Consider the following 72089-nt stretch of genomic DNA (forward strand, 5'->3'; position numbering starts at 1 on the left):
CAAGCTAAATACAAAGATGAAGAATGGTTTATTAGGGCACTAGCCTGAAATTTGGATTCAAGTCCTTGCTCTGTCACAGGTTTCTTGTGTGACTTGGGCAAGTCACTTAGTCTCTCTCTATGCTTTAGTCCTTCATCTGTAAATGTGGGGATATTTCCCTACCTCAAATGGAGATGTGAGGATAAATACATTACAGACTGTGAGGAGCTCAGATACTATGGTAATGGGGGACATATAAATTCTCTAGATAGAGACAGGCCCAGATTCTCACAGGTATGTAGGCATCTAACTCCTATCTTGAGGATCTGGGCCAAATTCTCTAGCACTGTCACTTCAGCACAATGTAAGCACAGTCTGAATGAGCTCTCCCCTGACATCTAGTGGCACACTGGAGAAAACGACCATGTTTGCATAGACACTGCCTGGGTGTGCAGTATGATGGAGCTGCTTTGCCAAAATGATAAATTCTGGCTGGTTTTGAGTTACAAATCACTCTAGTATTTGAATGCAGGGGTAATAAATGTTGTTATCCTTACTGTACAAGTAAAGGGTAGCAGAACAGTGCTTAGCAAGTCCTGATTGAGGGGGTCAGCCTCAACTCAACCTCTCTTGCTAAGCAGACGGTACGGATGCCAAATATCAGGGAAGAGGAGAGTGGGTGAGAATAGGTGTTTCTACCTGGTAGTGTGGCTGCCTGAAGAGTCACTTTAGATTTTAGTCACTATTTGATCTGTCCCTTTCCAACATTTAATGACAGCGCTGATTAGGCGTAATTAAGAGTTCTTGTTTCTAGTTAGTGGTTCCTAGCACTGTTCTCACTGCTGAACAAGTCTAGGGGCTAAGCCTTTGACCTTCTGTGAGATCAAAGAAGAACAACACAAACTGCACTGGCAGTGAGGTTTCCACTATCTGCTTAAATCACCAAGAGCTGGGTTATGTGGTGGTACCTCAGAATGTGATTTCACAGCAGCAGCTAGCGATGGCAGCAGAGAGAAGGCAGCAGCAGAGAGAGGTGCCACCGAGGCAGCAGCTAGCAGTGGCAGAGAGAGGGCGGTGGCAGGGAGGCAGCGGCCGCTACAAGTCTGTTGCACAAGCAGCAGCAGCAACAGAGCATTGCTCAATGCCACTTCCTTCTCCCCCCAGGCTGGGAGGTGAACCCCGTGAATGCATCTCTGGACTCTGGGTTTTCACTAACTAAGGACCACCTGCGGCAAGTGGGGTGCAGCAGAGGGAGAGGGGAGTGATGGTATTAAAGGGACATTTGTTCATTGGACTTTCCCACTGCCAAATGGGAAACTGAGGCAAAGGATGCTGATCAATGCACTAAGAGGTTGGGTTTGCTTATGGTCACATGCTTTCAAATGGGGTTGTGGTTTTTGCCCAAATTAATGCTGGGTTCCCTTTTAATAAAAGCTCTTTTTTGTTATACACTAGTCTCAGTGAGTGTGAGTGGGGAAGTATGGCCTTTTAGAGGCACCCAAAGGTGGTGATGGTAAATTTTCCCAGATTACCGGATGGGGGCTTGAGCTGCTTCTGTTTCTTATTGTTAAGAGGAACCGCTAGATATTGAACCCAGCACTTTTTGCTGCCAACCCTACCGCATAGGAGGGTTACATTAGTGAACACTAAATTGGCACCATTAATGCGCGCGTGTGTGTAAAAAAAAAAAAAACACACATACAAAGAACATGATTAAAAGCAGTATCCAGGCTGAACATCAGTTTTGATCTGCATAGCTAATGGATGGCAGGTGGCTGGAAGGTCACAGGAAACTGGAGAGTTGTTTTATTCAACAAAAAGTAGGTGCGTAAATAGTTTTTCACGCTTGTACATTTCTGTCGCTATGCAGCTGTTTTGGAAAGCATGTCGTGTCTATGCATATTAAGAAGAAGGAAGTATTATATTTTCCTCTGACCTATGTGAAATTACTAGTGTCCCTTACACATACCGTGTGAAATATTTAAGGGACACAAGTGAAGAGCCTAGGGAAAACAGAGGTAGAGAAATGTCAGTCTCCTTGTTAATGCTCCTTCTGATGCCTCTAATACCTTACGCTTCTCCTGTAAGAAATTTTTCTCTAAGGTGTTTGGAAGACACAAATCAATTTCTTTCTGATCTGAATGCAGTGGAACCAAAAGCGTATGCAATAATGAGTAAGTATATTTTTCTACCTCTTTCTATGTTTATAAGGGTAAATTGGGCTATGCCACCTAGTGACCACACTACAAAACTTAGGAGCAGAGGTGGAAAGGCTGATCTTTTTCTGTATTTAGAACCCACAGATGCAATTTTGGTCTCAGATATAAATGGTGAGGGATATAGAATCCAAGAATTTAACTGTGATCTGTCTATCTATGGTAATTATATGGCCCCTATTACCATACTATTTGAGCATCTCACAACCATAAAGGTACCTATCCTCACAACACTCCTGTGAGGTAGAAATGTATCTCCCATTTTCTCAAAGCTATTCCCATTTTACAGACTGGGGCAGTGAAGAACAGAGAGACTAAGTCACACAGGAACACTGTGGTGGAGCAGGGAATTCGGTTCTCCTAAGTCTCAGGCTAGTGCCCCTACGGTTGGACCATCCTTCCACTAGGACCATCCTTTCCTCAGGGATTACTAGTACTATAGCAAGGAATGTCTTTAATGGGAAACTCTGCTTTCAACGTACCTTTAAACAGTTCAGTTTAGGATCAAATCTTGTTTGCCATCCTCAGATGGGCATCCTAGTGAGGTCAACTGTCTCGCTAAAGCTTTAATCCTGCAGTTCGATGTATTAGCACAGACTTCTAACATTCAGTTTCACAGAGCTCCGGGGCGGGGGGGGAGTCTGTACTAGCATATTCACTTATAGGAGCGAGCTCTAAGAAGGTAACATGATAGCAGATGAAATACATTATTTTGCAGTTGTCTATGATGTATGTTAGAAGCACCTTGCAAACTTGCAGAGGGCATTTCTCCTCATTTCAATGGGTTAATCCTAGCTTCTCAGTGGTGGAGATGCACAGAAATTTCTTTTAGCCCTGAAATGTTCTGTGATATTGGGCTTTAAAGATGTAATTTTATTTAAGCTATTTTAGGTTGGGCTTCTGCTAACTGACCCCCCTGGCTTTATGGACAGATACAACAGTTCAGACTGGGGCGTGAACATAATTTTTTTTCCCCTGATAACGTTGTTTGAGGAACAAAATTCTGGTTGCCACAGAGTTTATTTCATAACTAATGAAACTGGGTCAAAACTAAATTTTAATTCAAGTGCAAGACACTGGTCAGGTTGGTACTATACTTTGTATTATCAAAGAGTTCTCTGATTGGACAACCTGACTTTTAAAGAAGTGTCAATTTCCTATGGGATGCATGGCAGGCAACATACCTCTTAACCTGGCTTGAGCTTCCAGCTTTGTCTAAGGACCTTTATTTACTCAGTATATTTGTTTTGAAATTTCAGTGTATGATTCTTTGGGAAAACTTGGTAGCAATATCCTTGGTGGAAATACAGACAGACTGGGATCCTACACTGAATGTCTGTCTGCGAAGGTGCCTTCAGGTAAATTCCAAGGACAATACTGCAAATTGCAAGTGCAGCAGGTATACTCTTTTCAAGTACTATATTATTTTGATTGATGTTATACTGGTGTGCTACAGTTGACTAAAATTTGCGTAAATGCTTAGGTGCCGATCCTGCAGTCAGTTATGAAACCAAACCCCTGCTAACATCAACTGAGTATGCAAGGAATATAGAATCAGGCCCTTCAGTATGCAAAAATAATGACTGGAATTGAATTTCAGGAAATTATTATTTATTATTTGAATTGTGGTGGTACCCAGGAGCCCCAATCATGAATCAGGACCGCATTATGCTAAGCTCTAGACCTACACAGAACAAAAAAGACAGTTCCTGTCTCACAGAGTTTACAATCTGAACTACAAAACCATAAATTCTGCCAAAATAGATTTTGTCTGAGAATTCACGATTACAGTAATTTTAAGTCAACTGCCCCCTCAGCCTTCATCTAATAGTTTATTGACATAAAATAATTGACTAAATTTTCATAATAACTCATCTTCGTTCCTACACTTCTTTTGAAATTGCTACGTTTCTGATTAGGAATCCTGGACTTGCAAAGGTTTGATACAGTAGATTTTACTTTGATACAGTAGATTCTACATGCAAAAAAAGGCTTCCAAATTTAAGTTAAACTAAAATGTAAAAGATTATGCAATGTGATGCATTATGTGATGTATGATGATGTCTTTGTTTGCCATTATTACAGTAGTGAGCAGGAATCCCCATGAAGGCAGAATGCCTTATTGTGCTAGGAACTGTACAAACAAGTAACAAAGAGGATAGTCCCTACTCCAGAGAGTCACAGTATAGGTGTTAGGCAGGTTTACCAAATAGACAAATGGAGATGGGGTAGTAGAGAGGATGAAGTAACAGTAAAATGAACAATGTGGAATTCCTCTTGGCTTCAACGGGAGTTCATGAGCAGTATCGGACCTTACATTTGAAAATATCTCACTTCCAAGAACACTGGAGGCACTGAAATCTCATCCTTAACAGTCACAAATACTTTTAGCAATTGCTATAAGGTAAATCAGCCTTCACTCTGTTACTTGCATGTAGAGATATTCCACCAGCACTGTTTGTCAACATAAGTTTCAAATGTGTTACATTAGGTAACTAACTAACTAAAAATACTTTTTCTGATCAACATAAGAAACACAGTAAAGATAAGAAAATTCTATCTCTTCAATATTTTGTAAGTTCAAATATGACCCAAAATGAATATAAGAATGGCCATACTGGGTCAGAACAAAGGTCCATCTAGCACAGTATCCTGTCTTCCGACAGTGGCCAATGCCAGGTGCCCCAGAGGTAATGAACAGAACAGGTAATCATCAAGTGCTCCATTTCCTGTAACTCATTCCCAGCTTCTGGCAGAGGCTAGGGACACCATCCTTGCCCCTCCTGGCTAGTAGCCATTGATGGACCTATCCTCCATGAATTTATCTAGTTCTTTTTTTAACCCTGTTATAATCAGATTCATACATTTTAAATGCAAGAGACAGCAAATTTATCATCAAAGCCTCATCAGTAGATGGAGACCCATTGAATTATTCTTTTTAATAAGCAACAAATACACTATTAATATCTGATGTCTTCAATCAGATAAGTGGTTTTTGAAGGAAAACAAAATGTCAGGATTAAATACTAGCCAAACTCCATGTTCAACAGAAATATTCCTCAATTTGCATGGACAAGAGAGTTATTTTATTTATTCTTATTGTCATAAATGATTAAGAAAATATTTGAATACAATTTTGCTCTTTGTCTGACATTTGCATGGTTTGTTTTTAATTATTATTGTGAACCTGGTAGTGCATTATAATGATTTTGTTAATACTTTGCTTTTCTACAGCACTTTTACTCAGAGGAGCTAACATTAGTTAGCTAAGCCTCACAAAAATCCATTTGAGGAAGGCACTTGACCCATCCCTGAGATGCAGTCCCTGCTTTGGTAGAATTCAGCACATCAACTCTACACAACAGTTTAGAACAGGAAATACTAACTAAACTGGCAGGAAGAATTTAGTTTGGTGAAATGTAGCCACCTACTTTGGAATCTGGCTATCACAGTGGAGTTAACATTAGGCCAGTGAAGAGTGTTTGGCAAGAACATTTAACTCACCCACAACCAACAATGGGATCAGATTTTAGCAAATCTGAACATCAGGCCAGGTCCATAGCAAGAACAGGAAAAAAATCAGCCAGCTTGAGCTGTGGTGGTTCCCTTCCAGGCTGTGGGACAGCCTACTCCAAAACCTTACTTTTGCTATACTCTGTTCTTGGTGAATGGGCAATTGTCTAGTGAGTCCCCTCCTGCTACCTGCTGAGCCCCAGTGCCTCATACCCAGGCCCTTCTGGGGAGGTGAGATGGCTGTAGGGTGACCAGATGTCTCAATTTTATAGGGACCGTCCCAATATTTGGGGCTTTGTCTTGTACAGGTGCTTATTACTCTGCCTTCCCAGCCCTGACTTGATTTTTCACCCTTGCTATCTGGTCATCCTAGATAGCTGCTGCCTCATTTTGCTTTTTATTCTGGGGAGCGTCACCAGATACAAAGACTCCCACTCAATCCCTTTGGCTCTTCTCAGGTATAGGAAGTCACCTCACCCTTTCCCCTTAGGGCAGATAAACTAACACCTCCTGGAGTGTCACAGTGCTCAGGAAAGCATTACCCCTTCTCCACCTTTTCCTGGGTACCACATGCATTCCCCTCCATTGCTGGCCAGCACCACTAGCCAGTTACAGTGGGGGATAGGGCTATGGTTATGCCTTTTCCTTGGCCCTTTTGGGGTGGCTGGTACTCTGGATGATGCCGGCCTGGAATGCATTTGGACCAGGCCCCTGCACAGTGGTGGTGTTTGGAGGCTCCTTGTGCCCTTTTCGTGTGCATAGCAAAGCAAGGACTAAACACAATCATATGAGGAACTAACTCTCCACAGACATCTTGTAAATATTGACTAGGGCTAGGATTTTCAAAGGAGCACTCAAATTCCATTGAAATTCTATGAGTTTAGAGAATTTAACTCCCTTAGGGTCCATCTTCTGCCTAGGCCTCTACCTCTCAGCCGAGGTTGTTTGTAAACATTTTGGGCAAAGAGTGCTAAGGAGAGTTATGTCTTACAGGAAGGGTTTGATTATAGTATTGGTATATGTGTTCCTGACTCCTGCCACGAGGAAGACATTACAACATTCGCAATATTAGGTAAGAAAAGCATATGTTTTTATCAACCTTTAAAAAACAAAAAGTTGAGGTTAAGAGTTTGTTTTGGTGGAGTCCAGCTGGTATGCAGAAACAATATTCTTCTTTCTTTACAAAAAATTACAAAAATCCCAAGTATTAAATTCAGAGATTTTCAAAACTACCTATGTGATTTTGACACTCAGTTTGCATTAATTTTAATGGGGATTTTGTGTCCAGATCTCATAGGCAGCTTTGCAAATCTCATCCAACGGCCTCTGAGAACAAACAGTGAAAGGATCCAGACAGATCCCTACTGCCATATGAGCCCTCCTCACTTACTATAACCCTAACCAGCTTTAACGGCTTATCTAACTTTAATCTCGCCCCTACGATTTGTAATGTTGTGATATGCAGCAGGCAAAATAATGAATTACTAATAAATATCATCTCCCCACGCTGTTTAACACTTCTTCCAGTTTGCCTACCAAACACTGACAGTAGCTAGATAGCTGGTGTGCTGTGATCATAATAATCTCATTGTAACCCTGTGCTGTTCCTCACCATTCACTCTTGTCATATGGTTAGGTTGTAATCTCTTTGAGTTACTGCCCATCTTTGTGTTACGTTTGTACAGTGCCTAACACAGAAGGGCCTCAATAATGATGGGGCCTCCAGGCACTATCATACTACAAATAATTATTAGCAAATGTTATTGACTCCTATTTTCTAGTCAAGACATCTCTTGCCAGTATACCACCATGCTATAACAATACTCTGCAAAGATTTTGAGCCAGATCCTCAGCTAGTATAAATTGGTATGGACAATGGAGTTATGTGATTTATACCAGCTGAGGACCTGGTCCTACATATGTTAGCTGCTACTTAGTCTATGTAAACGGGGGAATAGTCCCGCTATTGTGGGGAACTTTCCCAGTGAAGTCGGCTAGCGAAAGGATCCGAGTCCTCGCTCCCACTTCCTTTACCCAGTGGCCTCCCTGCCCTTGAGGACTCCCCTTTCACTCTCCTGTCTGGCAGAGTCCTCGTAACCCCAAAAAGGCTGGGCCAGGATTCCTGGGGGGCTCGACCCCCAACCCTGCTGTGGTCACCTAGGACAGGGGCTAGGGTGTCCCCACTCCAGGGTACTCTCTCTGCACTGGGCACTTCTCTGACCCACTGACCATTACATACAATTTAAAGCAAATTCAAGTTATTTAATCAACAATTAATTTTAAAAAGAATAAGGAAAAATGGCAAAGGTTAAAGGAAACACATCACCCCGCTCGGTGGCAGGGAACATCACAAACAGTGTCTCTGGAATGTCAGGGCAGTTCACAGTCTGCTCCTTGTAAGCCCCAGGCCTGCTTCTCAGGCCCTGGCTGTGCTGTAGGGATGCTGTGGGTTGGACACTTGCTCTGGTGGTGGCCACACGCTCTCAGGCTCTAAGTGATAGGACCCTTCTTCCCAATGTCGCCCCAGCCCTGTCGGGGTTACGATCCAAGCCTGGCTTGCAGAGCCTCTTGGCTGAGGCGTCTCCCTGTGCTGGGCCTGCTGCCCAGAATCCCCCTCGCTCTCCCCAGCTGCTCCAGCCCCAGCTCTGGACTGCTCCAGCCCCAGCTCCACCGCTCTGTCTCAGTGCTGCTGCTGCTCTGCCTCCAGCTCCCTGGGCTGCTTTTCTGGCCCCTCTGGCTCTGCCTGCTACAGCTCTGCTCCCAGGACAGGTCTGCTCTGCAGGCTGCTTTTGTGACTCTGCTCCCAGCACTGACCTGCTTTGTGGGCTGCTTTTCTGGCTCCTCTGGCTCTGGTTGCTGCAGCTCTGCTCCCAGGGCTAGTCTGCTCTCTGTGGGCTGCTTTTCTGGTCCCTCTGGATCTGGCCCAGCTCTGCTCCCCAGCTCAGCTTGGGCCCCTGCTTTCTCCTTAGCTCGGCCCCACTCTGTCTGACCCAGGCAATTCCAGCTCATGCAGAGGACAGGACCTCCCTGGCCTCCTGACTCCCTGATTAGCCTGCCCACCCTGTCATTCAGGCTGACCTGGAGCATTGGCCTCTCCTCATTGTTCCTGGGGGCTGTCAGTCGCAGGGTCCTGCTTCCCCATCGATCTTTCCCCCTTTTTACTACTGGGAGCCAGCAACTAAAACGCCCCCACTGAATGTTAGTGAGGGGGCAACAGTCCCCTGACATCTAGTTAAAAATACAAACTTTCCAGAGCTAAATACACTGGCTACAGCACCCTATAATCTACACATTTCATGCCAAACAGATTACCAATTCAGTTTCTGCCAGAAGAGGATGGGATAGATAACCTAATAGGCCTTTCTTGTGTTTAATTGTACTTTTCTACTGATAGTTACTGAATTTCCATATTAATAGAAAATTAACACTTTATACATATCAAGCTGTGCTGCCATTCTGTACGCTTGGGCTACTTTTCTATCATTATGGAGAATTATCACTGGAACATGCTGTTAAAAGTTTTAAAGAGGAACTAGACAGAGAAGGTGGGGAAGGTCATATCTTTTATTGTACCAGCTTCTGCTGGTGAGAGAGAAACAAGCTTTCAAGCTACACAGAGATCTTCTTCTGGGCAGACATGACTACAACAACACTGCATTTAAAGAAGAACTAGGTTTCAGAGTAGCAGCCGTGTTAGTCTGTATTCACAAAAAGAAAAGGAGTACTTGTGGAGCTGTAGCTCACGAAAGCTTATGCTCAAATAAATTTGTTAGCCTCTAAGGTGCCACAAGTTCTCCTTTTCTTTTTAAAGAAGAACTAGACATTTATATTGATAACAAGAATATCAAGGATTATAACTGTAAAAATTAAACCAAAGCCAACACAAGCATTTTGGAAGGAATACAAACCCTCCTGACATAATCCACTCTTTAGCTACTGGGGATAGAAAGGAAATTTTCTGGGGCAGTAGGGCTGATTATTTCATTATTGCTTATTGCTCTGAAGCAGCTGATACTGACCACTGTCAGAGACAGCACTAGGTGGATCCACTGGCCTGATCCAGTCGGACAATTCATTTCTTCTTAAAAAATGATTAATAATAGTACTTTTTTGGAGGAAAACAACCTTCTGGAGATAAAGGCCTGCTCTGGCCTCCACCGGGGCCACCTGGCAGTACAGCGTGTTGAAAATGTTTTGATTTTCCAAAAATTTCATTGACATTAAAAAAAAAAAAAAAACAACCCAACCGTCTAATAACACTATTGAAAATATTTGCTTTTTTTTTTGTTCCTGTTTTTTCAACTAGCTGTATTTTCACTGCCAAACCAGCTTAACCAGGCCCAGGAAATACACCTGCTGGCCGGTATTCCAGACAGTAATGGAGTAGGCCTCTGCTGTGAGGGACAGAGAGGTTGGGGACAAATGGAAGGGGTATGGCTCAGCCACAAAGCATTCAGATTATTTTGAGCCAGCAGACCAGCAATGGGAGGCCACCAGAAATTACCGCAGCCTCTACCAGCTCCTCCTGAGATGTATCTCCTCAATTGGGGCCAACGTTGCTAACTCAGAGTTTAAATGTATATTCTTCCCACAGCTAAAATTTCCTGTGTTCCTCCAATGGGGAGGCCATGTCTACGCATGCTAGATGAATGATAATTCCCTAATAAATTTCCCAACCCTCTGTGGTACTCTGGGAGAGTACCGTGCAGTAGGATCAAATCACATGGCAGGAAGTGAGGGTGGGGGGTGTCTTACAGTTGTTTTATTTTTTCATAAACATAGTCTCTTATTTACTAGGGGTCTGATTTTACTCCCATTGAAGCCAATGGGAATTTTGCCATTGACTTCAGTGGTAACAGGGTTGGACCTTTAGAGCATGTCTACACTGCAACAAAATGCTTGCAGCTGGCCTGGGTCAGCTGACTCGGGCTCCTGGGGCTCAGGCTGTGGGGCTATAAAATTGCAGTGTAGACATTGGGGCTTGGGTTGGAGCCTGAGCTCTGGGACCCTTTCCCCTTGTGGGGTCTCAGAGCCCAATCTCAAGCCCTAGTCTGAATATCTACACTGCAATTTTATAGCTTTTCAGCCTGAGCCCCACAAGCCCGAGTTAGCTGACCCAGGCCAGCCACCGGTGTTTTATTGCAGTGTAGACATACCCTAAGAGTCCAAAACTGAGATTTTTCGAAGTAGTTTAAGAGAGTCAGGTACCCGGCTCATGCTGAATTTCGTTGGGGGTACTCCCTTAGGTGCCTTAAAAAATCTGAGCCAAATGTGTTATATATAGTATCAGGAGTTACACAAATAATAACAATATTAAATAATAAAATTAGATTCAACCCACACGTTTTGGGGGCAGGGGAAAAAATGACAGTGCTTGGAATGCAGTGAAGGCCTATAAAAATTCAATGCCTAGGATCTTGTCATACTCAAGAATCCAAGCTAAGGGTGCAAACTGGCTCTACAAGCCAAAACACAAGTAGGCCAAAAAACATGACCATGCTCCTCTGAAAGGACAGCTCTATGAGTGGGAACTAATAAGTAAAGATGGAGTATCATTTTCAGGTTTCACTCACCTCCTTCAGAGAACCCCTCAAAAAGGGCCTGACACTCATCTTGAACCCTGCCTGCCTGCCCCAGATCTTTGTCTATGATAAGTATCAGTAAATAATTGCTGAAAGTATAATATTCTTGGAAGAAAAAATTTGTTTACAGCTTGGACTTACATATGAACAGTTGTTTAATAAAACTGTACTAAACAGAAATACAGTCTGGGCCTTAAGGAACAAATCTTTCCATTTACTTTCTTGAACAAGCTGCTAAGATCTATAATCAAAAAAGCTTCCTTATCTGGGATTGTAATATTAATTCATTCTTTCTTGACAGATATATTTAAATTCAAGACCATCTCTTTTGTATCACCTTTCCCATCTCTCTTCACTTTGAATTCTACAGTCTCATCTGTGAGTGTAGCCAGATGTGCTAAAGGCCTTTTTTCTATTGATGCGTTTGCTGCTATTTGTTTGTGAGTATGGGAGGGTTTGGGATATCAGTTTTAAAAGCGTGTCCAATAAAAGTGATTGTCACTCTGCAGTAATGAACTTTATTTCCTCCAGGTTTGTTAGCATTTTGTTTATTGTCTTTCCAATCACTGGAACTGTTTATGTTGCCGCTGTGAGGTGGGAAGTGAAATTTGATGAATCACCATCAGATAGTTTACCTTCTGCAAATTATGGGAGCACATCTTCAAATGAGAAAGATAAGAGTGAATCAAAGGGAGATATCAGACGGAATCATTATACAATGAATTTGGTGCTGCCAGTTGTTTCTGATGATGTCTGCTACACAAAGAAAAGTAAGTATTTTCTCTGTGTGAAGACCACAAACTTGTCAAGTCATACTTTACATAGTACACATTTGGGAAATAATAGTCAATGCTCTACTGTAACAAAATACAAGATTGGTTTTAGATATCACCTGGAGATATCTCTTTTAAAGAGCACATCAAACATGTACCAGTGCTTCAATATTGGTTTCCATATTTTATATTTTATATTACAAGAAATGACTATGGCTTAAAACAATCCTGTGGAAGGTTTGGATACATAGCAAAAAAATCCTTTTGGACCTTAGAATGTGGATCCCTAAATGCTATTATATTTTAACTATTAGTCATTTTATTGCAATAGTCGAATCAAATGTTTTGGTGATGCCAAAGACAAAGGTACATACGTAAATCTGAGCCAAATGTGTTATATATAGTATCAAGAGTAACACAAATAATAACAATATTAAATAATAAAATTAGATTCAACCCCACACGTTTTGGGGGCAGGAGAAAAAAATGACAGTGCTTGGAATGCAGTGAAGGCCTATAAAAATTCAACGCCTAGGATCTTGTCATACTCAAGAATCCAGGCTAAGGGTCCAAACTGGCTCTACAAGCCAAAACACAAGCAGGCCAAAAAACGTGACCATGCTCCTCTGAAAGGACAGCTCTATGAGTGGGAACTAATAAGTAAAGATGGAGTATCATTTTCAGGTTTCACTCACCTCCTTCAGAGAACCCCTGATATAATAGATATTAGTTTGAAAAGAAGTTCAATGTCCAAATACTAAAAAGAAATGAAAAGCAGAAGAGGCCTGATCCAAAGTCCATTGAAGTCAATAGAAAAACTCCCAGTCTTTCCAGTGGGCTTTGGATTGAGCCCACGTTATAAAAATCAAGGACAATAAATGAGAACCCAATCCTCCAAACTTTGCTCAGATGATGAATCCTTATTCACATGAGTTGTCCCAATGGAGTAAATGGAACTGCTTAGGTGACTAAGGTGATTAATTCTGGTGAATAGTGGCTGCAGAATCAGGCTCCGAGTTAGGTGGTCCAAGTGCGGTTCTAGTGGACATGTGATTACATCTCAAAAACCATACTAGACACAGGGATATATAACTTGAAAGCCATGTGCTGTGTGTATCAGAGCTAAAGCTGTTCATGAAATATGTAGTGTTTTTTTTCCCCCTGGGAATATTATTGTTCACTGAATGTACACAGTATATGGCTTGTGGAATATTTGTATAAATCAACTTGTCACTTGCATAATTTTTAATGCTTAACAGTTTTTTGTTTAATTGTTATATAATTTGTATAAGGGCACGTTAATCCCTGGATCAGTCTTGACTATAAATTATCTACGTTGGAATACCACATGTAAAGGGTGTTTGGGGAAAATAGGTTTCAGAGTAGCAGCCGTGTTGGTCTGTATTCGCAAAAAGAAAAGGAGTACTTATGGCACCTTAGAGACTAACAAATTTATTTGAGCATTTGATGAAGTGAGCTGTAGCTCATGAAAGCTTATGCTCAAATAAATTTGTTAGTCTCTAAGGTGCCACAAGTACTCCTTTTCTTTTTGGGGAAAAATACTGATTATGATCTGTATAAATTGAGAGTGAAACAAGATCTCACTGAAACTGCTCATTGACAATATTGAAACTGTTCAATTATTATTATAGTTTGCAATATTTGGGGCTAAATCTATCTTTAAGGAAAAGTCTATCCAATTTTCTTTGATAATTTGATAGATTCCATTTTTGAAAGGTTTTCTATAAATTCTTTCTTCGTTGTTTTTTGATTAATCCTACGTTGGATTTTACAATGCCAAATTAAATTATTTACATGATTTATGTGTTACCAAACTATTACAACTTGAATTGTCACTAAATATCACCTCCCTGATGTTGTGGAGCCCAATCCTCCACTCGCTAAGGAGCGTGATCCAAATCCCTTCTGAGTCTTTCTATTGATTTTAATGGTTTTGGGATCAGGATCAAAGACAATGGCAAAACACTCATTAACTCTGTGGAAATAAGATGGAGCCCTTGGAAAAAAAGAAACACCATTTTTACGTTAATGATACGAAATTCATTGGTTAAAAATTCCAAGGTGAATTCATCTTTGTTGTTCTAGCTTTTTTAGGTGCCTTGGACAGCACTCTAAAATGCTTTTCCCTGCAAAAGAATCTTCCAACTATATGGACAATGAAATCCTCTAAAGGTGTCTGTTCTGCACTAAATGGTATCCGAGTTTTGAGTCTTGTATGGATAATTTCTGGACACACCAGTCAGATGGCAGCCTGGCAGAATTTAGGTATGGGGGATGTGACAAATTAGTATACATTATTGGGTTTAAAGAAAGACCAGTGTTTTATTTTTTATTTTATACACAATCAAATTGCAGTTTTGTAACATACTTGGAAGTCAGATACATACTCCATAGACCAGAGGTGGGCAAAGTACAGCCCACGGGCCACATCCGGTCTGCGGGACCGTCCAGCACTCTGGGCAGTGGGGCTGTGCGCTCATGCAGGGCAGTGTGGCAGCGTGTCTGGCTTCAGCCGGGCAGTGTAGCTGCCAGACATGCTGCTCTGAGCACGGGAGCCGGGTGGGGGGGGGGGGGTTGTATAAGGGGCAGGGAGTCCCGGGGGGCAGTTGGGGGACAGGGAGCAGGGGGCAGTTGGATGGGGTGGGCGGAGTTTCTGGGCGGTCAGGGGATGGGGAACAAGGGGTTGTTGGATAGGGCAGAGGTTCGGGGGGGGGCAAGGGATGGGAAATAGGGGTGGAGGGCTTAGATAGGGGATGGGGTCCCGGGGGGCGGATAGGGGTGGGAATCCTGGGACTGGGCGGTCAGGGGACAAGGAGCGGGGGGGGGTTGGATGGGTGGGAGTCCTGAGGGGGGCAGGCAGGGGGCAGGAAGTGGGAGGAGTCAGATAGGGGGCAGGAGCAAGGCTGTTTGAGGAGGCACAGCCTTCCCAACCTGGCCCTCCATACAGTTTCACACCCCGATGTAGCCCTCGGACCAAAAAGTTTGCCCACCCCTACCATAGACTGTGAACATCCCCGAGGGGAAGCAGTAGGGTAATTTGTTTCCAGCAGATTATGTTTATATTTTTAGGGGGCCTAAATAATTATGAGGAAGTAGTATGGGCAAGAGGGATCACTATGAGGCTATACACTCCGCAGTAAAAAAGTAAAGAGATTATTTAAAGGAAGCAATAAGGATGATGCCCAACAGAAAATCTACAGATCTTCTAGACTAGCGGGGTGCAAAGAGGTCCATCAAAGAGATCATAGAGAAACTTAAGTTTCTTTTCCACATTTGTCTCCATGACAGAGGATTATGTAGAAAGCCTTATATTCTGGTTAGGAGTAATTCAGGTAGAAAAATGTAACGGATAAACTTATCCAAAAGGAAAAAAGGAAAAGAAAAAAAAAAGAGAGAGAAAAGAGATGGAGAAACTTGAGAAATGTAATTGGAATTGGTTATGTAGGACTGGATGGTATGAAACCAAGAATTCCTAGGGAAATAAATAGTAGTTTGTTAGAAGTAATTTGGTATTTAGACACTCTGTGATAGAGGCATAGACAAACCTAAGAGGAGGATGATAATAAGGCTTAGCACTTACATAGTGCTTTTCGTCCTTGGCTTTCAAAGTTCTTTACAGAAGACGATAAGCATTATTGTCCCCATCTCATCTATGGGAAAATGGAGGCCCAGGGTGGTTACTTGTCCAACATCACACAGCATGTCTATAACAGAGCAGGGGATAAGACCCCGGAATCCTAACTGCCACCCTCGTGCTTTCTCTATCTACTGGACGACATTGCCTTCCCTGTGTGACGTTATATGTTATCAAAACACATCATCTTATGTTTCTTTCTTTTTTACTATATGTTAAATTTCACTACAGATAATGTGTTGGAATGGAAAGCACGAGTGCTAAAAAATCCCATATATGTTTATTCTCGGAGTGGACCTTTTTATTTAGGTGTTGATACATTTTTTCTGATCAGGTAATAAGATTAAATTATCTGGGTTTATTTAAGCTCTGACTGTTTGCATTCTATTGGGTTGATAAAGGTTGCTTTGACATTTAAACTACTAGCAACTATGGTTTATTGCTCTGTAAACATTGTGGGCCCAATTCTTCACTGCCTTGCACCCGCAGTAGTCAGTTACTTCTGTGCAAAGTGAATGCAGATGGCACCATTGGTGTAAGTGAGTGGCAAAGTCTGATTTGGTAGAAATTCAGATCCACTCTGCACAATGCAGATAACTACACAAGGCAATGGTGAATCAGGCCCTGTGTTTCCATATCCCTTGCTTTTGTATTAGTGAACTGTCTCGTCTATTTACACCACTTTCTTTAACTGGATGGACTCAGAATTGCTCAACTGTATGTCAGAGGCCTATGCTGCTAAAAGCTGAGAGAGAGTCTGGTTTCATTCAGGTGCTAGGGCCATGTGGTTTGGAACTAACAGATCTGAGTTCTATCATTTTCACCATAAAGCTCTGAGTCACCAACATAACTTCGTCAAATATAGCCCAGGCATAAGATTTAAATTAATTTTAACTGCATGAAAAATTTGAAGTGCCTGTGTTATTCCATTGTTAAGATCATTTGGGACCAAAAAAAAAAAAAAAAGACTGACACACATGCAAAATTTCTTAAAGGATCCAGGCCCTGATTCTCAAAGGTGTTTAGGCTCCTTACTTTCATTAAAATCAATGGAAGCTAGGAGACAAATTGCCTTGAGGATCTGGGTCCAAGTTTTTAATTAATTGCAAATCATAAACTAATAAACAGATTTACTTGTAAATTCTCAGGAAATTCATTCTGTACTCTCAGAATAAGTGCTGTAATTTTGGGGAGGATATTCTGTTTTTCACACAAGAGATTGATTCCCTGTTCTAAGTGAAAAACAGAACTCAGCCTTAAGTATGGAGTTGTATCCAATGCCTCCATAATAATCTCTATCTGAAAGAAAACATATTTGAATTTTATTTTTTAAAAACACCTACTGGCTGTTTGGTGGCCTATATACACTGGATTGGTGTTCTCGGTCTAATTCCTCGTGGGCAGGTGTCCAAATCTGACACACACAAAGACACTACTTTAATTGACAGAAGCCTAGGATCGGGTGGGCATGGAGAATCTGGTCATGTCTGTACCACACTGGTGGGGCAATGGAACAAAACTTGTACCTACCCTATAGACACAGGACGTCCTATTCTGGTGCTATGAACCTAACACTTTCACAAGAAACCTATTAATAGGGACAGTCTCCAAAGTTTGGGAAATATTAAACATAATATTAATTTGTTTCCAGTGGCTGGTTGAGTTCCAGGTCACTTCTAAACATGGTTCATCACTCAGAAAAAGGAATCACCCTGAAAGTCACGCTGAAATATCTTTGTAATCGACTAGCCAGGTATGTTTAACAATATTTTCTCTTATAATTGTTGGTAGAAAGGTTCTCAGTTTAGAAATTAAAAGCAAGAAAAGATGTGTAAAACCAAAAGGAAAAAAAAGTGATGTTAGAGTCTTATAGAGAGGATGTTTTACTTCCTTTCTTAAAAATTATTTAAGGGCTTATCTGCAGCATGAGATATTAATGGTAACAACAGAAATAAGTGTTAACAGCTGGATTTTTGCAAGGTACTGTGTCCCTTTAATTCTTCATGAAGTCAGTTGGTCTGATTCTTATTTACACTGAGGCCTCTTTGCCCTGAAAGTGGGTGGAAATGCCTGAAATGCCTGAGTAGTGTAAATGGGCCTGAGTATGAATGCAAATCAGGCTCAATGAGTATTGAGGGTGTTGAGCACCTCACAGGATCAAGCCCCATTCCCACCCCCCCACCCCCTGTGGTTGTGTAGCCTGAACATTCTGCTAGGGCCGTTTTGTTCAACATGGCCTTAATCCAGCCAGAGATTCCCAGATGTGGATCCTTCTGTGCTGGTGTAGAGATGGTGCAGCCAGCATGGCCACCTTGACCATCGGCCACCAGTCCCCCTAACATAAGACAAAGAAAACGGGCATGTGGGACTGGGGCAAGAGGCTATGCCCAGATCTCCATTGGTGTAAGGGATTTTATACAATCAGCATCAGACGTGTAAATCAGAACAGGACCCCACAGCTCTGAATCGGAGAGCCACATCTGGCTCCATGAGGCCATCCTTCTCCACTATGTCCAAGCACAGCTTGGGTGTAGTAAAGACTTAGGGTCTCTAAGTCTTTTGAAGATGCTATCTAAATTCAACTGTAATTTTTCTTGTGGGTCTGTACAATGTTGGTGGAGCTGGGGAAGTGCCCCTCTTGCTTCCTTACCCCATATCACCTGAGAGACTTATTGCAGTATGTTGGTCTCTGCACACTTTTTTAACTGAAATCCTTGCTTTCTTGCAGATCTAGTAAAACCGTATTTTAGGGCTTTATCATTGGAGCTGGGTGGGTTGTTTTCCCAGTCAACTCATGGTTAAAGTTGGGACCAAACATCTGTAGATCACGCTCCCCACCAATAATTGCTCCTTAGTGCTTATGCCAAGGCCTAAACACAGCTGAGGACCCAATTCCGTACTCCTTGTGAAAGAAAATCTCCCACTGAAGTCCGTGGCAAGTCTGTTACCTCCCATATTCATTTATACATAAAGTTAACAGCACCCATGGTAATAAGATAGAGACCTGGAAAGTTCTTTGGAGTCACTGTATAAATGCAAAAAACCTTGGGGATTACAGAGTTATTCTAAGCAAGTTCATCCACCATGTATACATTTTAATGAATCTCTTCTGATTGTATTATATTTACAAACATACAATAATATAATTATATAGCAGAGTCCGCCTTGAAAATGAAAGCACTTTAAAATTGTGGAAACTCCTACCTAAATCATGGATACAGAACTTTTATAAAACCTAATCAACTCTCTTCTTGCTGCGTTTTCAGACTTCAGCCACTCCATATGTATTCCATATGTCTTTTAGTTGGGCTTTACTCTGTTATTCCCTGGGGATCGGTATGGGAGATCTCCAAATTTCATCTGGATAACTGCAGAAGGGTTTGGTGGTCCAATCTTTTTCTCCTAAACAACTTCATTTCTGTAACAGAATCAGTAAGTCTAAACAAAGAAATATTTTTTCACACATCATTTATTTAACCAAATTAATTCACTAGCACAAGAACCTGAATGCTGTAGCTGGATAATTTTATGACGAATAGCTGCAATTGTAGTCATATATGCTAAGATAGTGGTAACCAAATCTCTTCTTTTGGTCTAATGGATGATCTCTACATGGTAAAGAAGAAATAAACCCATTTTATTACTGGCTAGGAGAATTATGGAATTGTTGTTAGTTACCTCTGAAGCATTGAGTATTCACAATTGTTAGAGGATATCAAACTTGATGGTATGATTTACTATAACAAATCACACATGGTCAAATCTGATGTCCTTTCTTAGGCAAAACTCCTATTGATGTCTTTGGGTGATGTCCCGCTGTCTGGAGTGGCTCACGAATGTGAGCGTCTACCTTTTCCTTCCCCAGTCGGGGCATTATTCTGAGCTGCAACCCTCTCTTGGTTCAGAGATGGGTCAGCTTGCTGAGCCTTCACAAACTCCTTTGAGTTTCACTTACATTCAGAGCAGACTCTGAAGGATTTTCAAATTCCCCCTCAAAAGGTAAACTGCAACTGTCAACAGACTGCGGGCACTTCCCTCCCCTTTGCCACCTTCCCTGCTGTCCATGGACAAAGCAGGTAGATCAGATCCACGCTCTCTTCGGGACAGTGTTATAACACTAGCCTGCTTAGATATGGCTAAAATGTTATTACTTATTAATAGCAAATTTTTGAGGCCTACGATAACATCGCCCTTCAATCTTCCCCCTCAAGGTGGACTTTAGTTGGCCCACAGTCACAGAAATTTCAGCCAAAGCTAAAATATTTAGACTTTTTTGCCAGGAAGTCTGTCCCCTTACCAAACTTTCCTTAAGCAAAATGATTTGTGATGCCACATCTCTCCACTCAGCACATTCAATGCCATTCATTCTAGCACTCTTAACAAATTCTTCATTACCTTCCCAAGACTCAGTCCAATATACTTAAGGAGGTCATTGTCTTCCCCTACAATTTCCTCTGAGTTCAAGGTGGTAGCATTGGCACGCCCAGTGGGGGAAGTGGGTGCAGATTGGGGGTGACCTTAAGTTTTGGGCAATTTAGTTTTATGTGGCCAGATGCCCCACAGTGATGGTAGACTACCTGCCTTCCCTTAAGATAAGAGGTTTTAAAATCTGGGCTCCCTTGAGGTTTTTTTAACAATGTTGGTCTTAGGTTTATTCCTAGACCCCCTCATCCCTCTTAACCTGGGGAACAGGAGGATTTCCCTTCCCCTGGAGTTTGAACCCCTCATGAGCCCTTCACTCAGTGTATTCACCAGCAATTTCTGCTGCCTCCAAAAATGTGGAAGTCTTTTTGTCACAAATGGCCATTTTACCTCATCAGCGACTGTCCCCAGTAATTGCTCTTTTGCCACCAGATCAAACAGTTCTTCATAACTGCCTTCGGCCCCTGCTCCTATCACCCATTTTTCATATAATTAAATATCTCCTGTATATATTCCACATGAATGACATTGTCAAACATTTTAAGATTTCTATACTTCAATCAATAGGGGTAATCTTAAACCTTTTCAATACATATTCATTAAGTTTCTCATACACCTTAGTATCACCCTCCTCCGTACCATTAAAAACTTGTCTGGGGGCGGGGGGGGGCAAAGGGAAGAGGGGGAGGATGGTTCCCATGCCTGCGTTCACAAGTTCAGAGCAAACATTTTCAAAGTTATGAAGCAAATCTTACATATTTTCTTATAGCATGGAATACAGACATTACAAGTGAGATTAATGCAGGCAGCAATTTAAATAACATTTCATAGAGTCTAAACACTAATTACATTCTTATAAGAGTAATGCCTACTTTGAGAAAATTAACATACAGGTAAACTGGTCTGGTTTGTTAGTTCTTAGCTAATGCCTGCAGCCTGGGCAAGAGTGGGCACTTGGCCTGCCAGCATCACAGAAGAATTATAGACTAAGACGTCAAAGGGAATTTTACTTAAGTATAGTAAAAATTCAGCAAGGACTTCAAGCTTTGGCTCTATATTTGTAGTTACTGAACATAACTTTGCACTATAAGAGCACTGTCAGCGACCAAGGGGTGAACAGGAGATTGGCGTTTGTATGTAATTCAGACAGGCAACCAAAACTTTGGATGCCTCTCCAAAGTTTATCCAAACCTCTTGAATCAGCAAGCCTAACCTATCTCTTAAGAACAGTCAGTCGCTCGCACTCGATTTCTGACATTGCCTCTTTTCATGTACCAAAGGGCCTTTCTCTCCTCAAAAGCTTTCCTCCAAACTCTTTTTTTGCTGGCTTTTTACCCCAATCCCATGTTATCTACTCCCACTCTGACACCCCTCCATATTAGAACTAATGGAAAAAACTGTACCTTGAAATTGTATTAATTGTATGAATTGTTGTATTATTGTATTATTATTATTATTTTATTTATTAACTACAGTAGCCCCTAGGAGCCTCAGTTATGTATCAGGACCCCATTGTGCTAGGCACTGTACAAACACAGGTCCCTGCCCCCAAAGAAATATATATGAGCTACTTTCCTTGGAAAACAATCACCTAACAACTGAATTTCTTCCCATTATTTACTATTCTCTCGCCACTGCGTCCTTGTCTTCATGATTTCTTGTCATTTTGTTATCTGCCCATCATAGATGGTAAATTTAAGACCTCATGTTCTTATTTGTCTGTCATGGGTCATGCTCACGTATGACATTATTGCATCAAAAAAACCCCAACCCCTCAGTTAAAAGAATGTTACGGTTGCAAAATCAAACCCCCACAAGTTAGGAAATGCCAGAATTAAGGTTATGATAAAGTCCTCAATTACATGATCATATGCCATGTTTTCCTTTCTCTTTCTCCTTTCCTTTCAACCTCATTCTTCAATGTCTTACTGTTTCACATCTGTAAAAAGTTGGGTTTTGCACTCGGTTCTGAAAACAGGCTGAGCATGTAGGGTGACCAGATGTCTCCATTTTATAGGGACAGTCCTGATATTAGGGACTTTTTTCTTATTTAAGCACCTATTATCCCCCACCCCGTCCCAATTGTTCATACTTGCTATCTGGTCACCCTACGAGCATGTCTCATTTTGATCTCTTCCAACAGGGAGTTTCAGTACCCAGAACCCTTCAATCCTGCAGCTTGACTTGCATCCAGACTGCAAAATTACAAGGCTTGGGCCTGGACCACAGCTACAGCAAGACTCCGGCTCTGACTCACTCCCCTAGCAGGGTTCTAGGATCTAAGTCCTAAGCTAGCTGACCTGAGCCAGACTGATTTGTGTGTGGAGTAAAGGGGGTGTTGGGTGCAAATCTGAGTGAGAGCCAAGGCTGAGTGTGTAGTATAGACATACCCTGAGTGTTTTCATGTCCTCAAGGAATGCAAAGATTTTTATGGATTGTAGATGGAAAGGTGATCTTCAAGGTATCCTGGTCAGAGGACAGTGAGAAGGCCTTGCATATCAGTACTGGAACCTTGCAGTACTTGAACTCCCTATGGGCCTGGAGCAGGGTGCAAGGCACCAGCTTTAGATGCTTTTGGGGTCTAGCCTCTCTCCAAAGGAGAGACTACAAACTCATTGTAATCCCACTCTGCATGCATGCACAAGTTACTCCCTTTAAAAGTTATTTTCTTTGTAGGCCTAAACAAAGCTGTACATGTGATCTCTCTGGAATGATGAATCTCATCCCTTTATTAGGGAGTCTAAAAGAGGCTGAACCTCTTGAAGAGCCCTGCATGAAACATGGCTTCATGGCTAAGTCAGTGGAAACTAATGACAAAATTAGGTCAGAAAGCTGTTTGGTGGGAAATCATTTTTGTAAAAACCCAGAGTGTGATAAAAGCTTGAACATTTTTGTTTTCAGTGCAATGGATGGACGTGGTATCTTGCTAATGATTTCCAGTTCTATCTCACAACACCTTTAGTGATCTTTTTATACACTAAGTGAGTATTCTTTGAAAGGGAGATTGTTTCCCGTAAAAATGGCACATTAGACTTGGCTTATTTTTCCAGTAGAGAGCCTCAGTTCATTAAAAGGCACTTTACAAGTACTGGGTACAGGGGAAAGTTATATGCCTTTCTTTTAACACATTGGATATAGTTTAGGCTTTGAATATTTTTCAAGGGTATTTTTTTCAGTCGGCTGGTTGCATGAGGTATGCAAATTGTATGTACAGAGAACTGATACTGAAAAAATATAGAAAGGGATTTTATACAGACAGACATAGTTGAGAACATTTTTATTAATAGCAAAAATAATAGAATTTTGCACTTACATAACATATAGATAGGTTCTGAAGTCAAATGGGCTTCATATGACACAGCAGTCTGCTCGAGTGCTATCTTTGCAGGAGTGGCCCATACTGTTACTGCTGGATAATCTGTTATTCCAGGATATGCCACTACAACTGCTAGGAACTGAAGGTTTGACTGTTACTGGCCAAGTATTTTCTGCAGATATTCTGTGTCAATGGCTGTCATGTGTAGTTGTAGCCATGTTGGTCCCAGGATATTAGAGAGACAAGGTGGGTGAGGTAATATCTTTTATTCTTCAGGTCAAGAAGAAGAGCTCTGTGTGGCTCAAAAGCTTGTTTCTCTCACCAACAGAAGTTGGTCCAGTAAAAGATATTACCTCTCCCACCACGTCTCTGTAATGGCTATGTCACACAGTCCAGGTCCTTAAAGATGATTTCTAATGGAATTTTTAAAAAATTGGACTGATGTCCTTTTTTGATTCATGATGATGCATAAAAAGTCCAGAAAGGTATTTTAAACATTTTGTCTACTTTTGCTTTTTTAATCTTTTAACATCAGGAATATCCAAGAGAGAGCCTCCCCAAACTCTGTCCAGGCTGCATTCAGACAAATCTGGCCTGTTGTCTGCAGATCAGGAGTGTCTAGAATAAATATCACCCAATTCCGCCTAAGTATATATACTGCTCTAGAAATTTAGGATAAAATCCTGGCCCCACTGAAGGCAAAGCCATTGAGTTTAATGGGGCCAGTATTTCAGCCTTACTTTGTATTTTTGTGTGTGTTCAAAAACACCTCCTGTTGTTTGTTGAGAAATCAATACCTTGAGATCAAATATGCTAATTCTAAAAATACCAGTGGCTCTGTGTCTCCTGTAAATTTCAGATTCTGTATGCTTTGAACAATGCTTCAGATACTACACATTTCTCTTCCTCTTAATTTTTTGGCCTCTGTATTTCCCCCAAAGAACACAATATAATAAGCTTCAGTTGTATATGGTTTCTGAAAAGTCTTAAGGAATATGATGAAAGACCTGATTTAAGATTGCTGTGAACATCTCACAGAAGGGTCTATCTCAAGAGAAATGAGTACAAGCTAGATGCTTTCCATTATCGCTTTGCTGAAGTGCAAGCAATGATCATATCCTCCAGGTGAGACTCACACCTTGCCATTATCTATTCTACTAGGCCTTGTAGCATGTGAGAGGCCTGCGGCAAAATTTTCTTAAGTGGTTTTGGGTACACATCTTGAAAAGCTTTTTGCCTGATTTTCAGAGGTATGACTCCCGTTGAGTTTTCTGACTGATCGGCAGACTCTCTGGAACTGTTTCAGTCTCGCTAGCCTCTCAGTTCAGTTTTGGGTTTACATGCTAACAATAAATATTAAGTATCTGTCTGTTCAAGCATCATATAGCTATAAACCCCCAATTTTTTATCACTGGTACAATGTTCTGAAGATGTTTTAAATCAAGTAAATAAATTGAACAGCGACAAACAATATGACCCTGAATCAATGACAGAGAAAAAGCATGTCCCTTTAAAGCACATGGTTAAGTATTGTAATGCATCATGGTCCTATAAATGCACATTTGTGGCATTAATAATCAGATCTCATGACATTTACAATGAGATACCCCAAGATTTTACAATGGATCTCTGAAACGATTGTGTGACACAAATGGAGGAAATGACTTTGATACTTCAGAAAAGGAATAAATGGGATAAAATTACAGGATGAAAGAAATGTTTGCAATGAGATCAGAAAATTGGATGTTAAAAATGTTTTTCTTTACATTTTACTTGTAGAAGCAAATGTGGGTTGATTATCTTAGGAACCACTCTTTTCCTGGCATCTTTCACTGTTACAGCCTTGCTGTCATCATTTTTCAGACTTCCTGTTGCATCTCCTTCAGATACAAGGTAAGGTTCTACAAATACTCTTCATCCCTTATTACTAGGTTAATATGGAAATTAATTTTTGAATAGCTATTCAGCCAAAATGTTGATACTCAGGATGAATAGCTATTCAAAGGATGACTTCTGTAAAGTCATAACAATAAGAGAGAAATTTCCAATATATACAAGTCTTCAGTTTTGTCTTAATACATTTTTTCAAATACCTTGTTGAAGCCTGGCATGGCCAACTGAACCGCAGCTTCTCCCCTCTTCTTCCTAACACAGAAGTTCAATCACAATCAAGTCAGTGTAGTCATTCCTAGTATCTTAACTTTTAGGCCAGTATTATAGCACTACATAATTTATTAACTGCATTGTTAATGGGGTGTCAGAGCATTTAAAGCTTGGATGGGCATCTTTTTAGTTAGTATTTAAATCTGAATAAACAAAATACATTATTTTAATAAAAAAGGAATATTCACCCAAAGCAGTCTGAGCCAAAGAGCATTCAGACTAAGGTATTTAACCTCTCTAGATTCTATTTGTCCTCTTTAAGTTTTAGAAACAAAACTTATTGACATTTTGTAAAAGGAAAAATCATTCTTTTCAGGTATGCATTAATTCTAAAAGTCTTGATAATATATCAAATTATAAGAAAGACAAGTGCAAAGTACTGGACTTTGAAAGGAAAAATCAAATGTACAAATACAAAATGGGAAATAATCAGCTAGGCAGCGGTACGGCAGAAAAGAAGTTAGGGCAGTGGTCCCCAACCTTTCTGTGGGAATAGTATATTCCCATTCCCAGAAGACTGTGGCGGGCGCCAGATACCCTGCCGCCAAAATGCAGCTGAGAAATGGCAACATTTCTCTGCGGCATTTCGGCAGGCGGTTCTCCGGTGGCCGTGCTCGGCGGTGGCACTCTGGCGGCGCGATGTCCTGCGGGCCCACACAACTGCCCCAGCGGGCGCCACTGCACCCGCGGGCACCACGTTGAGGACCCCTGAGTTAGGGGTCATAGCAATCACAAGTTGAATGAGTCGACACTGCGAAAATTGCGAAAAAAGTAAATGTCATTCTGGATTGTTGTTATGGGATCAGGAAGGATTAGGGCCTAACTGGCCCATGAGGTCCCTCTGGGGAATACCTGGGAGCAATCAGGTGCTGACCATTTAGCTAATTAGAAATGGAGCAGCTGAGTTAGAAGGGTAGAACCATACAAAGAGGACGAGATAGAGATGCCCTGTGGCTCTTGCAGGCAGGAGGAACTCACAAGAAATCATAGAATATCAGGGTTGGAAGGGACCTCAGGAGATCATCTAGTCCAACCCCCTGCTCAAAGCAGGACCAATCCCCAATTTTTGCCCCAAATTCCTAAATGGCCCCCTCAAGGATTGAACTCACAACCCTGGGTTTCGCAGGCCAATGCTCAAACCACTGAGCTATCCCTCCCCAGGTGGACTAGGCCTCTGTGATGACTAGCCATTAATGAGGGCTTAGAGTTTACAGTAAAAGCCCCAAGAAAACTGTCAGAGTCCCTGGGGAAGTGAGACTGTGGGGAGCTTCTGTCAGTAAGCTTCAGGAGGAGAGCTGGTGTCTGCCTCTCAATCAGAGAGGCCTACAGTTTGAGCCTGGCTCCTGGGAAGGAAATAGGAAGATCAAGAGTGCTGTCAAAGAGACAGGCTCCTGAACAAGGGGCTATTGTAGAGTAAATCTGACTTGGGACTGATTTATATAGCCAAAAGGGAAAACTGAGGCACAGCCTCAGCTTGGGACAGTTATATTAACAGAGTGTTGTATGTAAGACACAGTAGTTGTTCTGCTCTGCTCGGAACTGGTGAGGCATCAGCTGAAGTACTGTGGCTTAGTTTGCAAAAAGGGAGATTTGGTTAGATATTAGAAAAAACTTTAACCTTCCTTAGAATTAGAAGCACTGGAACCGAGCTCCTAGGGAGGTTGTGGAATGCCGATCATTGGAGGCTTTTAAGAATAGCAATGACAACCACCTGTCAGGGATGATCTAGGTATACTTAATTCTGACTCAGCATGGGTAAAGCACTAGATAACATCTTGAGGTACCTTCTAGCCCTACATTTCTATGATTCTTTAACTTGAAGAAGAAACAGTATTGCCAACCATAAGCATTCAAAAATCATGACTCAGCCTCTCCTTCCCCCTTCCAAAAAAAAAAAAAGAGGATCAGATTTCCTTAAAAACCATAAGGTGTGGTGGGGGGTTTGTAAACAAATTTGGGATTCTTTTCTTTTGCCTTCTGGTTGTTGAGGTTTTTTTAGGGTTCACTTGGGTCACATGTTCAAGCTCTACTCTGCAACCATGAGGGCTAGAAACTTACTTTTTTGTTAATGAAAGCTGGGAGATTTTTTTCTTAATCACACACCTCCAGGAGCTGAGGCTTTAAGAAAAACCACATATTACAAAACTAGTGATAAAATGCCATTGAAAAGGGGGAAGGGAGAGTAAAAAGGAGATGAAAGGGGGAAAGAAAAAACAATAAATCAGTTTTTAAATTAGTAACTTTTCATTTTCCAATTTAATCAGAAAAAAAAATAAAAATTGTGAAATTCCCGATTTTTTTTTTTAATTCTGTTTTTCATTTGAAAAACTTTGAGCAGCTCCAACAACAACTATTCACTGTTTGGAATTGTTTCAGTGCTGAAGAAATGGTAAGATTAAAAAACAGCAAATAAAAAAGGATCTCATTCACTCTCCCAAAGCTGTGTGCCCCTGCATTGCTTAAAGGAGTAGCAAGTAGTAAACATTTATATTTGTCCCTAAAACAAGCACATACAGCTCTGAATACACAACAGGAGCAGAGCTGTTGAATAAGATGGTGCCAGGGCTGAAAGTAAAATGGAGCTCTTACTGGAAGGGGTGGGGCCTCGGGCAGAAGAGGTGAGGCCTCGGGCAGAAGGGATGGGGCTGGGGTCAGCGTCCCCCAGCCAGCCCATCTGCGCTGCCTGGCCCACCCCACCCGGGGCTCCAGTGGCAATTTAAAGGCGATTTAAATCACGGCCCCGGGGCAGCTACTTCTTTTTGCCCTCGTCCGCTGTTGGCGGCCGGGGGAAGGGGTAACAACACTGAAGCGCTGCTGCGGCAGTGCTTTAAGCAGGGCTTGCTCTAGGCACCAGCAAACCAAGCACATGGTTGGAGCAGCACTTTTCAAGGGGCGGCATTCTGCCCCCCCCTTTCTTTTTTTCTCTTCGGCAGCATTCCGCTTTTGGGGCCTTTTTGGGGTGGCAAAAAACCTAGAGCTGGCCCTGGCTTTAAGCAGGGTCCTTTGCTGTGGCAATGCTTTAATGTCATTGCCCCTTTTGCCCCCCCACCCCCATCAGCAGTCCAGCTGGTACGGACCCGGCAGGGCTGCTGATGGGGGGAGCAAAAAGGGCAGTAAAGCGTGGCAGCGCTTTAAGCAGAAGCCTTAAAGTGCTGCCGTGCCAGTGCTTTAAAGTCAGTTGTATGGGCCGGTACTGGCGGCTACTTTTTACCGGTACATCGTACCGATCCGTACCACCTTATTTTCACCCCTGGATGGTGCCATTGTTGCAGCAGTTATGGTTGGAGAACCATAGTTTAAGAATACTTGTGGCACCTTAGAGACTAACAAATTTATTAGAGCATAAGCTTTTGTGAGTTACAGCTCACTTCATCACGAAAGCTTATGCTCTAATAAATTTGTTAGTCTCGAAGGTGCCACAAGTACGCCTTTTCTTTTTGCGAATACAGACTAACACGGCTGCTACTCTGAAACCCATAGTTTAAGAATAGATACACTAAGGTTGGCCTCTTTATGAACAATAGTTAACTATCTTACCATTCACTCAGCTCTTCAGCATAATCCTTTCCTATCTACTTTTAGGGAAATGTCCACAGTGATGTATTTCACAGAATATTATACAAAACCTTACTGTCGATATGGTCCATTTCTAGTTGGTGTCCTCCTGGAGCTTTTCATGTATCACCAACAAGCACAAATCCTCAGAAACAAGGTACATGGATGCGGTTTCTACATAGGCACTGACTTGTGCTTTTGCTAAGGGGTGCTTTTGAAGAGGTGTGTGTGTTGGGGGGGACGGGACACTCTGCCAGTTTTGGGTGGAGGCTATTTTCAGCATATATATTTATACACTTCTTTTATATTCTAGTTACTAAAGGTGTCTGTCATTCGTATCTTTAATATTTTAATAATCATTCAGTTGTTATGAGCTACATAATTACATTGTCATGAATTACGGTATATTAAAATCATTGCAATCACCTACAAGCTGTCTTCACTAACATCCCCGTTTAAAGACATTATGCCTCACTGTAGCTTTCTGAATGAAACTATCAGCAATCTTATTTACATCTAATTCCATGGTACGGTCTTGATGCACAGTAAGGACAGCTACATTATTCAGTTGCGTCTATCCCATTGATGACTGGAGATAATTTTTAAGTCTTCTGAAGCTGGAGAATGAGTTCAGGATGATACAGGCACAGTGAGAAAGAGTACTGCAAATAACTCCAAGATCTCTTTCTTGATGGGTAATTTAGGCACCATCATTTTATATTTTCCCATGTGCATTACTTTGCATTAACATTGAATTTCATCTGCCATTTTGTTGCAAACTAACCCAATTTTGTGAGATTCCTTTGTGTAATTCTTTGCAGATTGTTTTAGACTTCACTATCTTGAATAATTTTGTATCATCTGCAAACTTTGCCACCTCACTGTTTACCCCTTGTTGCAGATCATTTATGAATATGTTCAACAGTACAAGTTACTCGGGGACGCCACTATTTACTTCTCTCCATTCTGAAAATGGACCATTTATTCCTACCCTTTGTTTCCTATCTTTTAACTGGAGTGCCTGAGAATGCTTTCAGGATCATCTAACTTGATCCTGATCCTTAATTTAATATAATGACAAGCCTTTTGGTATCTTAATAACCCTGCCTCTGTTTATAAATAAACTCCCTGCCCCAAGGGCAGAAGTTGCTAGCTGCACAGAACTCATCACATTCCACATTCAATCTCTGGCTCCTGGATACTGATCACCCACTATTTCCCCCCACCCCGTGGCTGAGCACCCACAAAGTTGACGCCTTTGGGTATCTAAAAAGAATGTAAAGCCTGATGTTGATATGAGTTTTCTTCTGGTTTAATCATCAACTCCCTCTGGGGCATAGGTATAATGAGCTGCATGCAAAGTGCACTGCTAGACAAGTCCCCGATTCAGCAAGCTACTTAAACGTGTACCTAATGTTTTACTTCAGTGACACTACTCGTGAACTAATGTTAGGTGAGCGCTTAAGTTGCCGAGTGAGGCTAAAATAAGTGGCTGCATTCTCCAGTAATCGTCTGGATCCCTCCCCACCAGAAAATGCTAGGCTTTCTGAATCTAACCATGTACCAGTAACAGCTAACACAAAGTTACTTTCTGAATCATCATCATCTATCATCCTTCCCACACCATGAGGCAGAAGTCAAACAGGGCCAATCATCCCTATCCTGGGCTCATTTGCACAGATCTTTTATATTCAGATGTAATAATGCCACTTCAGCCATTATTGTACTATGGTTGTCCTCTCTATCTCTTGCCCAGAAAAGAATTGGTTGTCTAGACCAGTGGTTCTCCACCTGGGATGTGCAGAGATCTTCTAAGGGGTACCTGGAACTAATTTAGATATTGGCCTAGTTTTACACCAGGCTACATAAAAATCACTAGCAAAATCAATACAAACTAAAAATTTCATATAGACAATGACTTATTTATACTGCTCTATATATTATACACTGAAATGTAAGTACAATATTTATATTCCAATTGATTTATTTTATAATTATATGGTAAAAATGAAAAAGTAAGCAATTTTTCAGTAACAGCGTGCTGTGACACTTTTGTATTTTTGTCTGATTTTGTACACCAGTAGATTTTAAAAGTGAGGTGAAACTTGGAGGTACGCAAGACAAATCAGACTCCTGAAAGAGGTACAGTAGTCTGGAAAGGTTGAGAGCCACTGGTTTAGACATTCTATTATCGGGCATTCTTAAGATCTGGTGAAGAACTTTGTGAATACTGATTTTATTTACTTACTGCCATTTTGCTCAATAGGAATAGCCTCTTGAGATGCACATCTTGATTGTGTGGAGGGCCCCAGTTAGAATAAGACTGTGTCATGCTGCAGTGCAATACAAACGACCCAGTGCAGGACAGACATTTAAAATAGCAGGCACCACTGAGCAGCCACCATTTCAGTCCTTTTTGCACTGGCAAGGCATCTTGAGAGATGATTCATCAAAAGTGCCTTCAAATCAAACCAGGCCACACTGTGTCTATTTCAAAGAAGCCAGGTACAGTTGCTTATTCCCGCTGCTTGGAACTACTGTAAATTCCCCAAATCGACCTCAAGTATGTTTGTATGTTTTGGCTCCAGGTGTTTTTTTAAAACAATAGACCAGACTGTGCAATGGAAGGAATTTGCTATTTCTCTTGGAGAAAAGTGATTATAAATATACTGGTGCCATGTGATGAACAAATTAGCTCAGTGAGGTAAACTAGCATCATTGTTGTAAAAGGACTGAACTTACCAGCTCACTTTATTTGACTGAGTTGCCAAATCCTGCAGTCCTCACTCAAGACCCACTCTGGCAGAAAGTCTTAGTGAAGAATGAAGCTTTTGCTCTGACATTGTAAGGAAACAATGAACCAGCAGTGAATTGCATTTCCATCAAATGGAAAAGAATTAGATGTTCCAGGGTGAGGACGAAGGATAATGAAACAAGCCGGGAATGAGTCAGACAACACTCTGTAAAGAGGAGGAGGAAGACAAAGTAATAAGCAAAGCTGATCAGGAAATTGCATTAACAAACAAGTCTATTGGGCTGAACCAATGACTATGTGTCTCTTCCTGAGGCAGTCTTTTTTGTGCCAGGGAGTACTTGGCGCACATGGGACTTGAGACAATCTCCTTGATTGTCAATATTCTGTGGTTGTTGGGGTTTCTTATAGAACAATGTGAAAATGTCATTGTCTGTGCTTGGGTGAAGCTCCCACTTCAACACCAAGAAGAGCCATGGCCGTGATCTGACAAGAGAGGCTGATGCACTTTAGGGCATGTGAAGAGGAAGCTTATGACCGAGAATGAAGGAGCCAGGCCACTAAATGGGAAGGCAGCAGAGAAGAAGTAGGAAGAAAGAGCAGGGTCCCAAGAGACACAGCAGTCACATCAGGCCTCAAGACAAGGTTGAAACTTGTCGGCTGGGAAGTAAAGGGTAGAAAGGTAACGCAGTGCATCAGCGTAAAGCACTGAACTGCAGCTTGGGTGAGGCAGTTAGATGGAAAGGAAGAGCGCATTCAGAGCTATTGAAAGAGTTCACTAAGAATATTGGTTTTAAAGTATGTTGTTCTTCATCTCTACAGGTGCAGGCTTCTCTGGGGTGGCTTTGTGCCATGCTTGCCATGCTAGCAGTAGTCTCTCTGGCATATACCATAGAAGACTCTGTGAACTCCTATTCCCCTGCTGCTGTAATTTATCAAGCACTTCACCGGACTCTGTGGGCTGCAGCAATTGGTTGGATCATTTTTGCATGTCAAGAAGGCTATGGAGGTACCTCACAGTTAGTGAACAGATTTGGCTGTAAATCCATTCTTTAAAACTGACTGGCTTAAACAATGGTCCAGCTCACATGCATGTGCTTTTACTGCTGATACGTTTTGTCAGTGTATTACACAGCCCAGAGCCTCTGCTATGGAGGAGGAGGAGTACACAGCAAAACTCAGAAAGAGGAATTAGCGCAGGGGAGAATATGGGCAAAGCTCACACTGGTACAGCTGAAGGGGAAGGGAGAAAGTTGGCTTTCTACCAGGTATCCATTTCCCTGATCCTGGGGCTACAGGTATAACTTAGGGCAGCCTAAGATTTGCTACATTACTCTGACTGGAGAAGTCCATAGCAATCAATCTGCTGGTCAAGGATTGGGTGAAGCAGTGTGTATACCAGCCCTGCCCCCAAATCCTCTTCTGCCTCCTGTATTGAGAGAGGGAAAGTGGGAGGCATAAACCAGCTTGATCATGTTTATGTCACCCAAGGGTTCCCCTCCACTGAAAGAATCCTGAGCTGCCTGTTTGAGTCAACTCTGCATAGCCTTTGTGCTTCTGAAGTGGCACAAAGGGCCCTTAACCTGGGCCCAGATTTGGTCCTATGCCCCTAGTTATAAAATTGCTTGTACTCTTACACCATTTTTACCATTCCAATACTACAGTGGTATCAGATAGGATCAGCTCTGGACATTCCCAAGTGTTGAACTTAGTTCAAAGAGTGGTGCTATTTCTTCATGCATCATGCTTGTCTCTGATTCGCTGATGTGGACCCTGGAGATGTGGGGGCTGTGGTGGGGCTCCGACTTTTCAGATTTCACTGTCCCTTTTTGTGGCACACTGTCCCACTAAGCAGAGGCAGCTCACCTGGATTCAGCAAGGAGCAGAAGCACATCCATGCAGAACAGGTGGTAAGGCATCTAGTTCGGCTGCTCTGGTGGCACTAGCAGTCAGAGAGAGGTGAGAGGAAAGATGGGAGCCAGAGGATGCACAAAGAGTGAGACAAGGTAAGGGATAGAGAGAAGTGGAAGAAGAGTGGACACGGGGATGGCCTGATGGAGAGTAAAGAGAGAAACAATGGGAATGATGTAGATAGAAGAAACAATAGATGACTACACATTGTATTTGCTTGATCCTCTGCTAATATAAATCAGCCTGGGTCCACTGCGTTCAATAGAGATTTACTGATTTACACCAGCTGAGGCTCTGCCCCCACGTGTTATGGGATTTATCTTCCAGCCTCAGTGGAATACTTTTTAGTTGTATAACCAAAGTGCAGGAATTGTCAGTGTCCGAGTAAACAGGGTTCGAAATGTTGACGTAGCAGTGGAACTGGAGAAAAACAGTCCCAAACTGTGGTTTGCTATAGTGCAGAGAAACTGCACTGAAACAAATTCATTTATCCAAGAGCTTACTGTTCACAGCAATGGGGAAAGTGAAATTCCTATTTTTTTTAAATTAAAAGGTAGAATCTGCAGAAGGTTGCAGAATGTAGGAAGACTGAGACACCATGATTTCAACAATTTCCATCCCACAATCAACCTCAGCCTGGACCAGTCCACACAAGAGATCCACTTCCTGGACACTACGGTGCTAATAAGCAATGGTCACATAAACACCACTTTGTATCGGAAACCTACTGACCGCTATTCCTACCTACATGCCTCTAGCTTTCATCCAGATCATACCACACGATCCATTGTCTACAGCCAAGCTCTACGATATAACCGCTTTTGCTCCAACCCCTTAGACAGAGACAAACACCTACAAGATCTCTATCATGCATTCCTACAGCTACAATACCCACCTGCTGAAGTGAAGAAACAGATTGACAGAGCCAGAAGAGTACCCAGAAGTCACCTACTACAGGACAGGCCCAACAAAGAAAACAACAGAACGCCACTAGCCATCACCTTCAGCCCCCAACTAAAACCTCTCCAACGCATCATCAAGGATCTACAACCTATCCTGAAGGACGACGCATCACTCTCACAGATCTTGGGAGACAGGCCAGTCCTTGCTTACAGACAGCCCCCCAATCTGAAGCAAATATTCACCAGCAACCACAGAACAGAACCACTAACCCAGGAACCTATCCTTGCAACAAAGCCCGTTGCCAACTCTGTCCACATATCTATTCAGGGGACATCATCATAGGGCCTAATCACATCAGCCACACTATCAGAGGCTCGTTCACCTGCGCATCTACCAATGTGATATATGCCATCATGTGCCAGTAATGCCCCTCTGCCATGTACATTGTTCAAACTGGACAGTCTCTACGTAAAAGAATGAATGGACGCAAATCAGACGTCAAGAATTATAACATTCAAAAACCAGTTGGAGAACACTTCAATCTCTCTGGTCACTCGATTACAGACCTAAGAGTGGCTATCCTTCAACAAAAAAGCTTCAAAAACAGACTCCAACGAGAGACTGCTGAATTGGAATTAATTTGCAAACTGGATACAATTAACTTAGGCTTGAATAGAGACTGGGAATGGATGAGTCATTACACAAAGTAAAACTATTTCCCCATGGTATTTCTCCCCCCCACCCTCCCCCACCCCCCACTGTTCCTCAGATATTCTTGTTAACTGCTGGAAATAGTCTACCTTGCTTGTCACCATGAAAGGTTTTCCTCCTTCCCCCCCCCCCCCCCGCTGCTGGTGATGGCTCATCTTAAGTGATCACTCTCCTTACAGTGTGTATGATAAACCCATTGTTTCATGTTCTCTGTGTATGTATATCAATCTCCCCTCTGTATTTTCCACCAAATGCATCCGATGAAGTGAGCTGTAGCTCACAAAAGCTTATGCTCTAATAAATTTGTTAGTCTCTAAGGTGCCACAAGTACTCCTTTTCTTTTTGCGAATACAGACTAACACGGCTGCTACTCTGAAACCTGTCATAAAATTATGAGTGCCACATGATTTTTTTCATACCTATGATTTCTCCTTTCGCTGATAAATAAATATACCTGGAGGATTTTTCTGTGTGTGTTTCATCCCTCTCATGCAAATTGTCCCACCATCAGGCCCTGTTCCTGCCGAGCACCCTGCTCAGGCCAGATATGGAAAAAGTGATGTCACAAACAGCAGAGAGCTTTATAAAGCTCTGGTAAATATTGTAGCACATGCCCACTGCATACGAGTTCAGTTTTTAAACTCCCACCCTCAAACAGCAGCCCTTGAGAGGAACCAGTCCTCAGTGGGAAGCCAGCGTTCAAGTTTTAACTGCCTCGGCTATGTCTGTGTCTAAAAAGTGTAGCTAGAATTTTTAAATGGTGCTAAGGTGGTGCATTGGTCTTGTGCAGCGGCGTGAATGCCATTCATAGGCTCCAATTCAGTGAAGAACTTCAGCCCTTGCTAAAGTACATCCCTGTTCTGCAAAGCACATGAGCATGTGCTCCAACCCCATTCAAGTCCATTGGTCTTAAGAACATGCATAAGTGTGTGTTTGCTCAATCAGGGAATGATTGGATATGTCCTTCCATGGAAATATGGACAAACACCCAAAATACAAAAGAGGGCTGTGATGAATTTAAATAAAAGCCGGAATTTGCTGCTGAAGTATACCTGGGAAATCCAGTGAAGCTATCTGGCTGTAAATCTGTAGAATATGGCCCCCCAAAAGTCTAAGAAGACCTTCAAAAATATAGGCATTCAAATAAATAGAAAATAAGGTTAAACGTTTCTTATTTTCTGATGAAACAATCCAGGAAATAGCATACAATTTAAATCCAACTATGTGTAAGCGGGGAAATAGTCCTGTATTGTGGGGAACCTCCCTGGCTTCTATACTACCCCGGTGAAGTGGGATAGCAAAAGGATCTGAGTCCTCGCTCCCACTTCCTTTATCCAGTGGCCTCCCTGCCCTTGAGGACTCCCCTTCCACTCTCCTGTCTGGCAGAGTCCTCGTAACCCCAAAAAGGCTGGGCCAGGATTCCTGGGGGGCTCGACCCCCCAACCCTGCTGTGGTCACCTAGGACAGGGACTAGGGTGTACCCACTCCGGGGTGCTCTCTCTGCACTGGGCACTTCTCTGACCCACTGACCATTACATACAATTTAAAGCAAATGCAAGTTATTTAATCAACAATTAATTTTAAAAAGAATAAGGAAAAATGGGAAAGGTTAAAGGAAACACATCACCCCGCTCTGTGGCAGGGAACATCACAAACAGTGTCTCTGGAATGTCAGGGCAGTTCACAGTCTGCTCCTTGTAAGCCCCAGGCCTGCTTCTCAGGCCCTGGCTGTGCTGTAGGGATGCTGTGGGTTGGACACTTGCTCTGGTGGTGGCCACACGCTCTCAGGCTCTAAGTGGTAGGACCCTTCTTCCCAGTGACGCCCCCGCCCTGTCGGGGTTACGATCCAAGCCTGGCTTGCAGAGCCTCTTGGCTGAGGCGTCTCCCTGTGCTGGGCCTGCTGCCCAGAATCCCCCTCGCTCTCCCCAGCTGCTCCAGCCCCAGCTCTGGACTGCTCCAGCCCCAGCTCCACCGCTCTGTCTCAGTGCTGCTGCTGCTCTGCCTCCAGCTCCCTGGGCTGCTTTTCTGGCCCCTCTGGCTCTGCCTGCTACAGCTCTGCTCCCAGGACAGGTCTGCTCTGCAGGCTGCTTCTGTGACTCTGCTCCCAGCACTGACCTGCTTTGTGGGCTGCTTTTCTGGCTCCTCTGGCTCTGGTTGCTGCAGCTCTGCTCCCAGGGCTAGTCTGCTCTCTGTGGGCTGTGCCTCTGGCTTTGGGGCTGCAGCTCTGCTCCCAGGACAGGGTCTGCTCTCTCTGGGCTGCTTTTCTGGTCCCTCTGGATCTGGCCCAGCTCTGCTCCCCAGTTCAGCTTGGGCCCCTGCTTTCTCCTTAGCTCGGCCCCACTCCGTCTGACCCAGGCAATTCCAGCTCATGCAGAGGACAGGACCTCCCTGGCCTCCTGACTCCCTGATTAGCCTGCCCGCCCTGTCATTCAGGCTGATCTGGAGCATTGGCCTCTCCCCATTGTTCCTGGGGGCTGTCAGTTGCAGGGTCCTGCTTCCCCATCGATCTTTCCCCCTTTTTACTACTGGGAGCTAGCAACTAAAACACGCACACTGAATTTTTGCCCCTTTACATATGCATAAACTTCACATTGTTCTGGAAGCTTGTTTCATTCACTCCATCACATTGGTATGTTGAGAATTAGTCTGCTTTGTGCTGGTTATAAAATGTACAGTTTTAGTCTAGCTCTTACAGATTTCTTTTTTTATTTTAAGGATAAGAAAACTAGTAAAAATTGTGGCAGGCTTTAAAGAGGGGCCAGTATGGTGCTGAGTGAAACAGATATTTTGCTTTATTCCCAACAGGTTTAGCTAACTGGGTGCTTTCATGGGACATTTGGACTCTACTAGCTAAAATTAGTTATGCCTGCTATTTGGTGCATCCGATGTTAATCATACTTTATAATGGACTTCAGGAAACTCTTATGCACTACTCAGACATAAACATGGTGAGTGGGATTATCTGATCTTTTGGAGATATTACAATCATAGTTAAATGAAACACGATTGATTAACGTTTATTATCATTTGTGTTTTTATTAAATCTTTGTGCTGCTGCTGAAAATTACATTATTTATTTTGATACCAGAATTTGTTTCTAAGAAAGGTTACAAATATATTTGTGCTCATCATGACATCACATTCTGCAGGCTAGGAGCTATTATCATTTTGTTCCTAGATAAGGCTTATTTTCTTCTTATGCCAGTATGAACCTGGTGAAATAGCATTCACTTCAAAGGTGTTGCATGTGAATTACAAAGGTGTGAGAGAACAATCAGGCCCCATGTGTTTTCCTGCATTGCTGTAGCCTAAGGGTGGCCAAACCGTGGCGCTTTTACAGTTAAAATGTGGCTCATAGAGCCCCTCCCCCATTCTCCACCTACCAGACTGGAGCAGGGGAGAGCTCAGGGTTTCTGCCCTGCAGTGGGGTGGTGGGCCCTCGGGGCTTCGAGACCCCTCTCCCCACGGGGCTGAAGCCCCGAGCCCTGGAAGGCACACCCCAATACTTAAACTTCTGAAGATTGTTGTATGTGGTTCAGAGGGTAAATATGTTTGGCCACCCCTGCTCTAGATATTTTGTTCTTCAGTTTTATAGTGACTAGGTACATGCTGAACATAGTTGATATTTTATTACTGACTTAATGCATCCCCTGGCTACAATGAACTGATAATTTGCATAAAAAACAAAGGGAAAAATCACAGTTTTGAACCCACATACGAAACCCTTTTAACCAATCCTGTGCTTTTCCCCATAGCTCTACCTGTTTTTCGGACACTGTCTGATGACATTCATCACCGGGTTGGCATTGACCGTGCTGGTTGAGAAGCCATTTGAAGGATTAAAGCAGTCTCTTTCATGTCAATTTCACAGGAAGGCCTGGTTGTAAAGGGGAAAACAAAGGCAGAATGGTGCTCTGAAAATATGTGTAAGGCCATTGCCCTAACCTATCAGATCAGATCCCGCGTTAAGACTGACCTTTACCAGGATGCCTGTGAAACATTATTAGGTGATCGTGGCTAGACAAGTAGCAAGCTGAAACTACTGATGTTTATCTACCTCCACCAACAAACCAACCAACCTCTGTTCCTACAGTTTGTTTGCACAGACACTCTAGGCAAACACATTTAAATTATTGTTACCTTAAGCTGTTTGTCTGCGTCTCCTGTTTCTTGCATCTTGCCTTAAACTAAAGACTGTGAGCTCTTCAGGGCAGGGCCTGTTTTGTGTGTCAGTACAGTGCCTAGCACCATGGGGCCCTGGCTTGGCTGGGTATTCTAAGTGCTCCTGTAATACTGGACATATACTGTAATATTAGCCAAACCGGATAGTCTCTACGCAAAAGAATAAATGGACACAAATCTGACATCAGGAATTATAACATTCAAAAACCAGTAGGAGAACACTTCAATCTCCCTGGTCACTCAGTAACAGACCTAACAGTGGCAATTCTTCAACAAAAAAACTTCAAAAATAGACTCCAGTGTGAAACTGCAGAACTAGAATTAATTTGCAAACTGGACATCATCAAATTAGTCCTGAATAAAGACTGGGAGTGGTTTGGTCATTACAAAACCTAAACCTAATATCCCCCTACTGTTACTCACACCTTCTTGTCAACTGTTTGAAATTGGCCACTCTCATTACTACTACAAAAGTTATTTTTCCTCGCTTGGTATCCTGCTGTTGATTGAATTGTCTCGTTAGACTGACCTCACATTTGGTAAGGCAAGTCCCATCTTTTCATGTATTTATACCTGCTCTTGTATTTTCCACTCCATGCATCTGATGAAGTGGGTTCTAGCCTACAAAAGCTTATGCCCAAATAAATTTGTTAGTCTCTAAGGTGCCACAAGGACTCCTCGTTGTTTTTGCTGATACAGACTAACATGGCTACCACTCTGAAACCTGTAATACATGTAATAAAGAGGGCCCTACCAAATTCATGGTCCATTTTCATAAATTTCAGTCATAGCATTTTTAAAATCTTGAAGTTCATGGCTTCAAATATTTAAATCTTAAATTTAATAGTGTTTAAAACTGGCAAAATATAAACATGTAAAGCCCTTAAGACTCAGTGTTTCTCAAACTGGGGGTCTCCATCCAAAAGGGGGTCTCAAGGCCGTGAAAAAACGCATCACAGACTGTGAAATCTGGTCTTTTGTGTACTTTTACCCTATACTATAAAAGTACCCTATACTATAGGATAACAGTATACAAAAGTACAGGGCATTTCTCAAACTGGGGGTCCTGACCCAAAAAGGGGTTGCAAGGCTATTGTAGAGGGCTTGGGATGATTTAGTTGGGGATTGGTCCTGCTTTGAGCAGGAGGTTGGACTAGGTGACCTCATGAGGTCCCTTCCAACCCTGATATTCTATGAAAGCTGCTGGTGTCTTTGGAGTGATGGGCCTGGATTATTTCCTTGGCTCAAAGGAAGTGTCTTCATAATGATACTGTATGTGCAAATCTCCATTCTAACATTAGCTGTATGGAAACCTGGAAGCATGGAAATACATCTTAAATGTAAACAGTCCAGCATGCATTTGCTGTTTGCAAATGTCTGATGAAATAATTCAGCTTAACTTCAGCAGGTGTAAGCACTTGCTTATTGTGAATGTCTGCCACCCTTTCTGTGTATGTTGTATCCAGTTGTAGACTATAGTGTAGACTGTAGTGCAGGGATTACAGCAAGTTCATTAAAATATCTTTGTGTGTGGAATGTTGACATGTTTGATTTATTCAGCTGCTGCATTATTTTCCCTGTGATAGTAACAGTAGCAGCATGCTAAAACACTCAACATGAGGATTAAATAGTGATTTCTTCTAGCCGTGTTTAGAAAAAGAGAGCCCTGCACATGTACACAATTTATATTCTCATCTGATCTTTGATCCACAAACATGGTTCACAGATTTGTAGGGCTCTATAGATATATGCAAAGGGACCCTCCAACATTTTTCCTTTTTTAAGCATCCATCTTGTGTCCATATTTTTTAAAGCACCACTGTTTGTTTGTTTATGGCTTGTTTACAAGTCAGGAATCTTCCAGTTTTGCCATCCAAACTATCTAGCTAGTATCTTAAAGACATTGCTCTGGGGGAGCGATTTAATCTCCATGACTTCTGTAAAACCACATAGTTTCTCTTTTAACATATTGATTAAAGTTTCATGATTCAGGCAGGCCACATTTTCTGCCCCCATGGGGGAGATTGTTGTGCAGCAGTGACCTTAGTCTGTAACGTCACGCACCTCAGCCATCTCACAGATTGCCAGGAAATGCATCTTCTGCTGAAAAATCCATTCTTCATAGTCTATATTTTTAATCTTTTCATAAGCTTTTTCTCAGTGAGGAAGAGTCTAAATATTATGGGCTACATCCTCCAGTCTGTCTGAGCAGTGCTCAGTGCAGGACCTAGGAGGAACAAGGGGACCAAGGTTTCTTCAAGCCTATCATGTTCCCTCAATCCTGGGGCCAGTTGGCTGGTCCACACTCCTGCATAAATTACACTGGCATTTCTCTTATAAGCTCTTTGGGGGCAGGAACTGTGTTTGTACAGTGCCTTTCACAGAGGGGTCTTGCTCCTTAACTGGGACTCCTAGGCTCGATGATGATGATAATATAACTAACATGCCTTCCAAATAGGGGACCCAAGGGCCCATTCCAGCAGCTAAGAATTGCCAGGTGTGATGGGGTGGATAAGCCCTACTCTGTCACAGTCATTAAGGGGTTAAAGGACAGAGTAGCTACCTGCCCAGCTGCAGCTAATTGTTGACCAGCAAACAGTTAGGAGAAGAGGCTGTGGCTGTGGAGGACTGCACACTAGGTGGGAAGCAGCTCAAGAAGCTGGAACCTCCAAGGACAAAGCCCTGGGATGACCTGCTCTGTGAAAGGCAGTTGCCAACTGGAGATTTTTGCCCAGCTGGCTTGGTATAGGCTGGCTGGAGTCAGTCTCCTGAGTGATGTGAGAAGCTTCGGCCCATTAGCAAATTTGAACCCTCTGATTGGCTGCCTGCCCCACTTGCCTGCCTCCTGGGGTAGAATAACCAGTCAAAGCTACTGCTCTCCCCCTCCCCTTTGCAATCCAGAGCCATTCACAAAAAACCTAGAATCTCCTTCCTACCTATGAGGAAAGGGAATGGGAAGCACCTCTCTTCAGTCCCACACCTTCCTGCAGCACCCAGCCTGGGAGAAGGGAGTGGGGATGAAGAGCCCCTGGAGCCCTCAGCCTGGAAAGAGGGCTGCAGTCCCCCCAGACCTGGCAAAGGGTGATGAAGGACCCCAGGAGGAGTAGAGGTGAGACTCGGGGGAGAGGTGGATGAACTGATGAGGGTGGAGGGCAGAATGAATTGCTGGGCAGATGTGGGGCTGAGAGCTCCTGCAGCGGGAACCAAAATCACCTTACCCAATAAATGTGGGTGCGTGGGCAACACTGCTTGTCACACACACACATGCTAGAGATGGCGGGAGTGGGGGTCCAAAAAGCCAAAGACCAACCAAAATCACAATATATCACAATTCCCCTACCTGCCACCAGGGAAAGGGGAGGTAAATGCCCTCCTGACACAAGAGGGCAAAGGATTGTTGAGCTCAGGGTGGGGATGAAGAACTTGCATAATGGCATTAGAGTTTTTATTGGTCGGACTCTTACCTACCCTGCAAGACTACCCTGGCTGGAGGCTGAGTTATGAGATGGGGCAAACCACCATAGGCCTAGAGGGGGTGCCAGAGTTGAAGATGTTACTGCACCATACTTGGCTATGAGAGGGGCATCACTGAATGACCCCCTCCACACCAAGGCTCTGCTCTCTTCCCTTTGAATATGCCTCCTGCACTGCGGACAGTGGGGAAAGCAATGTAGGGCGCATCAATACCGCACACTCCTGATTTTGGCATGTAAAATACATAGACTGCATGGCCCCTAGAATGGGTATAAATAGCAGTGTAGATGGCAAGACCCTGGTTAGGTGTGGGTGGGTGGGTGGGTAAAGACTCTCCTGACCCCACTGGGAATCTACCCTACACTGCTTCCTATTCACCTGTGCACTCCCCAGTCTGCGCTATTGTTTTTAGCAATGCAATGTCCTGCTGTCTCCCCATTGCCTCTGTCCTGCCAGAGCCTTTCATTGACACTGCAGTGTGGATGCACCTGCTTTTCACTGTGGTGTGTAGGTGTACATGCATCCTACGCACTGGTGTCCATGATGTGTAGTGTAGATAGAGCCATAGTATTGCTACAGCTGAGCCAAATCAGCTTTAGCCCAGGTTTGGGTCCACTGCATCTCTAGTTGACTTGCAGTACAAGCAGTCATAGCAGAGCCAAGAATTGGTCTTATCTTTCACCTGGCTTTGCTCTGCCCTAAATCCTAGGAGAAAAAGAATCTGCTTGAGTCAGTTCAATTATAAACTAGTGGGTCTGATTCTGTGCTCCCCAAAACCGGTGTAAATCACAAGTAATTTCACTGATGCCAAAGGAGTTGTGCTGGTATATGTGAGGGAAGAATGCAGATCATAGTGTTTGGATAGCCTGGTTACATTAAACTTATGTCTATATAGCCATGATACACAAAACTTGAATGGTTTGGAGACTGGAGTTATTTCATTTATTGTAGCTTTGGGAATCTTTGCCCATTGACCTGAGTCACTTGAGTCTGCAAAACTGGACACAGATTTACATAGGTAAAACCCTTCTTGTGAGATTTCCAGAAATCCTACCTTCAGTCACAGCCAGAAATGACTGGTGAAATATGTGTATATAGAGAGAGAGAGAGTGAGCGCGAGGTGGACAGAAATATTTAGAACTGAATAAAAGGTTTGGTTCACTTCTAAATGTGGACAAAGGATTAAGGGACTGGAGTTCTGGTTGCTTTCTGAACTGGTTTGCCCATCTCTAATTAATAATAGGCAGGGTAACTTGCTTCGCTGAATGCCTTTCCAAATTTCAGCCTGGCTAAAATATGGTTACGTGTCTCCATACCTGTATGTGAGAGTGGAACACAAACTGACTGCGCCTTTAGAATCCAGTTTCCATTTGGAACCCTAGCATAACATCTTCCTCCTAGGATCCTTACGGTCCTCCATAACATACAACTTTATTTTGATGAATGCACATTCTGGGGCTCTTGTAACTGGGCCTTGCCAAACTCCATCTGCCACTTAATTAGCCTCTCTGGTGCTGTATAATTTTGTCCTTACATGACCCAGAATTCCAGATGCCCTAACTAAATCAAATGCACTCTTTTCACTGAAGCCTTCCAGGAAAATGCAGTGTTGTCCTACATGTTTATAAGATTAGTACCAAGTGTGTTATGACACCAAATCTCCCCTGAGACGCTAGTAAATAAAATGCCATACATTTAAATTGATCATTTCTGACATTTGTAATACGATATTCACTCATTTGAAATGTCACACCTGGAGGAAGCTAAGGAACACACTAATAAAAGGAGCTCCTGGTACAACAGTTGATCAAATTCTTACCTCCACCCCAAAATATGCCATTTAAACTTGTCAGCATAGAGAGCCAACACTGTAGTTGATTTGTTTCATTCTGCTTCATGTTCTACTTTATTGATCTCTGCAGACTTTCAAAAGCTCTGTGCCTGCATCTAATGATGCCTCTGAAAACCATGCTCAGCTAGTGCAATGCAATATGGACAGGAACTGTGTATCAACATTCCCAGGCCTTACCTGGCATTTACAAATTGGCTATTTGTTAATTAGATGCATTTCTTCTATTCTGTTTTGTTATGCCCAAGTTGGAATACACTGATATCTGTGATATGCGTATGGCATACATGTAGAAACTTACATCTATGTGTGAATAAAATATAAATATGTAATATACTTGGATGGAGATCAGATGTGTCTGAGTTTGACAGTAGGCTCCTTGCGGTAGGGTCTCTGCCTGATTTTTTATTTAAGTATCCTGTGCATTTGTGGAATCCTACAGATAAAATACCTTCCAATCAAACTCAAACAGATCTGCTCTTGTGGATACCAGAGTGTGATGGGGTGTCCACCCTACACAAGGTCTGAAGCGGTTAAGGTGGCCAGGTAGGCCAATTAACTGACTAGGTTGCACCTAGAGGAGGAGCCAGGGAGCAAAGCCTAATGAGAGGAGGCTCAGCTGGACAGGAGCAGGAGGGGCCCCTATAAAGCCCAGGAGCTGAGCCTAGAAGAAGGCTGTAAGGAAGTAGTTTGCAACCTTCTTCTTTTCTTTGGCTAGTGTAATACAGCAACTATAATTTCACCTGAGGTTGATTAAGCTAAATGGTTATACCATGAGTAGCAGAATTTGTTGCAGTAATGCCTGCTTCCGATATATAAATTGGACAGTAGGTGGTGATATGTTGGATGGTCTGTTGTTGGGCGTCATGCTTGCATACTGGGGGGTCCTTGATGTTCCATTTGTGTGTTAGATGTCCACATCTACTATGGTTGGTTCAGATTTGGTTCATAGTTGACCTAGATGACTGTGGAAGGTTGAATCCAGGAACCTTCTGCATGGGATACAGCACAAGGTACTTTTTTATTTTTTTTTTTAAAGTCTCGTTTAGCCTAATCTACTTTCTAGGCCTCCTTCTGATTGCATGTGGCTAAGCAAATGTTCCCAGAAAGACGTGTGGGACTTAAGATGTTGTGTGGGGAAGGAGAAATTGGCAAGAGTCTTCAGTCTCTCCCTGTGAGAAGGGAGGTGTTTTGGGGGCTATAAAGGCAAGTCACTACAGTTCCTCCTTGGGAGGAGGGAGTTATGCACCTGGCAAACCCAGAGAAGAGGGAGAGCTGGAAAGGCTTAGGGGAAAAGCAGCAAGGCATAAAATAGGGTTGTCAACTTCCTAGTTCACAAAACTCAACTCCCTGGGGTCCTGCTACTACATTACCCCTTCCTCGGTGGCTTGCTCACACTCACCCTCACTCACTTTCACTGGGTTGGGGCAGGGGGTTGGGGTGCGGGCTCTGGGGGAGGGGGGCTCCAGGCTGGGGGGGGAGGGTGAGGCCAAGGGATTTGGAGTGTGGGAGGAGACTGTGGGTTGAGGCAGGGTTGTGGGAGGGGGTGAGGGCTCTGGGCTGGGGGTGCTGGCTGTGGATGAGGGATTTGGGGTTCAGGGACTGTATTTAGGGGGGCTGAGGCAGGGGGTGGGGGCATGGGCTCACCTTCAGAAGCTCCCACTCAGCAGGGCTAAGGCAGGCTGCCTGCCTGTCCTGGCAGCTGGCACCATGCTGTGCATGCCCTGGAAGCAGCTAGCAGGTCTGGGGCCTAGGTAGGGGGGCCAGGAGGCTCCCTGCACTGCTTTTGCCTGCAGGCAGCACCCCCAGCTCCCATTGGCTGTGGTTCCCAGCCAATGGGATTGCGGAGCTGGTACTTGGGGAGGGGGCAGCATGCGGAGCCCTGTGGGCCCCCACTCACCTAGGACCTGAACCTGCTGGCTGCTTCTGGGGCGCAGTGCAGTGCCAGGACAGGTAGGGACTAGCCCGCCTTACACCTGCAGCACCATCAACTTAACTTTAAGGGCCTGGTTGACGGTGCTGGCTGAAGCTGCAAGGGTCCCCTTTTGACCGGGTGTGCCAGTTGAAAAAAAGACACCTGGTCACCCAAGCGTAGGATAGTGCAGACTTTGGCTTCTGAAGAAACGGCCCCAAAGTGGAACCTGGAGTAGAGGGTGGGCCTGGGTTTTCCTCATAGCCACTGGAGAAGTGGTACAGACCAGGCAGCAGAGAGCCGACTTCCCAGGACAGTTTGCTCTGAAAGGGGAAATCGTATAGCGAGGTGGCCAGAGGGCCAAGTCATGAAGAGGAGGCAGCAGCTCCTGGACCAAGAGAACGGCTACAGATAGTGAAAGAGACAGTGCTGTGAAGTGCAACTGCTGGTAGGGGCATGGGCCTGGCAGAATTAATCCTCGGAACCAGCAGGAGGCAGCACCATCCAGCAGAGAGCTGCTGCTATGCCTGCCCCCAGTTACACACAGCATTTATTTAAATTACTGCTACTTAATCCCCTAATATTAATTAATTTGACAGTCACAGGAGTGACACATCCAGGATAGACCAAACCGCATCACTTTGTTGTCTTAACAAAAACCAAAATGTGTGGAAAACCTAGGCTACAATGAATGAAGTGAGAGCCTGTTATAGCAATAGCCTAAGTCCCACCTCTGCCCATTAAGCAGCAGAGACAAAGTGGTTATGCAAAAGTGGGGACAAAGTGGGAGAAACCTGTTTAGGAGCGCCCCATGTGTATATGTGTGCTGGGGGTCATCGGAGATACAGACAGTAAATCCCTAGTCTCCTAGACCACCACCTTATCTACTCTTGTATCTTCTGAGACATATATTTCATCTTGGAGGCTGCAGTAGAATTGTGAGGGAGCTGCCCTAGCCTTCCATGACCTGGGCAGGGGAGGATTAAATCCCCCTGATTCAAGAGGAGCACCTACACTGTGAGCAGGATCCAAGACCTGGGCCTCTTTCTACAAACTCAGCACAATCTAGAAGTAATACCTCTAATTAGAGCAGGGCAATCTCTTTTTTTCCAGCATAGTAAATTTGCTGGAAAACAAATTTTTTCAGGGTATGGAAACTTGACGAATTTGGTCTAAATTCAGCTTGGTTTCAGATTTTTAAAAAAACCCTGAACGTTTTTGGGGAAATCAGTGTTTCATTGTAAAAAAAAAATTCAGTTTTAGTCCACACCTGTTTTGGAGGGAAGGGGAGTTGTTTGCTTGGTTTACCTCTCTCACCAGAAAAACCTGTTCTCTCACTAGTGGGATACAGTATTGGGATATGGAACTGTGTAAAGTGGGGCACTGACTTTTTGCATCTCATGCTCTTTCTTTCTAAAACATCAAACAATGGTGAAGTCTGGTGGTGTGGTGCTGTTGCCCATTTGTAGGTGCAGAGATCAGATAAGCTGGGATTGCAGTTTGAAATAAGCACTTAAAATATTTACTGTTTTCCTTTGCTTTTGTTGCTAGAAAATCCCTGGAATTCTCTGGGTGCCCTCTGGGGGCTGGCTTAACACCTGAATAAAATAACTTTTAATTAAGACTCAGGGTTGGGAGGGTGCATTCAACATGTGCTGTGCTTAGAAGGCATCTCCTATTAGTATTAATGGGAGCTATCTCTGTAACTTCCCTGAGGGATGTGAGAATAGATTACTTTAGTTAAGTGGACCCAGTTTTAAGCAATGGAGGCAGGGGGCTGGAATTGTTTCCATTTACAATGCAATATCCTTATCTGAAGCATCTTATGAGGGAGTAGATACTGTCTTTCCGCCTAATTATTTTTCTTCTATGAGGGGGGTGGGTGAAAAAAGTTGATGCAACACACAATATTCAACAGTCTTAGTGTCCAAATACTAGTGCTTCCTACTAGCATATAAAACCAGAACTTAATTCCTAGCCATGGTGTAACTACTCTGTGCTGTAGACAACAGTCACACAGCCGGGAGAAATGTCTTTCACCTACACACTGAGCTGGGACATGAACCCTGGTTCTTTGCCTCCAAAAACACAAGCCTCTCCCACTTGAGGTGAAGGCTGTTAGTAACAGGCCTCTTGTCTTTTCAAGATCAGCCATGAGCAGCTGATCACACTGTGCTGGTCACACAGCACCTGTATACGTCACTCCTGGAGCTAGCAGGTGCCTTGTGTGAAGAGAGCTAGGAAGCCCTAAAAACTGTGATCAGAAGAGTTGACCGGAACAAACAGCTGCGTTCTACTCCTGCAGCAAGAGAAGATAGTGAAACCTGAAATTCCCTTCCCTGCAGCTCCCCTTCCCCCACACTTTCTATGTAAATTAAGTCCATTACGTTTGAATTTAATCATGTGTATCCCACAATCATATGAGGGATGGGGAGAGTGAAATTGTTTCACAGGCCTGCATGAAAATCCAAAGGCAAACTCTGCTTGATAACATAAGTCTGTTCCGATGCTGGGCCGGATATGGGGGCTGCTAAGCTTCTAATATCCACGATTGCCAATGGTGGCTGCTGCAAAGAGAACTCCCCTCCTACAGCCCCCATTTTAGTGCTGTAGCGCATCATCCTGTCTTGGGGAGGCCCCCCCCAAACCTAATCATACACCAGGGCATTCTTTCTGCCCCAGTCCCTGTTCTTACCTAGAGCACTCTGCTGGCCCCAGTCCCAACCTTTCCCTAGCCTGGGGCTCTCCTGGCCCCTGAGCCTAACTCTGGCCTGGCTGCCCCCTGATAGCCCCCAAGCCTAACCCCAGCCAGGAGCCCTCTGCCAGCTCATCCCCTAACCGAGCCTGTAGCCCTCTGCTGGCTCCAGCCCTAGTCCTGGACCCTTGCAGGCTCCAACCCCAACCCTAGCCAGAAGTCCTATGCTGGCCTCAGCATGAGTTGTTGGGTTTTTTTTTTTTTTTTAAGTAAAAGTGCTGAACTCAGGATTTCAACAAGAATACCAGTGGTAAATTTCATTTTATTGCACACCTGAAATTCCAGCATTTTCTAACTTTTGGGTGCTTGACTTCACAACCTTAGTGCTGTGTTTCTACTGTTTTTGTGTGGGGTACAGCAGTGTGCCCTTGTTGCCAAGAAGGCCAATGGCATTTTGGGATGTATAAGTAGGGGCATAGCGAGCAGATCGAGGGACGTGATCGTTCCCCTCTATTCGACACTGGTGAGGCCTCATCTGGAGTACTGTGTCCAGTTTTGGGCCCCACACTACAGGAAGGATGTGGATAAATTGGAAAGAGTACAACGAAGGGCAACAAAAATGATTAGGGGTCTAGAGCACATGACTTATGAGGAGAGGCTGAGGGAGCTGGGATTGTTTAGTCTGCAGAAGAGAAGAATGAGGGGGGATTTGATAGCTGCTTTCAACTACCTGAAAGGGGGTTTCAAAGAGGATGGCTCTAGACTGTTCTCAATGGTAGCAGATGACAGAACGAGGAGTAATGGTCTCAAGTTGCAATGGGGGAGGTTTAGATTGGATATTAGGAAAAACTTTTTCACTAAGAGGGTGGTGAAACACTGGAATGCGTTACCTAGGGAGGTGGTAGAATCTCCTTCCTTAGAGGTTTTTAAGGTCAGGCTTGACAAAGCCCTGGCTGGGATGATTTAACTGGGACTTGGTCCTGCTTTGAGCAGGGGGTTGGACTAGATGACCTTCTGGGGTCCCTTCCAACCCTGATATTCTATGATTCTATATAGGGCCAAATGCTTGGCGGCACTGCACAGTGGGCCACATCCTGGGTCTTTGTATGGAAATAGTCATGTAGTGAGCAGGCCATTCTGTGAGGTATCTTGAGGCATTTCTTCATGTTTCTTCAGGGGTGCAGGTTTTCTCATGTAACCTTGAAAGAAAGTGAAGTCTGGCTCATAAACAGCATGAATTGCTAGGGTTGCCAACCCTCTTGGTTTTGCCATGTGTCTCCCAAAATCAGGCTTTATCTCCTGGAGGGAGACTTTAGGCTACTGAAAGTCCAGCGGTGCAGCAGGGCTAAGGCAGGCTCCCTGCCTGCCCTGGCCCTACGCTGCTCCTGGAAATGGCTGGCATGTCCCTGGGGCGCTGACTCTGCAGCTCCCATTGGAAGGGAATTGTGGCCAATGGAAGCTGCGAGGGTGGTGCCGGCGGACGTGGGCAGTGCGTGGAGCCCCCTGTCCCCCAAGGATATGCTGGCTGCAGGCATATGCTGGCCGCTTCTGGGAGCAGCGCACAGAGGGGGTAGCGCATGAAGCCCCCTGGCCCTGCTTACCTCGGGCGGCTTCCAGTTGCCAGTGCAGTGGAGCTAAGGCAGGCTCTGCCCCGCAGCTCCCATTGGCCTCAGTTCCTGGCCAATGGGAGCTGCGGAGGAGGTGCACGAGCTGTGCATGGAGATCCCTGGCCCGCTCCAAGGGGCTGCAGGGATGTGCCTGCTGCTTGTAGGAAAGGCGTGGGCACAGGACATGCAGGGAGCCTGCCTTAACCGGCTGCGCCACAGACTGGGAGCTGCCTGAGGTAAGTGCTGTCCTCACCCCCTCCCACAGTCCGAATCCCTTGGCCCCAGCCCAGAGCCCGCACACTCTCTCTCTCACCTCTGCCCCTGCCCCAGCCTGGTGAAAGTGAGTGAGCGTGGGGGAGAGCAAGCAACCGAGGGAGGAGGGATGGCATGAGTTGGGTGGGGCCGCAGAGAAGCGGTGGGCCAAGGGCAGGGCCTCAGGGAAGGGGCAGGGCAAGGGTGGTGGGAGTTCGTGTGATCTGACAGTTGGCAACCCTATGAATCGTCCAAGATCCATGGGGATGTTGGAGAACCTGAAGGGGCTACAGAGCCAACTGTGCAGAGGCCCTATGGTTCTGCAGCAGCTCAAGCTCTGCCCCTGCCCCCTCCCCCTAGCAGTGCCATGCTTGGCTGCAGGCTTCCCAGGAAGGAGGATATGGAAATGTTGTTTAGCATCTGGCTGAATCACGTTGGGCGGGGGGGAGAAATTATCACTGGGTGCAGGGAGTGGGTTTATATCCATCACCCCTGCTTCTTCTCACCCAACTTTTCTCATGGCCCCTGCACTGATTCTCTCTCACACACGCGCGCGCACACACAGAGCCCTCCACCGAGTCCAGGGGTTGATGTTGCTGCAGAGATGGCTATTCTGTCCTTCATCACACTGATCAGAAAGGCATGGGCTGGCTCACTGAAGTTAATGGGAGTTTGGCCTGAGTAAGGACTGAATTAGGTGTGAGAAGGAAGATGAAGGAAAGTGTAAGCCCACTACTCAGTGAGGAAGGAGAGTTAATAAAGGATGACCTCAAGAAGGGTGAGGGGTTTAATGTCTATATTGTTTGTCTTCAGTAAAAAGGTTAAATGTGGCCAGCTGCTTAACATAATTAATATTAACAAGGAGGAAGGAACACAAGCCAGAATAGGGAAAGAACAGGTTCAAGAATATTTAAGCAAGCTGACATGAAGACATCCAACAGGGCCTGAGGAAATTATCCTAGCATCCTTGAGGAACTAGCTGAAGCAATTATGGAACTGTTTGCAATTATCTTTGAGAACTCATGGAAGCATGAAGTCCCAGAGGAGTGGAGAAGGGCAAACCTGTTTTCAAAATGGGGAATAAAGAGGACATTGGGAATTATAAACCAGTCTGCCTAGAATGATACTGGAAAAATTATTAAATCTGTACACACCTAGAGGATAATGGGAAAATAAGGAACAGCCAACAGGGATTTAAGAACAAATCATGCCAAACCAACATAATTTCCTTCTTTGACAGAGTTACTAGCCTAGCGTATGAGTAGAAGCTGTAGACATGACATATCTTGATTTTTAGTAAGGCTGCTGACACAATCCCCCATGACAGTCTCAAAAGCAAACTAGGGAAATGTGATTTAGATGAAATGACTAAAGGTGGATTCACAACTAGCTGAAAGACAATACTCAAAAAGTAGTTATCAATGGTTCACTGTCAAACTGGGAGGGTGCATCTAGAGGGGTCCCACAGGGGTTGTTCTGGGCCTGGTACCTAACTTCCCTTAAAGCAGAATATTAAGCCCTGCGCAAGTGCTCAGGGCTGCATCAGGGAGAGATTCCTTTCCCCACCCCCAGACCCAACCCAACCCAGATCTTCTGTGGCCAGGGGAGCAGCATCTCTTCCGCAACCCCAACCCAGCCTGGGTGGAGCTCCTCCTTCAGCTGAAACATGTGTTTCCAAGCTCCGCTCGCACCAAGGCTCTGGCACAGCGGCAGACTCAAACGCACTGTGCATGAAACAGGAGGAGCGGCTCTTTGCCATTATGCCCTACGCATCGGCTCAGCATGCTCCCCCAGGCAATAGCCAGAGAGTCACCTAATGCGGAGCGAGCACTGGGTATGCTCCCGGCCGCAGCAGTATTGGGGTCAGAGGAAGAGCGCTTCTCCCACAGCTGCAGCAGGTCTGTGCTGGGGCTGGGGGAAGAGAGCCTCTCCCATGGCCACGGCAGATCCAGGCTGGTGGAGGGGCGCCTCTCCCACAGCCCCAGCCCAGCCTCCATACCTCCCCTCCATATTGGTGCACATAACAAAATTTGTTCTGCACATGGGTGGGAAAAATTAGTGGGAACGCTGCCTGGTAGTAGTCAATATGTTCGTTATTTTTACTTGGATAATGGAATGGAGAGTGTGTTTATAAAATTTGCAGATGACACTAAACTGGAAGCGATCACAAGGACTTTGGAGGACAGGATTAGAATTCCAAACAACCTTGATAAATTGGAGAATTGGTCTGAAATTAACAAGATGAATTTCAATAAAGACAAGTGCAAAGAATTGCATTTAGGGAGGAAAAATCAAATGTGCAACTACAAAATTAGGACTAACTGGCTCCGTGGTAGTACTGCTGAAAAGGATCTTGGGATGATAGTGGATCACAAATTGAATATGCTCCAACATGTTGTAGTTGTGAAAGGCGAATATTATTCTGGGGTGTTTTAACAGGAGTAGGTAAGACATGGGAGTTAATTTTCCTGTTTTTCTCAGTATTGGTGAGGCTTCTGTTGGAGTACTATGTCCAGTTCTGGGCACCACACTTTAGGAAAGTGAGCGGAGAAACTGGAGTCCAAAGGAGAGCAACAAAAATGATAAAAGCTTTAGAAAAATCTGACCTATGAGGAAAAGCTAAAAAACTAGGCATATTTAGTCTTAAAAAAGATGGGGGGGGGGACCTCATAATAGTCTTCAAATATGTTAAGGGCTTTTATAAAGAGGATGTTGATCAATTATTCTCAATGTCCACTGCTTAAACTGCAGCAAGGGAGATTATGGTTAGACATTAGGAAAAACTGTCAAACTATAAGGATATTTAAGCACTGGAATAAGCCTCCCAGGTAGATTGCTTAATGCCTGTGATTGGAGGTTTTTAAGAACAGATTAGATAAACGCCTGGCAGGGATGGTCTAGGTATACTTTGTTTTGCCTCTGCATAGGGGGCTAGACTAGATGACCTCTTGAGGTCCCTTCCAATCCTAGATTTCTACTATTCTATTTATAAAAATTGAGTGACTATCTCACAATTCACCCATTTTCATTGGTTAAAATAGTTTTGTGCTAAAAGAAAGGTGACATGATAAATCGTTCTTTGTCCCTAACTTAGAGTCTCACATAATGTGCATGAGGTCTTTTGTGTTCTGGTCTTTAAAATTTCATCTCCAGAGAGTGTGAACTTTCCTAACCTCTTGTGTTTCTATCATGTCCTTTTGTTTGGGATGTGTCGCATATTGGCTGGACCACTTTCAACAAAGAAAGCATCCACTTGACTCCAGGCTGTTATGCGGCATAGTTTACCATAAATATTGTATTAACCAGACTGCTACATGCAAGCACATTGATTTTTAGAGGCTATCCTGAAAGCATTGTATAAATACAGATGGCTCATCATATGAAACAGAAGTAGAGGGATAATGGAGAACTGTCCATGTAAAACAAGCCTAGTATGGGCAGGAAGGCTATTACGGAGACTTTCATAACACACTGAATACACACTTTTATTGAGAGGTACTCTTATTGGTGAGAGAACACACATGCGGGATCATGTGAAATGACAGTATGTGGAATTAGAATAGCACAGCAAGAAAACAATATAAAATCCCATTTCACAGATGGATTTATTAATGTACTTTCCAAAACATTCAATTTGCAGGTAATGAAAGTACCCATGGAAAAGGAAGTCTTCATGAACTGCAGAAAGGAACAATGAAAGAATAGAAGTGGGACACCACAGAATTCAAAGTTGCCTTGTTTAATGAAATCTGCCATTTAGCTCTATAGGAAGCAAAACTCTTGGCAAAAAGAACTACAATACAGTAACAGGTGTTCTCAATCTGCTCCTCCTACTGAGCTGACAGATTGCGTGATTTAGACATTAAAATAGGACAAAGCACAAGGGAGCCAGGGACTAGTTCGAAGAAGGTTGCTGTGGTCATCCTCACTCATGCCATGCCATGTCATGCTGAAAAAGTCAAACCATGCTTGCCCCAGAGATTACTCTTCCTTTGCTGATAGCTGTTGGCCTGTAGTGATTGGTTCTATGGTTATTGATACAGCTGACAGGTTCTGTTTCCCTTTTGGTGTCACATATTGTTGTGTGTGTCAGGAATAGGAAGGGGTTGAATCAACTGGGAAAAATAAGAACCAACTCAAACTGAACTGGTAATTGAGGGTAGTGAATTTATATAAAGGCATTATGATAATGGGGTGGCCTCAGCTGGATTTTTTGTTTTGTTCCTTATGCATCCTAAAATCGTGTTAGGTCTTTTGGCCGCAGTTCTACATCAAGCAGAGGTCTTAACTGAGCTGTCTTTTTAAAAAATAAACAAACAAAAAACCCATACACCGCATTGATCAAAACCAAAGTGTACAGTAACTCCTCGCTTAATGTTGTAGTTATGTTCCTGAAAAATGCGACTTTAAGTGAAAAGATGTTAAGCAAATCAATTTCTCCATAAGAATTAATGTAAATGGGGGGGATTAGGTTCCAGGGAATTTTTTTTTCACCAGACAAAAAAACTATATTTGTGTGTGTGTGTGTGTGTGTGTGTGTGCGCGTATATGTGATATAAATTTTAAACTAACGAATACTGTACACAGCAATGATGATTGTGAAGCTTGGTTGAGGTGGTGAAGTCAGAGAGTGGGATATTTCTCAGGGAATGCCTTACTGCTAAATGATGAACTAGCACTCAACTGAACCCTCAAGAGTTAACAGATTGTTGTTAATGTAGCCTCACACTCTACAACACAGCATGAATGGAGGGAGGAGAGACAGCATGGCAGACAGAGACCCACTCTGTGTGTGTGAGAGAGAGAGAGAGAGAGATGTGCATTTCCCCTTTCAAGTAGGCTGACACCACACTCCAAGTACATTGCCTTTAAAAAGATCAGGAAGTTGAGACAGCAGCTGCGGCCAGCTCTCTCCTCCTGAGCCCTGTTGTGTCTTCCCCGTCTTCTATATGGAGAAGGGGTGTGTGGGGGGAGGGACAGCTGAACTGCAGGCAATTGATAGCCTGCTGGGAAGCTGCTGCACAGGGAACTTAGGGGGGTGGGGGGCTGCTGGTCCACCCTGCTTCCAAGCCCCCACCAGCGAGCTCCAACAGGCTGCGCTTCCTACAAGCAGTGGACAAAGCAGGCAGCTGCCAAACAACATTCTAAGGGACCACTGCATAACTTTAAACGAGCATGTTCCCTAATTGATCAGCAACATAACGTTAACCAGGATGACTTTAAGTGAGGAGTTACTGTATTACAGAGTTGCACTGGCAGTGTTCTCATTATGGTTGAGAAGGCGCTTCTCACTGTAAGACCCTCTTTGTGGTTCTCTCTAGTCAACAAAATCCTTCTCCCTATCGTCCCCCTCCTCGGTTCCCCTGATCTTGCTGTTTTCCACTCCACTCCTTTGAGTGCAAACAGCTCCTGGTTCACCCAGTGTCTTACGTTTTGAATTCCTAGAGCCTCAATACATTCTTCTCCTTCATCTCAAAGTTCCTTCCTTCTCCGATGTTCCAGCTCTGAGCTGTCTAAGACAGCCTTATCTTTGCATTTACTAATTCAGTCTCCTATAAATTGGTGTAAATAAGAACTAATCACACTAAAATCAGTGGTTACCTGGGTGTGAACCGTTTGAATGAGAGCCCTATACATCTGTTACTAGCTGGATCTCTGTGTTGTACTGGTTGGAGGAGATCTAGGGAAACTCTATTTTTTTTTGTTGCTTCTTCCTTTTGAATAAGGATGATGGCAATAATGGGCTTATTTTCCCGTAATGAGCTCTGAAAGCTTATAATCACTGTGCAATATGTGGCCAATGATTTTTATGGCTCATTTTGTGCTTTTGCTCTAGCAACATCTTGAGGCTTCTAATAACCATGATTACATCTTGGTTTGGGATTAAACTTAACCACATACCGCAGGTGATAATAAAAGACATCTGTTCAGCACCTGGTGATTGAAGTAAACGGATGGATTTCAATCCGATTATAATCTGATTTGATTTTAAAACATCCAGTTTCAAATATGGCTGCACCACTATGCTTTTCTGGTTTCATCCCCACCCACCAGGATAAATGACGCATCAGGTATCTATGTTCACCTTGCGATACCCTTTATATAAGTGGAGTGAGGTACGTTCTTAGACTTAAACATGTATTTCATTCTCTGCTGGGGCCTTTAAAATCACCTGTAGGGTAACAAAGGACTTCAGAGTAGCGGAAGCCCGAGGAAGAGTTGGCCTTAAGATCCACCCCTGAGGAGAGAACTCTGGCAAGAGGACAGAAAGAAGCCACTGGGGTGCAGAAAGCTCTTGTGGGTGAACCCTGATGAAAGGGCAGGATTGGCATGTCCAGGGAGAAAGCCCTGGGAGGTGTTCAGCTGAGAAACTGAGCAGGGGAAACTTAAGAGGGATGAAAGCTCAAGACAAAAGAGGACCAAAGTGGTTTAAGTTTGTATTTTCATTTGGGATTTTTGGGGGGAGTCCCTGGGAGCCCCTGCTCAGAATGATGGGTGGAGCCCCATGGGGGTGTGGAGCCTGAGAAGAATGCAAGTACACAATGGGCCCAGAAAGGGGCCGAGGAAGAGGCTTGCAGATAGGCTGAGGTAGGAAGAAGTGTAGTGAGGAAGTGGGGGTTGGAGTCTGAATAGACAGATTTTGCCTGCTTACTGCAGGGTCCCTGAGCTGAAACCCAGAGGGGAGGGAAGGCCTGGGTTTCCTTATAGGCCCACTAAAATGGTTGTTGCAAAGACCTCTGGAGACCAGGGGTGGAAAGGCTACCGATTCTGGACTCAAATCCCAGAGTCAGTGTGAGGCTGTTAAACTCTTCACCTGGAAGGAGTGGGACTAAATGTGAAATGGCTGGTTGGCAGAGTCATGAGAAGAGGCAGGGCCAAAGCAGCTGTTGGGAGGGGATGCTGGATTAGGGGAGCCACAAGGGGTCGTGCCAGTCATGAGTCTACTCTTTTCTACACGGAATTATTTACATGTCTAGTATCTCTTCCATTCTAGTGCCAATACAAAGTTGCAGGTGCTCAGCACCTCTGAGGTTCTGGCCCAAAACAGCAGATAGTGGAAGGTATGGTGATACTTTTTATAGTTACTTGTATTTTTAACTAAAAAGCAAAATTGTGTCCCAGACACAATTGCAGAGGTACCTTGTTTTGTTAAATATGTATGTGATATCTTTTTTCGTTAATTTCTCAGCTTTTATAACGCTTGCAAATATTAATTTTAAAGCAGGTTATTCATTTGAGAACTCCTTACACAGTGTACTGATACCGATTCGCCTATTTATGATGATGATACTTAGCATTTTTAAAAAGGGAGAAAAATGCTTTAAAAGTCTTGCACCCTATTGCGATACTAGTGACTAACTGCGGCTGGGAGTTTCAAAGGAGCTGAAGGAAGTTATGCATCCAAATCCCACTGAAAGTCCATAAGATTTAGGCTCATTTGAACATCACTAGCCTGGAAGACTATCACAAGCCCAGCTGGGGAACCCAAGACCCCAGCCTCTGAGCATGTTCGGAAGTTGCTGAACTGTTATTCAACTAATAGAGATAGAAGCCTGAGCATTGCTGTTATCCCCCTCACTGGGGCTGTCATATGAACAGGCATTGGTAGCTGACCTTCCAGCTTCAGGTGAGGAAGTGTGGTGGTGTCCAGTTGTCTGAGAGGAGACAGAAGAACATAATGGGATACATTTAAGAACCAAAAATGAAAGAGAAAATAGAAACACCAAGAAAGACCGCATAAAAGTCACTCTTAGCCGACTTGCCTCATGATGTGGCTAAAGAGCCAGATTCTGCCACCCTTACTTGTGTTGAGTAGCACCTTGACCAGTGAGTGGAGTAAGGTTTGGTGGAGTAAGGTTCGGTTCAGCAAGAATCTGACCCATAGCTATTTACTTCTAGACTTTTATTTTTGAGGGCATTTCGCATGCACAATTTGACACCTCCCCCCCCCCCCAAAAGGTCCAAATGTTATCTGCTCTTAAACGCCTGCAGGAGTGTCTGTGGGGAATTCAGTATGTCAGGACTGCTTAATTTTAAAAGGATTTTTATATAACGGTGACCTTTTCATTCTGTTAATATTACTTTCTTCGGTACACCTAGAGCACACAGGCAGATGCCAGGGCAATAATGGGACGCTTAAACACCTACTTTATTCTAAAACCTTTCTCAAACATGAGGGCATGTTAGGAGTGAATGTCTCTCTATTTGAATTTCAGATGATTATTAAAAGGTTATCTGTCTGAGCTCCCACAAGGAACAAGAAGGGATAATGTAGTGGAAAGAGAAATAAGAATATAGTGTAGCAAACACACTGTGCACCTACACTCCTGGGGTGTCTGCTGCAAGCTCTGGCTACCAGTTGGGAAGAGCAGGAAGGAACGTGAAAGGCTTAATTCCTCCCCTCCCCTCTCTCAAATATTGCTAGAACTGACGTTGCTGAACACCCTTTTGCTTCCATATAGGAACTGGTCATTTATTACTGTTTCTCTTACAATAACAAAGATCAGGTTGTGACTTCAGGGTATGTCTACACTGCAATTAGACCCCCTAGCTGGCCCATGCTAGCTGACTTGGGCTCAAGCTAAGGGGCTGTTTAACTGTGGTGGAGACATTCTGTCTCAGGCTGGAGCCTGGGCTCTAGGACCCTGGGTGGTGGGAAGGTCCCAGAGCTTGGGCTGCAGCCCGAGCACAAACATCTAAACTGCAGTTAAACAGTTCGTTAGTCTGAGCCCTGCGAGCCTGAATCAGTTGGCATGGGCCAGCTGCGGGTTTTTAATTGCAGTGTCCACATACCCTCTGTCTCTCCTAAAGCAGGAACTAGGGTTAAGCAACAGGAATGTAGGTGCATCATATGCTACAAGGATGAAATTCATCCCTTTGGAGAGGGTCTGCGCAAGGTCTATGTACCATTCTTGTCCCATCCAAACTGTATTTTGAGGATGTAGATGGAATGTAAGGTGGTGCATGCACTTTGTGCAGGTCCTCTACACAAAGGAGAATTTCAGCACAAGTGAATGAGAATTGATACACACAAATATACTAAGGAGGAGGCAGAGGGTTGGGAGAAGGAGGAAATATGCACATTATATGTTAAAACCTTTCCCAAAGTGAAAATACCAGGTGCTCCATTCTGACATCAGCATTGTACCTCTGACAAAAAGTAGCAGATGTCCTGGGCCTTTCAGGTCAGCTTCCCACTAGAGGAGAAATCAGTAACACACAGTCTGGGTACACTTGCGTAACTTACTTTATTTACACATAGACATCAGTCCTAGAACAGAGGTGATCATGCAGCATGGGTGGTGAGAAGAGTCCCCCTTTGCGGAGGCTCCCCACCAAGAAGCCCCGAGCCTCCCTTTCCCTCCCCTCCACAGCTAGAGGACCCCTGGACCAGCTGGCGGCCCAAGCCCTCTCCTGGCAGCCAGAGCCAGTCCCCCAGCCATACTGTGCCTCCCCTCCTGAGACCCCAAGCCACCCTGTGGGAAAAGCTAGTCTCTTCTTGAAGAACCTGAGCTTTTGATATGCACCATGCAGGTTCTGGGGCATCTGAGGAGGTGATATGAGTTACTCAGCTCCTGAATGCATCTGATGAAGTGAGCTGTAGCTCACGAAAGCTTATGCTCAAATAAATTTGTTAGTCTCTAAGGTGCCCCTAGTACTCCTTTTCTTTTTGCGAATATAGACTAACACGGCTGCTACTTTGAAACCTGTCAGCTTCCTGAGTTCATCTGAAATCTCCCTGAAGTCCAGGGGTATAATAATAAGCAAAAACTTCCCCTGCAACCAGCAGGCACAGCTCTGCCCAAGGAGGCTTAGCCTGCCCTGGCCTATTATACCTGCTGCCTATGGCATGCAGGCATTTGCTATTTCATTGGATTCCTGGATCAGGATCCCATCTTCATAGCCAATTGTGTATTGGTTTTTACACAGCATCTATATAGTATGAAGGAATATGACAGACATGGTGAGGATCAAATAACAGTGATTACTAAACATATAATATGCAAGGCCTAGCTATATATTTACACTGCTACTCGGCACAATTCTGGTAGCTTCTGAAACGGAAAACAGTGAGGGTCTATAGAGCACTCTCAAACTATTTAAAAGGATACTACTCCATTGTTATGCACTACAGTAACTTCTCCCTGGAAATGCTTGGGTATAAAGGAGGTTGATGGAGGTGGGAGCCTGCTCCCCCTTTTGGAATGAACAATTGGAATACTTTATGGTAAAGAGCCAGAGGGAGAAACTGTGCCCCCTTTCCTAGTCTCTTCAGATCCCAACTTCTGAAGTGTCAAACATTTATTTCTCTTACTAAATATCTCCCCTTCAAGGATACTGTACCTTTCCTGTAGGGATGTTTCTGTAGTGTGGGAAAGTATTTAGAAAATACTGGCAACTGACTAGAAAACTTAACCCAGCATGTCCAAAATAGCTGCATGGGTCTAAACCTAAAGTATTTACTTAGGGCTAGATTATCCCTGACACTCATGTGGGCTTGCAGAGGAAGATGGTGCAAATAGACTCCTGCCAAAAAAAGAGCAGGTGTGACAGCAGTACCTGTGTTCAGGGCAGCGTAGGGACTGTTCCCTCTTTGCATTCCTAGGGATGCAGTCATCCCAAAAGAGGTCCCGTCTCTACCCTTCTGCTGACACTTATCCTCCCACTGTACTCTAGGGAGCTCAGCAGAATTGTATCTGCTGAGCTCTTTGATTGATTTTGATTGTGATCTCAGTCTCTTTGCTCAGGCAGTACACATTGGCAGAGAGAGAAAAGCTCAGTGACTCTAGTCCAGTGTGTCTCAAACTTTTTTACCGGTGACCCCTTTCACATAGCAAACCTCTGAGTGTGACCCCTCTCCCCGATAAATTAAGAACTTTTTTTAAAATATATTTAACACCATTATAAATGCTGGAGGCAAAGCGGGGTTTGGGGTGGAGATTGACAGCTCGTGACCCCCCCGTAATAACCTTGTGACCCCCTGAGGGGTCCCAACCCCCAGTTTGAGAGCCCCCGCTCTAGTCCCTTATGAGACTGAGGCCTAGGGGAAGCCCTCTTGTGTGATAGCGTGAGAGCAGATGGGCTAACTGTGCCCGAGCACTCTTGATTTTAGCGGCACAATTTTAAGAACTGGAAAGCCCAGGCATGGAGAATAGTCTTAATTCCCTTCTTTTCATCTTTCTTACCCATCCTCTGGTTTGTACTTAGAAAGAGAAAAATAGGTAAATTTTGAGTAATAATGTGTCTATTAGAAAAATAAATTGAGCTTTGTATCCTCAAATGTATCCTTTTTAATGTGATTTTTTTTCTTCAGTAGCCTTATCCAGTGTGCTTATTTTATAGTCTCCAGTCCAAATATTTTATATTCACTGATTCAAATATTATTCTACTTGTATAGATGCACTACATTATAAGCAGAGCTGTGCTTGGAACTCTGCTTAATGACTGGCTAACAACACTGTGGTACATGACAGATTAGTATTCAAGGTCAAGCCCAACAAGACTTTGTTTTATGTGACTGTCACTTTCTCCACATTTAAAATGCAGAGGAGCTTCGGATGAATGCAATTCACCCATAATTGGAGCTGCTTTCTCAAAATATCACTCATTTGCTACTTTTCCCTCCCATTGCTGTTAGGGAATAAAGTATGCCTTTGTTTGTATGCAAAGAAACATGTCTTCATCAAGTGATTCCAGAAGCATTTTGCATCAATGTGATATTTTTCCCTACCTGATGCAAAGATACAGCTTTCTCCCTTTTTAAAATTTTAGATTTATCTGCATATCCTCATAAAATTTGCGGAGTAAGCAGCATCAAACTGGAAAACCTAAGACCAGACGCCAAGTATATCTGTTGTGATGTGGTCCCTCCCATTAAGGTCAACAGAGTTATCTTTTGTGTTTGTACACCTTCTACTGCAATGGGACTCCAATTCTGATTGAGATCTTGGAGGACTATTGTAACACACTGATTTTTATTGTCTTGTTTTAATAACTGATTTAGCCCAAGATCTTCAAAGTGAGTTGAGCAAATAGCAAAACAAAAGTGCAAATCTGCATGCCTATGGGCCAAGTTCTCTGCTGGTGTAATACCATTGAAATTCCCAGAGAAAATACTCCCTGGAGAAAGTTAAAGTTGTAATTATTGCAAAAACAAACTTTACAAACTCAGGAAACCCGGAGTTAAGTTTAAAGAGAGCCAAACATGCAACAATTAAGATATGGAAATACACTGTTAAAGCACCCAAATAATGTTAATTCTGCCCTGTAGCATAATTATAGTTATGGCAGAAGGATTAGGCTTGGGGATTTTATAGAACCTTACATCTAAGAATCTGAAAGCTCTGTACAAATCTTTGTGAATTTACACCTTCTCAAATCCCCAGTGGGGTAAGTGGTGTTTTTACAGATGAGTAAATTAGACAATGCAAAAGGTAAGTAAGAATATATGAGTGACCACACTGGGTCAGACCATTGATCCATCTAGCTCAGGATCCTGTCTTCTGACAATGGCTGATGTCAGATGCTTCAGAGGGTATAAGCAGAACATGGCAATTATCAAGTGATCCATCCCAACATCAAGTCCCATTTTCTGGCAATCGGAGGTTCAGGGACACCTAGCGCATGGGGTTGCATCCCTGACCATCTTGGTGAATAGCTATTGATAGACCTAGTCTCCATAAAGTTATCTAATTCTTTTTGAACTCAGTTATATTTTTGGCCTTCACAACATTTCCTAGCAATGAGTTCCACAGGTTGACTGTGCATTGTGTGAAGACATACTTCCTTTTGTTGGTTTTAAACCTGCTGCCTATTAACTTCGTTGGCTGATCCCTGGACCTTCTGTTCTGTGACTGAGTAAATAACACATCCCTATTCACTTTCTCCATACCATTCATGATTTTATAGACCTCTATCACATCCACCCATTAGTTGTCTCTTCTAAACTGAATACTCCCAATGTTTTTAATCTGTCCTCCTACAGAACCTGTTCCATACACCTAATAATTTTTCTTGCCCCTCTCTCTCTACCTTTTCCAATGCTAGTATATTTCTTTTTAGATGGGTGACTGGGTTTGACCAGTACCGTACAGTTTTCAAGTTCTGGCCATACCACAGATTTATATAGTGGCATTATGTTTTCTGTATTATCTATCCCTTTCCTAATGGCTCCTATCATTCTGTCAGCTTTTTTGACTGCATACTGAGCAGATGTTTTCAGAGAACAATCCACAATGACTCAAATCTTTCTTGCATGGTAACAGCTCATTTAGACCCCATCATTTTGTATGTATTTTTGGGATTGTTTTCCAATATGCATTACTTTGCATTTATCAATGTTGAAAAGTTACAAAGGAATCTCAGAAAACTGAATGACTGGGCATCAAAATGATAGATGAAATTCATAGTCCGTTCTAGACTTAAGTATCTTGAGTAATTTTGTATTATCTGCAAACTTTGCCACCTCATGTTTACCCCTTTTTCCAGATAATTGATGAATGCTGAACAGCACTGGTCCTAGTACAGATACCTGGGAGATCTTGCTATTTACCTCTATTGCTGTGAAAACTGATGGTTTATTCCTACCCTTTTTTTCCTTTTAACCAATTACTGATCCATAAAAGGACATTCCCTCTTATCCCATGACTGCCTACTTTCCTTAAGAGCCTTTGGTGTCAGACATTGTTCAGGGATACTATATCCACTGTATCACTCTTGTCCACATGTTTGTTGACCCTCTTGAAGAATTCTAATAGAGTGGTGAGGCATGATTTCCTTTGCAAAAACCATGTTGACACTTCCCCAATATATCATATTTATCTGTGTGTCAGGTAATTCTGTTTTTTACTACAGTTCTCACAAGTTTGCCTGTGACTTCACACAGGAAGCCATTAGCTGAGCTAGTGCTTCAATCCCCAATCATTACAACGTATTTGCATTCACCTTTAATTATTCCCAGATTTTCTTGGAAAATGGCATTTGAACAAGTAGGAGGGACTTTGCATTGCACATAAGCTGCACCACACATTAAAGTAACAATAGACTTCCAAGTTACAAAGAACATATTCAGCATTAACATGTAGTTATTTGGGCACCAATCAATAGCTCCCCAAGACTTCTCAATATGAGAAATTAGCCTATTCGGAGATGCCTGTTGTTACTATGTAAACTACTATGGCAATCTGTTTGACTCTCTATGACCTTCTAATAACATGATTAATAATAACACAGCAAAATTCTCATGCTAACTGTTTTACTCTTAAACACTCTGGCAGAGCAATGGCAGATGCTGGGACAGAAAGCATTTGGGCAATTGCCATGGTTGCTGGGATGCAGAGCACTGAATACACCCCCATCCTCCAAATTTCAGTCACTTCTGGCTCTTAACAAATTTCAAACTCCTCAGCTGCCTCCTTGATACCAAACTCCCAAACTATCCCGCATGCCTTCCTGGGTGCAAAATGGCCCAACTGACCCCTACACACACACACCCCACTTGTCAACCTCCCCAGCTTTTCTCTGACTGCTTCCCCCATGCAGTTACTCCTTCTGAATACAACAATCTACAACACAGTGAAAATTTAAAATGTGGAGACCATTTAAAATAAATGAATAAGACCAGGGATAGCTCACTGGTGAGAATGGGAGGTGGGTTGGGGGCAGTGTGCAGGAAGAGGAAAACTTTGCATAATTCCAGGATCATAGATTCATAGATACTAAGGTCAGAAGGGACCATTCTGATCATCTAGTCCGACCTCCTGCACAGCGCAGGCCACAGAATCTCACTCACCCATGTTTGAGCTACTGAAGTCCTTAAATCATGGTTTAAAGACTTCAAGGAACAGAGAAGCCTCCCTCAAGTCAATCATGCCCCATGCTACAGAGGAAGGTGAAAAACCTCCAGAGCCTCTCCAATCTGCCCTGGAGGAAAATTCCTTCCCGACCCCAAATATGGCAATCAGCTAAACCCTCCTGCATGCACAATTTAAGTTCAATATACTGCATAGCGTGCAGGGCCCTGCCCGTACTACAGACAAGCTTCAGGATTAATGGACTAGGTCTAATTAAACATTAGCCTCATGTTGTAGGTGTATTTTTGAGGAAATGTTCTGAACGAAGTGTGTGGTTGGAGTAGATAATCCAAGAGGCCCTTCTCATCTCTCTCTAATTCTAGAGGGATTATCTGCTTTGTTAAAGAAGCAGCAATATCTTTTTTTTTTTTTTTTTTTTTTTATTTAATGTAATAGTTATTCAAAAGGCTTAAGCCACCATGGCAGTGCACTGACCTGGAAATGAAGGGACAATACAGACGTTTGTAAATAAAGGACGTTAATTAAACTTTTAATTATTCCCCAGTTTTAATTAGGTAAAGTGCCTTTTTTTTCCCTCCTAAAAAGAGGAAAATATTACAACAGGGCCAAACATTTGTTGAAATAAAAACATTTGTTGTGTGTAGGTTTGAGTGAAACCTTCTTGATGTTGGTGAGCATGATAGCAGCCCTTTGTTTGGGATAAATGGGAGAAGCAGTTAGGCATCGCTTTGGGGTAAGATAGCTAAAACAATGGGAGCCACTGCCCAAAATACAAGGCACATAGCTCATCTCCTGACCAGACTTGCTATGTGGGTGGATGGATTTTGTTAGGTGGAGCTGTGTATGTGAACAGAAACGGCAAAAATCCAAGGAGTCAGAAAAGTACTGGGAGCGTGGCCCTGAGAGAGCATGCTTTTTGGGCAGAGTGCTGGCTGGAAAGAGGATTCAAACGGTGAGAAAAGCAACTCCTTCCTGTTTGTTTCCTACAATGTTCAGGGAAACGTGACTTTGGGTACATTCGTGCAATCCAGTTTATTAATAAAGAAATACCTGACTGCATCAATTCTCCTAATGGAACAAACTGCAAGATCTTGAATTTTGGCTAATCACTTAGGTAATAATTCATAGGACCAGATTCCCTGACCTGCTCTATCCTGTTTGATCTGCCACTGGCTCTATGCCTACTGCCAGCTCCAAAGTGAGTCAAAGCTGTCCCCTACTATACCCTTGCAGCACATTGCATGGGGGCATGCCAGGTATATGGAGGTAGTGTAGCTGGAGTGCATTGCCCTCCTCCCATCCCTGGCTGGCAGATGGCCCCAGTCAATGGGCATAAGGCAGAGCAACCCCTTTATAAAGGAGTTGGTGTTCAGCACTTCTGAAAATCAGGCCACATAGCTAGGTGCTCCACTAAGGATCTAGAAGCCTAATTCAGGCATCATTTTTTGAAAATAGTGGCCTTTTTTTTTAATCTTTTTGTTTCTTACTGCTTGTGGTTACAGGTTTTACTAAATACTGATTTACTCAAATCATTGCTTGACAAGCAGGGCATATCTGGGGAACTGAATTTCAGTTTTATGCATTTGAACTCTGATAGGCCATATAATGAAGTACGACTAGCCAAGACTTCAGATTGATTTACAGAGGGAGAATTTAGTGGAAGAACAGACATTGGTGGGCGTGTGAAGAGACCGTTTCCAAGGCTATATGCCTGGGCAAAGGAATGATCAGAACAGTCTTTCCAAGCCCAAGGCAATGACTATATCATGGATTTTAAATAGTGTGGGTTGCAACATAGGGTGTAGAGCATTATTTTTTAATCCATTTCACTCAAGCTGTAAGTTACTTCCTCAACTAGCAGAACATTTAAGGACCATTCCAAGGTGTTTTACTAGCACCCTGAATCCTTAGAATTCAGACATACTTGGAGAATCACTGAGTGACTGCTTTTAGAGTAGCAGCCATGTTAGTCTGTATTTGCAAAAAGAAAAGGAGGACTTGTGGCACCTTAGAGACTAACAAATTTATTTGAGCATAAGCTTTCGTGGGCTACAGCTCACTTCATCGGATGCATGCAGTGGAAAATACAGTGGGGAGATTTATATACATAGAGAACATGAAACAATGGGTGTTACCATAAACACTGTAATGAAAGTGATCACTTAAGGTGAGCTATTACCAGCAGGAGAGCGCGGGGGGCGGAATCCTTTTGTAGTGATAATCAAGGTGGGCCATTTCCAGCAGTTGACTAGAACGTCTGAGGAACAGTGGGGGGTGAGGGGCAGAATAAACAAGGAGAAATAGTTTTACTTTGTGTGATGACCCATCCACTCCCAGTCTCTATTCAAGCCTAAATTAATTGTATCCAGTTTGCAAATTAATTCTAATTCAGCAGTCTCTCGTTAGTCTGGTTTTTGAAGTTTTTTTTTTTTTGTTGAAGAATTGAAACTTTTAAGTCTGTAATCGAGTGACCAAAGAGATTGAAGTGTTCTCCAACTGGTTTTTGAATGTTATAATTCTTGACGTCTGATTTGTGTCCATTTACTCTTTTACGTAGAGACTGTCCAGTTTGACCAATGTACATGGCAGAGGGGCATTGCTGGCACATGATGGCATACATCACATTGGTAGATGTGCAGGTGAATGAGCCTCTGATAGTGTGGCTGATGTGATTAGGCCCTATGATGGTGTCGCCTGAATAGATATGTGGACACAGTTGGCAACGTGCTTTGTTACAAGGATAGGTTCCTGGATTAGTGGTTCTATTGTGTGGTGTGTGGTTGCTGGTGAGTATTTGCTTCAGGTTGGGGGGCTGTCTGTAAGCAAGGACTGGCCTGTCTCCCAAGATCTGTGAGAGTGATGGGTCGTCCTTCAGGATAGGTTGTAGATCCTTGATGATGCGTTGGAGAGGTTTTAGTTGGGGCTGAAGGTGATGGCTAGTGGCGTTCTGTTATTTTCTTTGTTGGGCCTGTCCTGTAGTAGGTAACTTCTGGGTACTCTTCTGGCTCTGTCAATCTGTTTCTTCACTTTAGCAGGTGGGTATTGTAGTTTTAAGAATTCTTGATAGAGATCTTGTAGGTGTATGTCTCTGTCTGAGGGGTTGGAGCAAATGCGGTTGTATCGTAGAGCTTGGCTGTAGACAATGAATTGTGTGGTGTGGTCTGGATTAAAGCTGGAGGCATGTAGGAATAGCGGTCAATAGGCTTCTGGTATAGGGTGGTGTTTATGTGACCATTGCTTATTAGCACCATAGTGTCTAGGAAGTGGATCTCTTGTGTGGACTGGTCCAGGCTGAGGTTGATGGTGGGATGGAAATTGTTGAAATCATGGTGGAATTCCTCAAGGGCTGTTACGGCAGCTATTCCATGGGCTGCAGAGAACACTAAAAATATTCAATCATACATTTAGAATTACAACCATGCAAAGCAATTTTCTGCACAATCTTGGTTCATTGCATCAAAACTGTGTTCATAAACAAAGCCTTTAATAGCCAGTATTTACACGATTTATAAGATTCTAGGGAGAAGATCTGTAAGATAAATGGAATTCATGCTGGACAGATTCTCCGGCTATAGAAACTGGCCCTGGAGAAATATCTCTTTTGGGTTAGTGAGGCTAGAAATACAATCTTTTTGTTTTGAACAGCTTTGACCCTAATTTAGTTGGGCTCCATGCTACCGCACTGGGGAAATGAAAGTTTTTAGCTGGGAATGCTTCCTATTTTAAACTCTGCTCCTATATGCTGATACTCACTGCTGTCTAAAGACTCCCCTCCAGCAGAGCCAGAAGCCAAGGCAGCAGCAGGGGTGAAGGTGAAGCCCAACCAGGACATCCCACAGACATGGACAAGCAGAGAACCTCCTTTCAAATGGCTCCCACTTAATGCATCTGGTCTCTGCCGCGTCCCCCAGCTTCTCCTGCTGTGTGAGCTTGGGTAGGAGGAAGCTCCTGATTCTGAGCCTGTCTTGAGAGCACCAAGATCCCTGTCTCTTGTCAGGAGCCAGGATTAGAAGGGGGATCCTCTGGAGTACCCTGTCCCTTGTAGCCCTCCCAACCATGTGACCTTGAAGAGGAAGAAGTTCCTGCAATGGAGCCTGCCCTTCTGAGCCCTGAGAGCACAAAAGATCCTGTCTCCTTGGACAGCCAGGAGCAGCAGGGATGCGTAGGTATTTCAGTACTGAAGCCTTATTCAGTCCTTTTTGAGACTGTCAACAGGGTATGAATTAGCACAAATTCAGAAGGTAAATTCTGTGATGTGAACACTTATCCACTAGAATGTGGACTGAGACCCCAAACTACAATCATCTATATGCTGCTGAAAAATTGTCAGCAATTTTGTATCACTGCTGACCTCTGTCATATCTGAACAGGTACCTAGTGGTAAATGAGTAAATCATCTAACAGCAGTAGTTAGAACATGCTGCAATCTCAAAACTAGAATTAGAGCAGGTTTGTGCTAAGGGAATTGCAAAATTTAGCTAGCTGTACACAAAAAAGCAGAGCCTCTGACACAGAAGCTCAAGCAATTCAGGGAGTGAGGACTGCTCTCTAAAAGATTAACATGTTGGCTTTTCGAGCCCTCTATCAGATTAATGCAAGTTTTGAAAGATAAATGAGACTCAGAGAGCACTTAAATTGTGAAGGAATGGTGACCCCATCAAAATTAAGGGGTGAAAACAAGTACCTGATTCAAGGCAGTAGTGAGTCCTCAAATACTTATAAAGGAATTTTCAATTAGATGCTTTAAATTGCAAAAATGTTGCTGTCCACCTAGTGTTTAACATCCTGAAGGCAAAGAAAGGAAGTTTATTCAGGTGGAAGGTAGGTAAATCTGCATGCAGCATAAAACTGAAATGACACACCATGGCAATAAAGTATGCCCAATGGCAACATATACTGTAAGTACTAAATAAATCGTGGCCTACGGGGGAATTTCAGTTTCAGTGATTGAGGGACAAGCCTCTGAAAGAGACAGCGATATCTCTTGGAAGACTTAAGCCAGACAATGCTGTCCCAGAAAGGCCAATTAGAAATCCCAACCATTTATGGCCTACATTTTCAAAAGTGACTAGTCATTTTCAATAGCTCAATTTTTGGGTGCCCAGCTGGAGACCTTAAAAGGGCCTGATTTTTTCAGAGGGCAGGTGCTCAGCACTTCCTGAGGCTTGGGCCCCTTTAAGATGTCTCCTGATGGGCATCAAAAAATTGAGGCCTCCAAAATAACTAGTCACTTTTTTGAACATGTAGATCTACAGCTAGAGGCAAATTCTAGCCTATGTTTTTGCACAAAACTCCCCTTGACACATCAATGGACATTCCACATTGGACATCAGTGGATGTGGCTAAGATACAGCTGTTAAAAGTTAATGAATATAAAACAATACTCCTCAGTCACTAGACCTCAAAGGAACAGACTAGGCTTCATGTCTGCAAGATGAGGCTGAAGTGGGGAGCCCTTAATATCTTCCCCACCGAACATACCATTTTATGTAGAATGAATAAGTTGAGTCTGGGATGTTTCTCAAAGAATCATCAGGCTAACCCATCCCCAAATCCTTAAGTCAGCTCTGTGCACCATGGCATGCTAATAGTGTACAGAAGTCCGGTGTCTTTTGGAGTAGGAGGTTGTGGGCCTGTAAATGTAAATGCTAAAGCTGATTCTGCTTTTGGGGTCATGAGGGACTTGTTCTTCCATGACTCAGGGGTGCAGTGTTGCATGAACCTGCATAAGGTTCCTGTTAGGTTCACTCCCTCTGGGGCACCTGGCATTGGCCACTGGCGGTAGACAGGATACTGGGCTGGATGGACCTTTGACCTGACCCAGTATGGCCGTTCTTAAGGTAAAAGTGAAGAA

At 43.4% G+C, this 72089-nt stretch overlaps 1 protein-coding gene across 1 annotated transcript; it reads left to right on the forward strand.

The window, feature by feature from the left end:
• Positions 1 to 1993: 1993 nt before the first annotated feature.
• Positions 1994 to 39808, forward strand: LOC119855724 (O-acyltransferase like protein). The gene is made up of 15 exons (XM_038402343.2): positions 1994 to 2153; positions 3455 to 3594; positions 6702 to 6780; positions 11592 to 11730; positions 11822 to 12060; positions 14170 to 14349; positions 15950 to 16052; positions 17370 to 17471; positions 18985 to 19150; positions 23042 to 23121; positions 25236 to 25349; positions 29202 to 29331; positions 32749 to 32935; positions 38257 to 38399; positions 39207 to 39808. Exons 1-15 carry the CDS (start codon positions 2006 to 2008, stop codon positions 39336 to 39338), a joined length of 2082 nt encoding a protein of 693 aa, XP_038258271.2. The 5' UTR covers positions 1994 to 2005; the 3' UTR covers positions 39339 to 39808.
• The last annotated feature ends 32281 nt before the right edge of the window (positions 39809 to 72089 follow it).

The sequence above is a fragment of the Dermochelys coriacea genome, chromosome 5 (genome assembly GCF_009764565.3).
Source record: "Dermochelys coriacea isolate rDerCor1 chromosome 5, rDerCor1.pri.v4, whole genome shotgun sequence".
Classification (NCBI taxonomy): Eukaryota; Metazoa; Chordata; order Testudines; family Dermochelyidae; genus Dermochelys; species Dermochelys coriacea.

Excerpts from the sequence above, each read along its gene's own strand:
- LOC119855724 (XM_038402343.2), top strand. The coding sequence starts at position 2,006 with ATGTCAGTCTCCTTGTTAATGCTCCTTCTGATGCCTCTAATACCTTAC. Across the intron at positions 17,472-18,984 it reads CTTTGTAATCGACTAGCCAG|ACTTCAGCCACTCCATATGT; the intron begins GTATGTTTAACA and ends CTGCGTTTTCAG. Across the intron at positions 29,332-32,748 it reads CACAAATCCTCAGAAACAAG|GTGCAGGCTTCTCTGGGGTG; the intron begins GTACATGGATGC and ends TCATCTCTACAG.